Source organism: Idiotropiscis lumnitzeri, unplaced genomic scaffold (assembly GCF_059441095.1).
Source record: "Idiotropiscis lumnitzeri isolate Australia: NSW breed Sydney's pygmy pipehorse unplaced genomic scaffold, RoL_Ilum_1.0 HiC_scaffold_30, whole genome shotgun sequence".
In the NCBI taxonomy this organism is placed as follows: domain Eukaryota; kingdom Metazoa; phylum Chordata; class Actinopteri; order Syngnathiformes; family Syngnathidae; genus Idiotropiscis; species Idiotropiscis lumnitzeri.
Genome location: NW_028283568.1, coordinates 1362444 through 1434532, shown reverse-complemented (window position 1 = coordinate 1434532; position 72089 = coordinate 1362444).

The window sequence follows — 72089 nt, the reverse complement described above, 5'->3', positions numbered from 1 at the left end:
TCCTTCATGAGATATTGCAACACTTAGAAAAAGTGTACAGCGCCAGCAGACAATGAATTTTCAGCACTAAAAAAACGAAACTTCATTAACAGCTAAACCAAACGTTTCCAATGTAAATTTCCACATTTATAGAGTGTAAAAAGGCATCCTGAAGCCTGGGAAGTCATTAATTTGATTGTCCAGTATTTCCCTTATGAGATAATGCCTCACATAGCAAATGTGTACAGTGCGAGCTGAAAATGCATTTTCAGCACTAAAAAACCAAACTTTTATAACAGCTAAACCAAACGTTTCCAATGTAAATTTCCACCTTTATATAGTGTAAAAAGACATCCCGAAGCCTAGGCAGTCATTAATTTGATTGTCCAATATTTCCCTTATGAGACAATGCCTCTCATAGCAAATGTGTACAGCGCGAGCTGAAAATGCATTTTCAGCACTAAAAAAACAAACTTTTATAACAGCTAAACCAAACGTTTCCAATGTACATTTCCACCTTTATATAGTGTAGAAAGGCATCCTGAAGCCTGGAAAGTCATTGATTTGATTGTCCAGTATTTCCTTCATGAGATATTGCAACACTTAGAAAAAGTGTACAGCGCCAGCAGACAATGAATTTTCAGCACTAAAAAAACGAAACTTCATTAACAGCTAAACTAAACGTTTCCAATGTAAATTTCCAACTTTATATAGAGTAAAAAGACATCCTGAAGCCTGGGCAGCCATTAATTTGATTGTCCAATATTTCCCTTATGAGATAATGCCTCTCGTAGCAAATGTGTACAGCGCGAGCTGAAAATGCATTTACAGCACTAAAAAACCAAACTTTTATAACAGCTAAACCAAACGTTTCCAATGTAAATTTCCACCTTTATATAGTGTAAAAAGACATCCTGAAGCCTGGGCAGTCATTAATTTGATTGTCCAATATTTCCCTTATGAGATAATGCCTCTCATAGCAAATGTGTACAGCGCGAGCTGAAAATGCATTTACAGCACTAAAAAACCAAACTTTTATAACAGCTAAACCAAACGTTTCCAATGTAAATTTCCACCTTTATATAGTGTAGAAAGGCATCCTGAAGCCTGGAAAGTCATTAATTTGATTGTCCAGTATTTCCTTCATGAGATATTGCAACACTTAGAAAAAGTGTACAGCGCCAGCAGACAATGAATTTTCAGCACTAAAAAAAACGAAACTTCATTAACAGCTAAACTAAACGTTTCCAATGTAAATTTCCACCTTTATATAGTGTAAAAAGACATCCTGAAGCCTGGGCAGTCATTAATTTGATTGTCCAATATTTCCCTTATGAGATAATGCCTCTCATAGCAAATGTGTACAGCGCGAGCTGAAAATGCATTTACAGCACTAAAAAACCAAACTTTTATAACAGCTAAACCAAACGTTTCCAATGTAAATTTCCACCTTTATATAGTGTAGAAAGGCATCCTGAAGCCTGGAAAGTCATTAATTTGATTGTCCAGTATTTCCTTCATGAGATATTGCAACACTTAGAAAAAGTGTACAGCGCCAGCAGACAATGAATTTTCAGCACTAAAAAAACGAAACTTCATTAACAGCTAAACCAAACGTTTCCAATGTAAATTTCCACATTTATAGAGTGTAAAAAGGCATCCTGAAGCCTGGGAAGTCATTAATTTGATTGTCCAGTATTTCCCTTATGAGATAATGCCTCACATAGCAAATGTGTACAGTGCGAGCTGAAAATGCATTTTCAGCACTAAAAAACCAAACTTTTATAACAGCTAAACCAAACGTTTCCAATGTAAATTTCCACCTTTTTATAGTGTAAAAAGACATCCTGAAGCCTGGGCAGTCATTAATTTGATTGTCCAATATTTCCCTTTTGAGATAATGCCTCTCATAGCAAATGTGTACAGCGCGAGCTGAAAATGCATTTACAGCACTAAAAAAACAAACTTTTATAACAGCTAAACCAAACGTTTCCAATGTACATTTCCACCTTTATATAGTGTAGAAAGGCATCCTGAAGCCTGGAAAGTCATTAATTTGATTGTCCAGTATTTCCTTCATGAGATATTGCAACACTTAGAAAAAGTGTACAGCGCCAGCAGACAATGAATTTTCAGCACTAAAAAAACGAAACTTCATTAACAGCTAAACTAAACGTTTCCGATGTAAATTTCCACCCTTATATAGTGTAAAAAGACATCCTGAAGCCTGGGCAGTCATTAATTTGATTGTCTAATATTTCCCTTATGAGATAATGCCTCTCATAGCAAATGTGTACAGCGCGAGCTGAAAATGCATTTACAGCACTAAAAAACCAAACTTTTATAACAGCTAAACCAAACGTTTCCAATGTACATTTCCACCTTTATATAGTGTAGAAAGGCATCCTGAAGCCTGGAAAGTCATTAATTTGATTGTCCAGTATTTCCTTCATGAGATATTGCAACACTTAGAAAAAGTGTACAGCGCCAGCAGACAATGAATTTTCAGCACTAAAAAAACGAAACTTCATTAACAGCTAAACCAAACGTTTCCAATGTAAATTTCCACATTTATAGAGTGTAAAAAGGCATCCTGAAGCCTGGGAAGTCATTAATTTGATTGTCCAGTATTTCCCTTATGAGATAATGCCTCACATAGCAAATGTGTACAGTGCGAGCTGAAAATGCATTTTCAGCACTAAAAAACCAAACTTTTATAACAGCTAAACCAAACGTTTCCAATGTAAATTTCCACCTTTATATAGTGTAAAAAGACATCCTGAAGCCTGGGCAGTCATTAATTTGATTGTCCAGTATTTCCCTTATGAGATAATGCCTCACACAGCAAATGTGTACAGTGCGAGCTGAAAATGCATTTTCAGCACTAAAAAAACCAAACTTTTATAACAGCTAAACCAAACGTTTCCAATGTAAATTTCCACCTTTATAGAGTGTAAAAAGACATCCTGAAGCCTGGGCAGTCATTAATTTGATTGTCCAATATTTCCCTTCTGAGATAATGCCTCTCATAGCAAATGTGTACAGCGCGAGCTGAAAATGCATTTACAGCACTAAAAAACCAAACTTTTATAACAGCTAAACCAAACGTTTCCAATGTACATTTCCACCTTTATATAGTGTAGAAAGGCATCCTGAAGCCTGGAAAGTCATTAATTTGATTGTCCAGTATTTCCTTCATGAGATATTGCAACACTTAGAAAAAGTGTACAGCGCCAGCAGACAATGAATTTTCAGCACTAAAAAAACGAAACTTCATTAACAGCTAAACTAAACGTTTCCAATGTAAATTTCCACCCTTATATAGTGTAAAAAGACATCCTGAAGCCTGGGCAGTCATTAATTTGATTGTCCAATATTTCCCTTATGAGATAATGCCTCTCATAGCAAATGTGTACAGCGCGAGCTGAAAATGCATTTACAGCACTAAAAAACCAAACTTTTATAACAGCTAAACCAAACGTTTCCAATGTAAATTTCCACCTTTATATAGTGTAGAAAGGCATCCTGAAGCCTGGAAATTCATTAATTTGATTGTCCAGTATTTCCTTCATGAGATATTGCAACACTTAGAAAAAGTGTACAGCGCCAGCAGACAATGAATTTTCAGCACTAAAAAAATTAAACTTCATTAACAGCTAAACCAAGCGTTTCCAATGTAAATTTCCACATTCATAGAGTGTAAAAAGGCATCCTGAAGCCTGGGAAGTCATTAATTTGATTGTCCAGTATTTCCCTTATGAGATAATGCCTCACATAGCAAATGTGTACAGTGCGAGCTGAAAATGCATTTTCAGCACTAAAAAACCAAACTTTTATAACAGCTAAACCAAACGTTTCCAATGTAAATTTCCACCTTTATATAGTGTAAAAAGACATCCTGAAGCCTGGGCAGTCATTAATTTGATTGTCCAGTATTTCCCTTATGAGATAATGCCTCACACAGCAAATGTGTACAGTGCGAGCTGAAAATGCATTTTCAGCACTAAAAAAAACAAACTTTTATAACAGCTAAACCAAACGTTTCCAATGTAAATTTCCACCTTTATATAGTGTAAAAAGACATCCTGAAGCCTGGGCAGTCATTAATTTGATTGTCCAATATTTCCCTTCTGAGATAATGCCTCTCATAGCAAATGTGTACAGCGCGAGCTGAAAATGCATTTACAGCACTAAAAAACCAAACTTTTATAACAGCTAAACCAAACGTTTCCAATGTACATTTCCACCTTTATATAGTGTAGAAAGGCATCCTGAAGCCTGGAAAGTCATTAATTTGATTGTCCAGTATTTCCTTCATGAGATATTGCAACACTTAGAAAAAGTGTACAGCGCCAGCAGACAATGAATTTTCAGCACTAAAAAAACGAAACTTCATTAACAGCTAAACTAAACGTTTCCAATGTAAATTTCCACCCTTATATAGTGTAAAAAGACATCCTGAAGCCTGGGCAGTCATTAATTTGATTGTCCAATATTTCCCTTATGAGATAATGCCTCTCATAGCAAATGTGTACAGCGCGAGCTGAAAATGCATTTACAGCACTAAAAAACCAAACTTTTATAACAGCTAAACCAAACGTTTCCAATGTAAATTTCCACCTTTATATAGTGTAGAAAGGCATCCTGAAGCCTGGAAAGTCATTAATTTGATTGTCCAGTATTTCCTTCATGAGATATTGCAACACTTAGAAAAAGTGTACAGCGCCAGCAGACAATGAATTTTCAGCACTAAAAAAACGAAACTTCATTAACAGCTAAACCAAACGTTTCCAATGTAAATTTCCACATTTATAGAGTGTAAAAAGGCATCCTGAAGCCTGGGAAGTCATTAATTTGATTGTCCAGTATTTCCCTTATGAGATAATGCCTCACATAGCAAATGTGTACAGTGCGAGCTGAAAATGCATTTTCAGCACTAAAAAAACAAACTTTTATAACAGCTAAACCAAACGTTTCCAATGTAAATTTCCACCTTTATATAGTGTAAAAAGACATCCTGAAGCCTGGGCAGTCATTAATTTGATTGTCCAGTATTTCCCTTATGAGATAATGCCTCACACAGCAAATGTGTACAGTGCGAGCTGAAAATGCATTTTCAGCACTAAAAAAACCAAACTTTTATAACAGCTAAACCAAACGTTTCCAATGTAAATTTCCACCTTTATATAGTGTAAAAAGACATCCTGAAGCCTGGGCAGTCATTAATTTGATTGTCCAATATTTCCCTTCTGAGATAATGCCTCTCATAGCAAATGTGTACAGCGCGAGCTGAAAATGCATTTACAGCACTAAAAAACCAAACTTTTATAACAGCTAAACCAAACGTTTCCAATGTACATTTCCACCTTTATATAGTGTAGAAGGCATCCTGAAGCCTGGAAAGTCATTAATTTGATTGTCCAGTATTTCCTTCATGAGATATTGCAACACTTAGAAAAAGTGTACAGCGCCAGCAGACAATGAATTTTCAGCACTAAAAAAACGAAACTTCATTAACAGCTAAACTAAACGTTTCCAATGTAAATTTCCACCCTTATATAGTGTAAAAAGACATCCTGAAGCCTGGGCAGTCATTAATTTGATTGTCCAATATTTCCCTTATGAGATAATGCCTCTCATAGCAAATGTGTACAGCGCGAGCTGAAAATGCATTTTCAGCACTAAACAACCAAACTTTTATAACAGCTAAACCAAACGTTTCCAATGTAAATTTCCACCTTTATATAGTGTAGAAAGGCATCCTGAAGCCTGGAAAGTCATTAATTTGATTGTCCAGTATTTCCTTCATGAGATATTGCAACACTTAGAAAAAGTGTACAGCGCCAGCAGACAATGAATTTTCAGCACTAAAAAAACGAAACTTCATTAACAGCTAAACCAAACGTTTCCAATGTAAATTTCCACATTTATAGAGTGTAAAAAGGCATCCTGAAGCCTGGGAAGTCATTAATTTGATTGTCCAGTATTTCCCTTATGAGATAATGCCTCACATAGCAAATGTGTACAGTGCGAGCTGAAAATGCATTTTCAGCACTAAAAAACCAAACTTTTATAACAGCTAAACCAAACGTTTCCAATGTAAATTTACACCTTTATATAGTGTAAAAAGACATCCTGAAGCCTGGGCAGTCATTAATTTGATTGTCCAGTATTTCCCTTATGAGATAATGCCTCACACAGCAAATGTGTACAGTGCGAGCTGAAAATGCATTTTCAGCACTAAAAAAACCAAACTTTTATAACAGCTAAACCAAACGTTTCCAATGTAAATTTCCACCTTTATATAGTGTAAAAAGACATCCTGAAGCCTGGGCAGTCATTAATTTGATTGTCCAATATTTCCCTTCTGAGATAATGCCTCTCATAGCAAATGTGTACAGCGCGAGCTGAAAATGCATTTACAGCACTAAAAAACCAAACTTTTATAACAGCTAAACCAAACGTTTCCAATGTACATTTCCACCTTCATATAGTGTAGAAAGGCATCCTGAAGCCTGGAAAGTCATTAATTTGATTGTCCAGTATTTCCTTCATGAGATATTGCAACACTTAGAAAAAGTGTACAGCGCCAGCAGACAATGAATTTTCAGCACTAAAAAAACGAAACTTCATTAACAGCTAAACTAAACGTTTCCAATGTAAATTTCCACCCTTATATAGTGTAAAAAGACATCCTGAAGCCTGGGCAGTCATTAATTTGATTGTCCAATATTTCCCTTATGAGATAATGCTTCTCATAGCAAATGTGTACAGCGCGAGCTGAAAATGCATTTACAGCACTAAAAAACCAAACTTTTATAACAGCTAAACCAAACGTTTCCAATGTAAATTTCCACCTTTATATAGTGTAGAAAGGCATCCTGAAGCCTGGAAAGTCATTAATTTGATTGTCCAGTATTTCCTTCATGAGATATTGCAACACTTAGAAAAAGTGTACAGCGCCAGCAGACAATGAATTTTCAGCACTAAAAAAACGAAACTTCATTAACAGCTAAACCAAACGTTTCCAATGTAAATTTCCACATTTATAGAGTGTAAAAAGGCATCCTGAAGCCTGGGAAGTCATTAATTTGATTGTCCAGTATTTCCCTTATGAGATAATGCCTCACATAGCAAATGTGTACAGTGCGAGCTGAAAATGCATTTTCAGCACTAAAAAACTAAACTTTTATAACAGCTAAACCAAACGTTTCCAATGTAAATTTCCACCTTTATATAGTGTAAAAAGACATCCTGAAGCCTGGGCAGTCATTAATTTGATTGTCCAGTATTTCCCTTATGAGATAATGCCTCACACAGCAAATGTGTACAGTGCGAGCTGAAAATGCATTTTCAGCACTAAAAAAACCAAACTTTTATAACAGCTAAACCAAACGTTTCCAATGTAAATTTCCACCTTTATATAGTGTAAAAAGACATCCTGAAGCCTGGGCAGTCATTAATTTGATTGTCCAATATTTCCCTTCTGAGATAATGCCTCTCATAGCAAATGTGTACAGCGCGAGCTGAAAATGCATTTACAGCACTAAAAAACCAAACTTTTATAACAGCTAAACCAAACGTTTCCAATGTACATTTCCACCTTTATATAGTGTAGAAAGACATCCTGAAGCCTGGAAAGTCATTAATTTGATTGTCCAGTATTTCCTTCATGAGATATTGCAACACTTAGAAAAAGTGTACAGCGCCAGCAGACAATGAATTTTCAGCACTAAAAAAACGAAACTTCATTAACAGCTAAACTAAACGTTTCCAATGTAAATTTCCACCCTTATATAGTGTAAAAAGACATCCTGAAGCCTGGGCAGTCATTAATTTGATTGTCCAATATTTCCCTTATGAGATAATGCCTCTCATAGCAAATGTGTACAGCGCGAGCTGAAAATGCATTTACAGCACTAAAAAACCAAACTTTTATAACAGCTAAACCAAACGTTTCCAATGTAAATTTCCACCTTTATATAGTGTAGAAAGGCATCCTGAAGCCTGGAAAGTCATTAATTTGATTGTCCAGTATTTCCTTCATGAGATATTGCAACACTTAGAAAAAGTGTACAGCGCCAGCAGACAATGAATTTTCAGCACTAAAAAAACGAAACTTCATTAACAGCTAAACCAAACGTTTCCAATGTAAATTTCCACATTTATAGAGTGTAAAAAGGCATCCTGAAGCCTGGGAAGTCATTAATTTGATTGTCCAGTATTTCCCTTATGAGATAATGCCTCACATAGCAAATGTGTACAGTGCGAGCTGAAAATGCATTTTCAGCACTAAAAAACCAAACTTTTATAACAGCTAAACCAAACGTTTCCAATGTAAATTTCCACCTTTATATAGTGTAAAAAGACATCCTGAAGCCTGGGCAGTCATTAATTTGATTGTCCAGTATTTCCCTTATGAGATAATGCCTCACACAGCAAATGTGTACAGTGCGAGCTGAAAATGCATTTTCAGCACTAAAAAAACCAAACTTTTATAACAGCTAAACCAAACGTTTCCAATGTAAATTTCCACCTTTATATAGTGTAAAAAGACATCCTGAAGCCTCGGCAGTCATTAATTTGATTGTCCAATATTTCCCTTCTGAGATAATGCCTCTCATAGCAAATGTGTACAGCGCGAGCTGAAAATGCATTTACAGCACTAAAAAACCAAACTTTTATAACAGCTAAACCAAACGTTTCCAATGTACATTTCCACCTTTATATAGTGTAGAAGGCATCCTGAAGCCTGGAAAGTCATTAATTTGATTGTCCAGTATTTCCTTCATGAGATATTGCAACACTTAGAAAAAGTGTACAGCGCCAGCAGACAATGAATTTTCAGCACTAAAAAAACGAAACTTAATTAACAGCTAAACTAAACGTTTCCAATGTAAAGTTCCACCCTTATATAGTGTAAAAAGACATCCTGAAGCCTGGGCAGTCATTAATTTGATTGTCCAATATTTCCCTTATGAGATAATGCCTCTCATAGCAAATGTGTACAGCGCGAGCTGAAAATGCATTTTCAGCACTAAAAAACCAAACTTTTATAACAGCTAAACCAAACGTTTCCAATGTAAATTTCCACCTTTATATAGTGTAGAAAGGCATCTTGAAGCCTGGAAAGCCATTAATTTGATTGTCCAGTATTTCCTTCATGAGATATTGCAACACTTAGAAAAAGTGTACAGCGCCAGCAGACAATGAATTTTCAGCACTAAAAAAACGAAACTTCATTAACAGCTAAACCAAACGTTTCCAATGTAAATTTCCACTTTTATAGAGTGTAAAAAGGCATCCTGAAGCCTGGGAAGTCATTAATTTGATTGTCCAGTATTTCCCTTATGAGATAATGCCTCACATAGCAAATGTGTACAGTGCGAGCTGAAAATGCATTTTCAGCACTAAAAAACCAAACTTTTATAACAGCTAAACCAAACGTTTCCAATGTAAATTTCCACCTTTATATAGTGTAAAAAGACATCCTGAAGCCTGGGCAGTCATTAATTTGATTGTCCAGTATTTCCCTTATGAGATAATGCCTCACATAGCAAATGTGTACAGTGCGAGCTGAAAATGCATTTTCAGCACTAAAAAAACCAAACTTTTATAACAGCTAAACCAAACGTTTCCAATGTAAATTTCCACCTTTATATAGTGTAAAAAGACATCCTGAAGCCTGGGCAGTCATTAATTTGATTGTCCAATATTTCCCTTCTGAGATAATGCCTCTCATAGCAAATGTGTACAGCGCGAGCTGAAAATGCATTTACAGCACTAAAAAACCAAACTTTTATAACAGCTAAACCAAACGTTTCCAATGTACATTTCCACCTTTATATAGTGTAGAAAGGCATCCTGAAGCCTGGAAAGTCATTAATTTGATTGTCCAGTATTTCCTTCATGAGATATTGCAACACTTAGAAAAAGTGTACAGCGCCAGCAGACAATGAATTTTCAGCACTAAAAAAACGAAACTTCATTAACAGCTAAACCAAACGTTTCCAATGTAAATTTCCACCTTTATATAGTGTAAAAAGACATCCTTGAAGCCTGGGCAGTCATTAATTTGATTGTCCAGTATTTCCCTTATGAGATAATGCCTCACATAGCAAATGTGTACAGTGCGAGCTGAAAATGCATTTTCAGCACTAAAAAAACCAAACTTTTATAACAGCTAAACCAAACGTTTCCAATGTAAATTTCCACCTTTATATAGTGTAAAAAGACATCCTGAAGCCTGGGCAGTCATTAATTTGATTGTCCAATATTTCCCTTCTGAGATAATGCCTCTCATAGCAAATGTGTACAGCGCGAGCTGAAAATGCATTTACAGCACTAAAAAACCAAACTTTTATAACAGCTAAACCAAACGTTTCCAATGTACATTTCCACCTTTATATAGTGTAGAAAGGCATCCTGAAGCCTGGAAAGTCATTAATTTGATTGTCCAGTATTTCCTTCATGAGATATTGCAACACTTAGAAAAAGTGTACAGCGCCAGCAGACAATGAATTTTCAGCACTAAAAAAACGAAACTTCATTAACAGCTAAACTAAACGTTTCCAATGTAAATTTCCACCCTTATATAGTGTAAAAAGACATCCTGAAGCCTGGGCAGTCATTAATTTGATTGTCCAATATTTCCCTTATGAGATAATGCTTCTCATAGCAAATGTGTACAGCGCGAGCTGAAAATGCATTTACAGCACTAAAAAACCAAACTTTTATAACAGCTAAACCAAACGTTTCCAATGTAAATTTCCACCTTTATATAGTGTAGAAAGGCATCCTGAAGCCTGGAAAGTCATTAATTTGATTGTCCAGTATTTCCTTCATGAGATATTGCAACACTTAGAAAAAGTGTACAGCGCCAGCAGACAATGAATTTTCAGCACTAAAAAAACGAAACTTCATTAACAGCTAAACCAAACGTTTCCAATGAAAATTTCCACATTTATAGAGTGTAAAAAGGCATCCTGAAGCCTGGGAAGTCATTAATTTGATTGTCCAGTATTTCCCTTATGAGATAATGCCTCACATAGCAAATGTGTACAGTGCGAGCTGAAAATGCATTTTCAGCACTAAAAAACCAAACTTTTATAACAGCTAAACCAAACGTTTCCAATGTAAATTTCCACCTTTATATAGTGTAAAAAGACATCCTGAAGCCTGGGCAGTCATTAATTTGATTGTCCAGTATTTCCATTATGAGATAATGCCTCACACAGCAAAAGTGTACAGTGCGAGCTGAAAATGCATTTTCAGCACTAAAAAAACCAAACTTTTATAACAGCTAAACCAAACGTTTCCAATGTAAATTTCCACCTTTATATAGTGTAAAAAGACATCCTGAAGCCTGGGCAGTCATTAATTTGATTGTCCAATATTTCCCTTCTGAGATAATGCCTCTCATAGCAAATGTGTACAGCGCGAGCTGAAAATGCATTTACACACTAAAAAACCAAACTTTTATAACAGCTAAACCAAACGTTTCCAATGTACATTTCCACCTTTATATAGTGTAGAAAGGCATCCTGAAGCCTGGAAAGTCATTAATTTGATTGTCCAGTATTTCCTTCATGAGATATTGCAACACTTAGAAAAAGTGTACAGCGCCAGCAGACAATGAATTTTCAGCACTAAAAAAACGAAACTTCATTAACAGCTAAACCAAACGTTTCCAATGTAAATTTCCACATTTATAGAGTGTAAAAAGGCATCCTGAAGCCTGGGAAGTCATTAATTTGATTGTCCAGTATTTCCCTTATGAGATAATGCCTCACATAGCAAATGTGTACAGTGCGAGCTGAAAATGCATTTTCAGCACTAAAAAACCAAACTTTTATAACAGCTAAACCAAACGTTTCCAATGTAAATTTCCACCTTTTTATAGTGTAAAAAGACATCCTGAAGCCTGGGCAGTCATTAATTTGATTGTCCAATATTTCCCTTTTGAGATAATGCCTCTCATAGCAAATGTGTACAGCGCGAGCTGAAAATGCATTTACAGCACTAAAAAAACAAACTTTTATAACAGCTAAACCAAACGTTTCCAATGTACATTTCCACCTTTATATAGTGTAGAAAGGCATCCTGAAGCCTGGAAAGTCATTAATTTGATTGTCCAGTATTTCCTTCATGAGATATTGCAACACTTAGAAAAAGTGTACAGCGCCAGCAGACAATGAATTTTCAGCACTAAAAAAACGAAACTTCATTAACAGCTAAACTAAACGTTTCCGATGTAAATTTCCACCCTTATATAGTGTAAAAAGACATCCTGAAGCCTGGGCAGTCATTAATTTGATTGTCTAATATTTCCCTTATGAGATAATGCCTCTCATAGCAAATGTGTACAGCGCGAGCTGAAAATGCATTTACAGCACTAAAAAACCAAACTTTTATAACAGCTAAACCAAACGTTTCCAATGTACATTTCCACCTTTATATAGTGTAGAAAGGCATCCTGAAGCCTGGAAAGTCATTAATTTGATTGTCCAGTATTTCCTTCATGAGATATTGCAACACTTAGAAAAAGTGTACAGCGCCAGCAGACAATGAATTTTCAGCACTAAAAAAACGAAACTTCATTAACAGCTAAACCAAACGTTTCCAATGTAAATTTCCACATTTATAGAGTGTAAAAAGGCATCCTGAAGCCTGGGAAGTCATTAATTTGATTGTCCAGTATTTCCCTTATGAGATAATGCCTCACATAGCAAATGTGTACAGTGCGAGCTGAAAATGCATTTTCAGCACTAAAAAACCAAACTTTTATAACAGCTAAACCAAACGTTTCCAATGTAAATTTCCACCTTTATATAGTGTAAAAAGACATCCTGAAGCCTGGGCAGTCATTAATTTGATTGTCCAGTATTTCCCTTATGAGATAATGCCTCACACAGCAAATGTGTACAGTGCGAGCTGAAAATGCATTTTCAGCACTAAAAAAACCAAACTTTTATAACAGCTAAACCAAACGTTTCCAATGTAAATTTCCACCTTTATAGAGTGTAAAAAGACATCCTGAAGCCTGGGCAGTCATTAATTTGATTGTCCAATATTTCCCTTCTGAGATAATGCCTCTCATAGCAAATGTGTACAGCGCGAGCTGAAAATGCATTTACAGCACTAAAAAACCAAACTTTTATAACAGCTAAACCAAACGTTTCCAATGTACATTTCCACCTTTATATAGTGTAGAAAGGCATCCTGAAGCCTGGAAAGTCATTAATTTGATTGTCCAGTATTTCCTTCATGAGATATTGCAACACTTAGAAAAAGTGTACAGCGCCAGCAGACAATGAATTTTCAGCACTAAAAAAACGAAACTTCATTAACAGCTAAACTAAACGTTTCCAATGTAAATTTCCACCCTTATATAGTGTAAAAAGACATCCTGAAGCCTGGGCAGTCATTAATTTGATTGTCCAATATTTCCCTTATGAGATAATGCCGCTCATAGCAAATGTGTACAGCGCGAGCTGAAAATGCATTTACAGCACTAAAAAACCAAACTTTTATAACAGCTAAACCAAACGTTTCCAATGTAAATTTCCACCTTTATATAGTGTAGAAAGGCATCCTGAAGCCTGGAAATTCATTAATTTGATTGTCCAGTATTTCCTTCATGAGATATTGCAACACTTAGAAAAAGTGTACAGCGCCAGCAGACAATGAATTTTCAGCACTAAAAAAATTAAACTTCATTAACAGCTAAACCAAACGTTTCCAATGTAAATTTCCACATTCATAGAGTGTAAAAAGGCATCCTGAAGCCTGGGAAGTCATTAATTTGATTGTCCAGTATTTCCCTTATGAGATAATGCCTCACATAGCAAATGTGTACAGTGCGAGCTGAAAATGCATTTTCAGCACTAAAAAACCAAACTTTTATAACAGCTAAACCAAACGTTTCCAATGTAAATTTCCACCTTTATATAGTGTAAAAAGACATCCTGAAGCCTGGGCAGTCATTAATTTGATTGTCCAGTATTTCCCTTATGAGATAATGCCTCACACAGCAAATGTGTACAGTGCGAGCTGAAAATGCATTTTCAGCACTAAAAAAAACAAACTTTTATAACAGCTAAACCAAACGTTTCCAATGTAAATTTCCACCTTTATATAGTGTAAAAAGACATCCTGAAGCCTGGGCAGTCATTAATTTGATTGTCCAATATTTCCCTTCTGAGATAATGCCTCTCATAGCAAATGTGTACAGCGCGAGCTGAAAATGCATTTACAGCACTAAAAAACCAAACTTTTATAACAGCTAAACCAAACGTTTCCAATGTACATTTCCACCTTTATATAGTGTAGAAAGGCATCCTGAAGCCTGGAAAGTCATTAATTTGATTGTCCAGTATTTCCTTCATGAGATATTGCAACACTTAGAAAAAGTGTACAGCGCCAGCAGACAATGAATTTTCAGCACTAAAAAAACGAAACTTCATTAACAGCTAAACTAAACGTTTCCAATGTAAATTTCCACCCTTATATAGTGTAAAAAGACATCCTGAAGCCTGGGCAGTCATTAATTTGATTGTCCAATATTTCCCTTATGAGATAATGCCTCTCATAGCAAATGTGTACAGCGCGAGCTGAAAATGCATTTACAGCACTAAAAAACCAAACTTTTATAACAGCTAAACCAAACGTTTCCAATGTAAATTTCCACCTTTATATAGTGTAGAAAGGCATCCTGAAGCCTGGAAAGTCATTAATTTGATTGTCCAGTATTTCCTTCATGAGATATTGCAACACTTAGAAAAAGTGTACAGCGCCAGCAGACAATGAATTTTCAGCACTAAAAAAACGAAACTTCATTAACAGCTAAACCAAACGTTTCCAATGTAAATTTCCACATTTATAGAGTGTAAAAAGGCATCCTGAAGCCTGGGAAGTCATTAATTTGATTGTCCAGTATTTCCCTTATGAGATAATGCCTCACATAGCAAATGTGTACAGTGCGAGCTGAAAATGCATTTTCAGCACTAAAAAAACAAACTTTTATAACAGCTAAACCAAACGTTTCCAATGTAAATTTCCACCTTTATATAGTGTAAAAAGACATCCTGAAGCCTGGGCAGTCATTAATTTGATTGTCCAGTATTTCCCTTATGAGATAATGCCTCACACAGCAAATGTGTACAGTGCGAGCTGAAAATGCATTTTCAGCACTAAAAAAACCAAACTTTTATAACAGCTAAACCAAACGTTTCCAATGTAAATTTCCACCTTTATATAGTGTAAAAAGACATCCTGAAGCCTGGGCAGTCATTAATTTGATTGTCCAATATTTCCCTTCTGAGATAATGCCTCTCATAGCAAATGTGTACAGCGCGAGCTGAAAATGCATTTACAGCACTAAAAAACCAAACTTTTATAACAGCTAAACCAAACGTTTCCAATGTACATTTCCACCTTTATATAGTGTAGAAGGCATCCTGAAGCCTGGAAAGTCATTAATTTGATTGTCCAGTATTTCCTTCATGAGATATTGCAACACTTAGAAAAAGTGTACAGCGCCAGCAGACAATGAATTTTCAGCACTAAAAAAACGAAACTTCATTAACAGCTAAACTAAACGTTTCCAATGTAAATTTCCACCCTTATATAGTGTAAAAAGACATCCTGAAGCCTGGGCAGTCATTAATTTGATTGTCCAATATTTCCCTTATGAGATAATGCCTCTCATAGCAAATGTGTACAGCGCGAGCTGAAAATGCATTTTCAGCACTAAACAACCAAACTTTTATAACAGCTAAACCAAACGTTTCCAATGTAAATTTCCACCTTTATATAGTGTAGAAAGGCATCCTGAAGCCTGGAAAGTCATTAATTTGATTGTCCAGTATTTCCTTCATGAGATATTGCAACACTTAGAAAAAGTGTACAGCGCCAGCAGACAATGAATTTTCAGCACTAAAAAAACGAAACTTCATTAACAGCTAAACCAAACGTTTCCAATGTAAATTTCCACATTTATAGAGTGTAAAAAGGCATCCTGAAGCCTGGGAAGTCATTAATTTGATTGTCCAGTATTTCCCTTATGAGATAATGCCTCACATAGCAAATGTGTACAGTGCGAGCTGAAAATGCATTTTCAGCACTAAAAAACCAAACTTTTATAACAGCTAAACCAAACGTTTCCAATGTAAATTTACACCTTTATATAGTGTAAAAAGACATCCTGAAGCCTGGGCAGTCATTAATTTGATTGTCCAGTATTTCCCTTATGAGATAATGCCTCACACAGCAAATGTGTACAGTGCGAGCTGAAAATGCATTTTCAGCACTAAAAAAACCAAACTTTTATAACAGCTAAACCAAACGTTTCCAATGTAAATTTCCACCTTTATATAGTGTAAAAAGACATCCTGAAGCCTGGGCAGTCATTAATTTGATTGTCCAATATTTCCCTTCTGAGATAATGCCTCTCATAGCAAATGTGTACAGCGCGAGCTGAAAATGCATTTACAGCACTAAAAAAACAAACTTTTATAACAGCTAAACCAAACGTTTCCAATGTACATTTCCACCTTTATATAGTGTAGAAAGACATCCTGAAGCCTGGAAAGTCATTAATTTGATTGTCCAGTATTTCCTTCATGAGATATTGCAACACTTAGAAAAAGTGTACAGCGCCAGCAGACAATGAATTTTCAGCACTAAAAAAACGAAACTTCATTAACAGCTAAACTAAACGTTTCCAATGTAAATTTCCACCCTTATATAGTGTAAAAAGACATCCTGAAGCCTGGGCAGTCATTAATTTGATTGTCCAATATTTCCCTTATGAGATAATGCCTCTCATAGCAAATGTGTACAGCGCGAGCTGAAAATGCATTTACAGCACTAAAAAACCAAACTTTTATAACAGCTAAACCAAACGTTTCCAATGTAAATTTCCACCTTTATATAGTGTAGAAAGGCATCCTGAAGCCTGGAAAGTCATTAATTTGATTGTCCAGTATTTCCTTCATGAGATATTGCAACACTTAGAAAAAGTGTACAGCGCCAGCAGACAATGAATTTTCAGCACTAAAAAAACGAAACTTCATTAACAGCTAAACCAAACGTTTCCAATGTAAATTTCCACATTTATAGAGTGTAAAAAGGCATCCTGAAGCCTGGGAAGTCATTAATTTGATTGTCCAGTATTTCCCTTATGAGATAATGCCTCACATAGCAAATGTGTACAGTGCGAGCTGAAAATGCATTTTCAGCACTAAAAAACCAAACTTTTATAACAGCTAAACCAAACGTTTCCAATGTAAATTTCCACCTTTATATAGTGTAAAAAGACATCCTGAAGCCTGGGCAGTCATTAATTTGATTGTCCAGTATTTCCCTTATGAGATAATGCCTCACACAGCAAATGTGTACAGTGCGAGCTGAAAATGCATTTTCAGCACTAAAAAAACCAAACTTTTATAACAGCTAAACCAAACGTTTCCAATGTAAATTTCCACCTTTATATAGTGTAAAAAGACATCCTGAAGCCTCGGCAGTCATTAATTTGATTGTCCAATATTTCCCTTCTGAGATAATGCCTCTCATAGCAAATGTGTACAGCGCGAGCTGAAAATGCATTTACAGCACTAAAAAACCAAACTTTTATAACAGCTAAACCAAACGTTTCCAATGTACATTTCCACCTTTATATAGTGTAGAAGGCATCCTGAAGCCTGGAAAGTCATTAATTTGATTGTCCAGTATTTCCTTCATGAGATATTGCAACACTTAGAAAAAGTGTACAGCGCCAGCAGACAATGAATTTTCAGCACTAAAAAAACGAAACTTAATTAACAGCTAAACTAAACGTTTCCAATGTAAAGTTCCACCCTTATATAGTGTAAAAAGACATCCTGAAGCCTGGGCAGTCATTAATTTGATTGTCCAATATTTCCCTTATGAGATAATGCCTCTCATAGCAAATGTGTACAGCGCGAGCTGAAAATGCATTTTCAGCACTAAAAAACCAAACTTTTATAACAGCTAAACCAAACGTTTCCAATGTAAATTTCCACCTTTATATAGTGTAGAAAGGCATCTTGAAGCCTGGAAAGCCATTAATTTGATTGTCCAGTATTTCCTTCATGAGATATTGCAACACTTAGAAAAAGTGTACAGCGCCAGCAGACAATGAATTTTCAGCACTAAAAAAACGAAACTTCATTAACAGCTAAACCAAACGTTTCCAATGTAAATTTCCACTTTTATAGAGTGTAAAAAGGCATCCTGAAGCCTGGGAAGTCATTAATTTGATTGTCCAGTATTTCCCTTATGAGATAATGCCTCACATAGCAAATGTGTACAGTGCGAGCTGAAAATGCATTTTCAGCACTAAAAAACCAAACTTTTATAACAGCTAAACCAAACGTTTCCAATGTAAATTTCCACCTTTATATAGTGTAAAAAGACATCCTGAAGCCTGGGCAGTCATTAATTTGATTGTCCAGTATTTCCCTTATGAGATAATGCCTCACATAGCAAATGTGTACAGTGCGAGCTGAAAATGCATTTTCAGCACTAAAAAAACCAAACTTTTATAACAGCTAAACCAAACGTTTCCAATGTAAATTTCCACCTTTATATAGTGTAAAAAGACATCCTGAAGCCTGGGCAGTCATTAATTTGATTGTCCAATATTTCCCTTCTGAGATAATGCCTCTCATAGCAAATGTGTACAGCGCGAGCTGAAAATGCATTTACAGCACTAAAAAACCAAACTTTTATAACAGCTAAACCAAACGTTTCCAATGTACATTTCCACCTTTATATAGTGTAGAAAGGCATCCTGAAGCCTGGAAAGTCATTAATTTGATTGTCCAGTATTTCCTTCATGAGATATTGCAACACTTAGAAAAAGTGTACAGCGCCAGCAGACAATGAATTTTCAGCACTAAAAAAACGAAACTTCATTAACAGCTAAACCAAACGTTTCCAATGTAAATTTCCACCTTTATATAGTGTAAAAAGACATCCTTGAAGCCTGGGCAGTCATTAATTTGATTGTCCAGTATTTCCCTTATGAGATAATGCCTCACATAGCAAATGTGTACAGTGCGAGCTGAAAATGCATTTTCAGCACTAAAAAAACCAAACTTTTATAACAGCTAAACCAAACGTTTCCAATGTAAATTTCCACCTTTATATAGTGTAAAAAGACATCCTGAAGCCTGGGCAGTCATTAATTTGATTGTCCAATATTTCCCTTCTGAGATAATGCCTCTCATAGCAAATGTGTACAGCGCGAGCTGAAAATGCATTTACAGCACTAAAAAACCAAACTTTTATAACAGCTAAACCAAACGTTTCCAATGTACATTTCCACCTTTATATAGTGTAGAAAGGCATCCTGAAGCCTGGAAAGTCATTAATTTGATTGTCCAGTATTTCCTTCATGAGATATTGCAACACTTAGAAAAAGTGTACAGCGCCAGCAGACAATGAATTTTCAGCACTAAAAAAACGAAACTTCATTAACAGCTAAACTAAACGTTTCCAATGTAAATTTCCACCCTTATATAGTGTAAAAAGACATCCTGAAGCCTGGGCAGTCATTAATTTGATTGTCCAATATTTCCCTTATGAGATAATGCTTCTCATAGCAAATGTGTACAGCGCGAGCTGAAAATGCATTTACAGCACTAAAAAACCAAACTTTTATAACAGCTAAACCAAACGTTTCCAATGTAAATTTCCACCTTTATATAGTGTAGAAAGGCATCCTGAAGCCTGGAAAGTCATTAATTTGATTGTCCAGTATTTCCTTCATGAGATATTGCAACACTTAGAAAAAGTGTACAGCGCCAGCAGACAATGAATTTTCAGCACTAAAAAAACGAAACTTCATTAACAGCTAAACCAAACGTTTCCAATGAAAATTTCCACATTTATAGAGTGTAAAAAGGCATCCTGAAGCCTGGGAAGTCATTAATTTGATTGTCCAGTATTTCCCTTATGAGATAATGCCTCACATAGCAAATGTGTACAGTGCGAGCTGAAAATGCATTTTCAGCACTAAAAAACCAAACTTTTATAACAGCTAAACCAAACGTTTCCAATGTAAATTTCCACCTTTATATAGTGTAAAAAGACATCCTGAAGCCTGGGCAGTCATTAATTTGATTGTCCAGTATTTCCATTATGAGATAATGCCTCACACAGCAAAAGTGTACAGTGCGAGCTGAAAATGCATTTTCAGCACTAAAAAAACCAAACTTTTATAACAGCTAAACCAAACGTTTCCAATGTAAATTTCCACCTTTATATAGTGTAAAAAGACATCCTGAAGCCTGGGCAGTCATTAATTTGATTGTCCAATATTTCCCTTCTGAGATAATGCCTCTCATAGCAAATGTGTACAGCGCGAGCTGAAAATGCATTTACACACTAAAAAACCAAACTTTTATAACAGCTAAACCAAACGTTTCCAATGTACATTTCCACCTTTATATAGTGTAGAAAGGCATCCTGAAGCCTGGAAAGTCATTAATTTGATTGTCCAGTATTTCCTTCATGAGATATTGCAACACTTAGAAAAAGTGTACAGCGCCAGCAGACAATGAATTTTCAGCACTAAAAAAACGAAACTTCATTAACAGCTAAACTAAACGTTTCCAATGTAAATTTCCACCCTTATATAGTGTAAAAAGACATCCTGAAGCCTGGGCAGTCATTAATTTGATTGTCCAATATTTCCCTTGAGATAATGCCTCTCATAGCAAATGTGTACAGCGCGAGCTGAAAATGCATTTACAGCACTAAAAAACCAAACTTTTATAACAGCTAAACCAAACGTTTCCAATGTAAATTTCCACCTTTATATAGTGTAGAAAGGCATCCTGAAGCCTGGAAAGTCATTAATTTGATTGTCCAGTATTTCCTTCATGAGATATTGCAACACTTAGAAAAAGTGTGCAGCGCCAGCAGACAATGAATTTTCAGCACTAAAAAAACGAAACTTCATTAACAGCTAAACCAAACGTTTCCAATGTAAATTTCCACATTTATAGAGTGTAAAAAGGCATCCTGAAGCCTGGGAAGTCATTAATTTGATTGTCCAGTATTTCCCTTATGAGATAATGCCTCACATAGCAAATGTGTACAGTGCGAGCTGAAAATGCATTTTCAGCACTAAAAAACCAAACTTTTATAACAGCTAAACCAAACGTTTCCAATGTAAATTTCCACCTTTATATAGTGTAAAAAGACATCCTGAAGCCTGGGCAGTCATTAATTTGATTGTCCAGTATTTCCCTTATGAGATAATGCCTCACACAGCAAATGTGTACAGTGCGAGCTGAAAATGCATTTTCAGCACTAAAAAAACCAAACTTTTATAACAGCTAAACCAAACGTTTCCAATGTAAATTTCCACCTTTATATAGTGTAAAAAGACATCCTGAAGCCTGGGCAGTCATTAATTTGATTGTCCAATATTTCCCTTCTGAGATAATGCCTCTCATAGCAAATGTGTACAGCGCGAGCTGAAAATGCATTTACAGCACTAAAAAACCAAACTTTTATAACAGCTAAACCAAACGTTTCCAATGTACATTTCCACATTTATATAGTGTAGAAAGGCATCCTGAAGCCTGGAAAGTCATTAATTTGATTGTCCAGTATTTCCTTCATGAGATATTGCAACACTTAGAAAAAGTGTACAGCGCCAGCAGACAATGAATTTTCAGCACTAAAAAAACGAAACTTCATTAACAGCTAAACTAAACGTTTCCAATGTAAATTTCCACCCTTATATAGTGTAAAAAGACATCCTTAAGCCTGGGCAGTCATTAATTTGATTGTCCAATATTTCCCTTATGAGATAATGCCTCTCATAGCAAATGTGTACAGCGCGAGCTGAAAATGCATTTACAGCACTAAAAAAACAAACTTTTATAACAGCTAAACTAAACGTTTCCAATGTAAATTTCCACCTTTATATAGTGTAGAAAGGCATCCTGAAGCCTGGAAAGTCATTAATTTGATTGTCCAGTATTTCCTTCATGAGATATTGCAACACTTAGAAAAAGTGTACAGCGCCAGCAGACAATGAATTTTCAGCACTAAAAAAACGAAACTTCATTAACAGCTAAACTAAACGTTTCCAATGTAAATTTACACCTTTATATAGTGTAAAAATGAAGCCTGGGCAGCCATTAATTTGATTGTCCAATATTTCCCTTCTGAGATAATGCCTCTCATAGCAAATGTGTACAGCGCGAGCTGAAAATGCATTTACAGCACTAAAAAACCAAACTTTTATAACAGCTAAACCAAACGTTTCCAATGTAAATTTCCACCTTTATATAGTGTAAAAAGACATCCTGAAGCCTGGGCAGTCATTAATTTGATTGTCCAATATTTCCCTTATGAGATAATGCCTCTCATAGCAAATGTGTACAGCGCGAGCTGAAAATGCATTTACAGCACTAAAAAACCAAACTTTTATAACAGCTAAACCAAACGTTTCCAATGTAAATTTCCACCTTTATATAGTGTAGAAAGGCATCCTGAAGCCAGGAAAGTCATTAATTTGATTGTCCAGTATTTCCTTCATGAGATATTGCAACACTTAGAAAAAGTGTACAGCGCCAGCAGACAATGAATTTTCAGCACTAAAAAAACGAAACTTCATTAACAGCTAAACCAAACGTTTCCAATGTAAATTTCCACATTTATAGAGTGTAAAAAGGCATCCTGAAGCCTGGGAAGTCATTAATTTGATTGTCCAATATTTCCCTTCTGAGATAATGCCTCTCATAGCAAATGTGTACAGCGCGAGCTGAAAATGCATTTACAGCACTAAAAAACCAAACTTTTATAACAGCTAAACCAAACGTTTCCAATGTACATTTCCACCTTTATATAGTGTAGAAAGGCATCCTGAAGCCTGGAAAGTCATTAATTTGATTGTCCAGTATTTCCTTCATGAGATATTGCAACACTTAGAAAAAGTGTACAGCGCCAGCAGACAATGAATTTTCAGCACTAAAAAAACGAAACTTCATTAACAGCTAAACCAAACGTTTCCAATGTAAATTTCCACCTTTATATAGTGTAAAAAGACATCCTGAAGCCTGGGCAGTCATTAATTTGATTGTCCAGTATTTCCCTTATGAGATAATGCCTCACATAGCAAATGTGTACAGTGCGAGCTGAAAATGCATTTTCAGCACTAAAAAAACCAAACTTTTATAACAGCTAAACCAAACGTTTCCAATGTAAATTTCCACCTTTATATAGTGTAAAAAGACATCCTGAAGCCTGGGCAGTCATTAATTTGATTGTCCAATATTTCCCTTCTGAGATAATGCCTCTCATAGCAAATGTGTACAGCGCGAGCTGAAAATGCATTTACAGCACTAAAAAACCAAACTTTATAACAGCTAAACCAAACGTTTCCAATGTAAATTTCCACCTTTATATAGTGTAGAAAGGCATCCTGAAGCCTGGAAAGTCATTAATTTGATTGTCCAGTATTTCCTTCATGAGATATTGCAACATTTAGAAAAAGTGTACAGCGCCAGCAGACAATGAATTTTCAGCACTAAAAAAACGAAACTTCATTAACAGCTAAACTAAACGTTTCCAATGTAAATTTCCACCTTTATATAGTGTAAAAAGACATCCTGAAGCCCGGGCAGCCATTAATTTGATTGTCCAATATTTCCCTTATGAGATAATGCCTCTCATAGCAAATGTGTACAGCGCGAGCTGAAAATGCATTTACAGCACTAAAAAACCAAACTTTTATAACAGCTAAACCAAACGTTTCCAATGTACATTTCCACCTTTATATAGTGTAAAAAGACATCCTGAAGCCTGCGCAGTCATTAATTTGATTGTCCAATATTTCCCTTATGAGATAATGCCTCTCATAGCAAATGTGTACAGCGCGAGCTGATATTGCATTTACAGCACTAAAAAACCAAACTTTTATAACAGCTAAACCAAACGTTTCCAATGTAAATTTCTACCTTTATATAGTGTAGAAAGGCATCCTGAAGCCTGGAAAGTCATTAATTTGATTGTCCAGTATTTCCTTCATGAGATATTGCAACACTTAGAAAAAGTGTACAGCGCCAGCAGACAATGAATTTTCAGCACTAAAAAAACGAAACTTCATTAACAGCTAAACTAAACGTTTCCAATGTAAATTTCCACCTTTATATAGTGTAAAAATGAAGCCTGGGCAGCCATTAATTTGATTGTCCAATATTTCCCTTATGAGATAATGCCTCTCATAGCAAATGTGTACAGCGCGAGCTGAAAATGCATTTACAGCACTAAAAAACCAAACTTTTATAACAGCTAAACCAAACGTTTCCAATGTAAATTTCCACCTTTATATAGTGTAAAAAGACATCCTGAAGCCTGGGCAGTCATTAATTTGATTGTCCAATATTTCCCTTATGAGATAATGCCTCTCATAGCAAATGTGTACAGCGCGAGCTGAAAATGCATTTACAGCACTAAAAAACCAAACTTTTATAACAGCTAAACCAAACGTTTCCAATGTAAATTTCCACCTTTATATAGTGTAAAAAGACATCCTGAAGCCTGCGCAGTCATTAATTTGATTGTCCAATATTTCCCTTATGAGATAATGCCTCTCATAGCAAATGTGTACAGCGCGAGCTGATATTGCATTTACAGCACTAAAAAAACAAACTTTTATAACAGCTAAACTAAACGTTTCCAATGTAAATTTCCACCTTTATATAGTGTAGAAAGGCATCCTGAAGCCTGGAAAGTCATTAATTTGATTGTCCAGTATTTCCTTCATGAGATATTGCAACACTTAGAAAAAGTGTACAGCGCCAGCAGACAATGAATTTTCAGCACTAAAAAAACGAAACTTCATTAACAGCTAAACTAAACGTTTCCAATGTAAATTTCCACCTTTATATAGTGTAAAAATGAAGCCTGGGCAGCCATTAATTTGATTGTCCAATATTTCCCTTATGAGATAATGCCTCTCATAGCAAATGTGTACAGCGCGAGCTGAAAATGCATTTACAGCACTAAAAAACCAAACTTTTATAACAGCTAAACCAAACGTTTCCAATGTAAATTTCCACCTTTATATAGTGTAAAAAGACATCCTGAAGCCTGGGCAGTCATTAATTTGATTGTCCAATATTTCCCTTATGAGATAATGCCTCTCATAGCAAATGTGTACAGCGCGAGCTGAAAATGCATTTACAGCACTAAAAAACCAAACTTTTATAACAGCTAAACCAAACGTTTCCAATGTAAATTTCCACCTTTATATAGTGTAGAAAGGCATCCTGAAGCCAGGAAAGTCATTAATTTGATTGTCCAGTATTTCCTTCATGAGATATTGCAACACTTAGAAAAAGTGTACAGCGCCAGCAGACAATGAATTTTCAGCACTAAAAAAACGAAACTTCATTAACAGCTAAACCAAACGTTTCCAATGTAAATTTCCACATTTATAGAGTGTAAAAAGGCATCCTGAAGCCTGAGAAGTCATTAATTTGATTGTCCAATATTTCCCTTCTGAGATAATGCCTCTCATAGCAAATGTGTACAGCGCGAGCTGAAAATGCATTTACAGCACTAAAAAACCAAACTTTTATAACAGCTAAACCAAACGTTTCCAATGTACATTTCCACCTTTATATAGTGTAGAAAGGCATCCTGAAGCCTGGAAAGTCATTAATTTGATTGTCCAGTATTTCCTTCATGAGATATTGCAACACTTAGAAAAAGTGTACAGCGCCAGCAGACAATGAATTTTCAGCACTAAAAAAACGAAACTTCATTAACAGCTAAACCAAACGTTTCCAATGTAAATTTCCACCTTTATATAGTGTAAAAAGACATCCTGAAGCCTGGGCAGTCATTAATTTGATTGTCCAGTATTTCCCTTATGAGATAATGCCTCACATAGCAAATGTGTACAGTGCGAGCTGAAAATGCATTTTCAGCACTAAAAAAACCAAACTTTTATAACAGCTAAACCAAACGTTTCCAATGTAAATTTCCACCTTTATATAGTGTAAAAAGACATCCTGAAGCCTGGGCAGTCATTAATTTGATTGTCCAATATTTCGCTTCTGAGATAATGCCTCTCATAGCAAATGTGTACAGCGCGAGCTGAAAATGCATTTACAGCACTAAAAAACCAAACTTTATAACAGCTAAACCAAACGTTTCCAATGTAAATTTCCACCTTTATATAGTGTAGAAAGGCATCCTGAAGCCTGGAAAGTCATTAATTTGATTGTCCAGTATTTCCTTCATGAGATATTGCAACATTTAGAAAAAGTGTACAGCGCCAGCAGACAATGAATTTTCAGCACTAAAAAAACGAAACTTCATTAACAGCTAAACTAAACGTTTCCAATGTAAATTTCCACCTTTATATAGTGTAAAAAGACATCCTGAAGCCCGGGCAGCCATTAATTTGATTGTCCAATATTTCCCTTATGAGATAATGCCTCTCATAGCAAATGTGTACAGCGCGAGCTGAAAATGCATTTACAGCACTAAAAAACCAAACTTTTATAACAGCTAAACCAAACGTTTCCAATGTAAATTTCCACCTTTATATAGTGTAAAAAGACATCCTGAAGCCTGCGCAGTCATTAATTTGATTGTCCAATATTTCCCTTATGAGATAATGCCTCTCATAGCAAATGTGTACAGCGCGAGCTGATATTGCATTTACAGCACTAAAAAACCAAACTTTTATAACAGCTAAACCAAACGTTTCCAATGTAAATTTCTACCTTTATATAGTGTAGAAAGGCATCCTGAAGCCTGGAAAGTCATTAATTTGATTGTCCAGTATTTCCTTCATGAGATATTGCAACACTTAGAAAAAGTGTACAGCGCCAGCAGACAATGAATTTTCAGCACTAAAAAAACGAAACTTCATTAACAGCTAAACCAAACGTTTCCAATGTAAATTTCCACATTTATAGATTGTAAAAAGGCATCCTGAAGCCTGGGCAGTCATTAATTTGATTGTCCAATATTTCCCTTATGAGATAATGCCTCTCATAGCAAATGTGTACAGCGCGAGCTGAAAATGCATTTACAGCACTAATACCAAACTTTTATAACAGCTAAACCAAACGTTTCCAATGTAAATTTCCACCTTTATATAGTGTAGAAAGGCATCCTGAAGCCTGGAAAGTCATTAATTTGATTGTCCAGTATTTCCTTCATGAGATATTGCAACACTTAGAAAAAGTGTACAGCGCCAGCAGACAATGAATTTTCAGCACTAAAAAAACGAAACTTCATTAACAGCTAAACCAAACGTTTCCAATGTAAATTTCCACATTTATAGAGTGTAAAAAGGCATCCTGAAGCCTGGGAAGTCATTAATATGATTGTCCAGTATTTCCCTTATGAGATAATGCCTCACATAGCAAATGTGTACAGTGCGAGCTGAAAATGCATTTTCAGCACTAAAAAAACAAACTTTTATAACAGCTAAACTAAACGTTTCCAATGTAAATTTCCACCTTTATATAGTGTAAAAAGACATCCTGAAGCCTGGGCAGTCATTAATTTGATTGTCCAATATTTCCCTTATGAGATAATGCCTCTCATAGCAAATGTGTACAGCGCGAGCTGAAAATGCATTTACAGCACTAAAAAAACAAACTTTTATAACAGCTAAACTAAACGTTTCCAATGTAAATTTCCACCTTTATATAGTGTAAAAAGACATCCTGAAGCCTGGGCAGTCATTAATTTGATTGTCCAATATTTCCCTTATGAGATAATGCCTCTCATAGCAAATGTGTACAGCGCGAGCTGAAAATGCATTTACAGCACTAAAAACCCAAACTTTTATAACAGCTAAACCAAACGTTTCCAATGTAAATTTCCACCTTTATATAGTGTAGAAAGGCATCCTGAAGCCTGGAAAGTCATTAATTTGATTGTCCAGTATTTCCTTCATGAGATATTGCAACACTTAGAAAAAGTGTACAGCGCCAGCAGACAATGAATTTTCAGCACTAAAAAAACGAAACTTCATTAACAGCTGAACTAAACGTTTCCAATGTAAATGTCCACCTTTATATAGTGTAAAAAGACATCCTGAAGCCTGGGCAGTCATTAATTTGATTGTCCAATATTTCCCTTATGAGATAATGCCTCTCATAGCAAATGTGTACAGCGCGAGCTGAAAATGCATTTACAGCACTAAAAAACCAAACTTTTATAACAGCTAAACCAAACGTCTCCAATGTAAATTTCCACCTTTATATAGTGTAGAAAGGCATCCTGAAGCCTGGAAAGTCATTAATTTGATTGTCCAGTATTTCCTTCATGAGATATTGCAACACTTAGAAAAAGTGTACAGCGCCAGCAGACAATGAATTTTCAGCACTAAAAAAAACGAAACTTCATTAACAGCTAAACCAAACGTTTCCAATGTAAATTTCCACCTTTATATAGTGTAGAAAGGCATCCTGAAGCCTGGAAAGTCATTAATTTGATTGTCCAGTATTTCCTTCATGAGATATTGCAACACTTAGAAAAAGTGTACAGCGCCAGCAGACAATGAATTTTCAGCACTAAAAAAACGAAACTTCATTAACAGCTAAACCAAACGTTTCCAATGTAAATTTCCACATTTATAGAGTGTAAAAAGACATCCTGAAGCCTGGGAAGTCATTAATTTGATTGTCCAGTATTTCCCTTATGAGATAATGCCTCACATAGCAAATGTGTACAGTGCGAGCTGAAAATGCATTTTCAGCACTAACAAACCAAACTTTTATAACAGCTAAACCAAACGTTTCCAATGTAAATTTCCACCTTTATATAGTGTAAAAAGACATCCTGAAGCCTGGGCAGTCATTAATTTGATTGTCCAATATTTCCCTTATGAGATAATGCCTCTCATAGCAAATGTGTACAGCGCGAGCTGAAAATGCATTTACAGCACTAAAAAACCAAACTTTTATAACAGCTAAACCAAACGTTTCCAATGTAAATTTCCACCTTTATATAGTGTAGAAAGGCATCCTGAAGCCTGGAAAGTCATTAATTTGATTGTCCAGTATTTCCTTCATGAGATATTGCAACACTTAGAAAAAGTGTACAGCGCCAGCAGACAATGAATTTTCAGCACTAAAAAAACGAAACTTCATTAACAGCTAAACCAAACGTTTCCAATGTAAATTTCCACATTTATAGAGTGTAAAAAGGCATCCTGAAGCCTGGGAAGTCATTAATTTGATTGTCCAGTATTTCCCTTATGAGATAATGCCTCACATAGCAAATGTGTACAGTGCGAGCTGAAAATGCATTTACAGCACTAAAAAAACAAACTTTTATAACAGCTAAACCAAACGTTTCCAATGTAAATTTCCACCTTTATATAGTGTAGAAAGGCATCCTGAAGCCTGGAAAGTCATTAATTTGATTGTCCAGTATTTCCTTCATGAGATATTGCAACACTTAGAAAAAGTGTACAGCGCCAGCAGACAATGAATTTTCAGCACTAAATAAACGAAACTTCATTAACAGCTAAAGTAAACGTTTCCAATGTAAATTTCCACCTTTATATAGTGTAAAAAGACATCCTGAAGCCTGGGCAGTCATTAATTTGATTGTCCAATATTTCCCTTATGAGATAATGCCTCTCATAGCAAATGTGTACAGTGCGAGCTGAAAATGCATTTACAGCACTAAAAAAACAAACTTTTATAACAGCTAAACCAAACGTTTCCAATGTAAATTTCCACCTTTATATAGTGTAAAAAGACATCCTGAAGCCTGGGCAGTCATTAATTTGATTGTCCAATATTTCCCTTATGAGATAATGCCTCTCATAGCAAATGTGTACAGCGCGAGCTGAAAATGCATTTACAGCACTAAAAAACCAAACTTTTATAACAGCTAAACCAAACGTTTCCAATGTAAATTTCCACCTTTATATAGTGTAGAAAGGCATCCTGAAGCCTGGAAAGTCATTAATTTGATTGTCCAGTATTTCCTTCATGAGATATTGCAACACTTAGAAAAAGTGTACAGCGCCAGCAGACAATGAATTTTCAGCACTAAAAAAACGAAACTTCATTAACAGCTAAACCAAACGTTTCCAATGTAAATTTCCACATTTATAGAGTGTAAAAAGGCATCCTGAAGCCTGGGAAGTCATTAATTTGATTGTCCAGTATTTCCCTTATGAGATAATGCCTCACATAGCAAATGTGTACAGTGCGAGCTGAAAATGCATTTACAGCACTAAAAAAACAAACTTTTATAACAGCTAAACCAAACGTTTCCAATGTAAATTTCCACCTTTATATAGTGTAGAAAGGCATCCTGAAGCCTGGAAAGTCATTAATTTGATTGTCCAGTATTTCCTTCATGAGATATTGCAACACTTAGAAAAAGTGTACAGCGCCAGCAGACAATGAATTTTCAGCACTAAATAAACGAAACTTCATTAACAGCTAAAGTAAACGTTTCCAATGTAAATTTCCACCTTTATATAGTGTAAAAAGACATCCTGAAGCCTGGGCAGTCATTAATTTGATTGTCCAATATTTCCCTTATGAGATAATGCCTCTCATAGCAAATGTGTACAGTGCGAGCTGAAAATGCATTTACAGCACTAAAAAAACAAACTTTTATAACAGCTAAACCAAACGTTTCCAATGTAAATTTCCACCTTTATATAGTGTAAAAAGACATCCTGAAGCCTGGGCAGTCATTAATTTGATTGTCCAATATTTCCCTTATGAGATAATGCCTCTCATAGCAAATGTGTACAGCGCGAGCTGAAAATGCATTTACAGCACTAAAAAACCAAACTTTTATAACAGCTAAACCAAACGTTTCCAATGTAAATTTCCACCTTTATATAGTGTAGAAAGGCATCCTGAAGCCTGGAAAGTCATTAATTTGATTGTCCAGTATTTCCTTCATGAGATATTGCAACACTTAGAAAAAGTGTACAGCGCCAGCAGACAATGAATTTTCAGCACTAAAAAAACGAAACTTCATTAACAGCTAAACCAAACGTTTCCAATGTAAATTTCCACATTTATAGAGTGTAAAAAGGCATCCTGAAGCCTGGGAAGTCATTAATTTGATTGTCCAGTATTTCCCTTATGAGATAATGCCTCACATAGCAAATGTGTACAGTGCGAGCTGAAAATGCATTTACAGCACTAAAAAAACAAACTTTTATAACAGCTAAACCAAACGTTTCCAATGTAAATTTCCACCTTTATATAGTGTAGAAAGGCATCCTGAAGCCTGGAAAGTCATTAATTTGATTGTCCAGTATTTCCTTCATGAGATATTGCAACACTTAGAAAAAGTGTGCAGCGCCAGCAGACAATGAATTTTCAGCACTAAAAAAACGAAACTTCATTAACAGCTAAACCAAACGTTTCCAATGTAAATTTCCACATTTATAGAGTGTAAAAAGGCATCCTGAAGCCTGGGAAGTCATTAATTTGATTGTCCAGTATTTCCCTTATGAGATAATGCCTCACATAGCAAATGTGTACAGTGCGAGCTGAAAATGCATTTTCAGCACTAAAAAACCAAACTTTTATAACAGCTAAACCAAACGTTTCCAATGTAAATTTCCACCTTTATATAGTGTAAAAAGACATCCTGAAGCCTGGGCAGTCATTAATTTGATTGTCCAGTATTTCCCTTATGAGATAATGCCTCTCATAGCAAATGTGTTACAGCGCGAGCTGAAAATGCATTTACAGCACTAAAAAACCAAACTTTTATAACAGCTAAACCAAACGTTTCCAATGTACATTTCCACATTTATATAGTGTAGAAAGGCATCCTGAAGCCTGGAAAGTCATTAATTTGATTGTCCAGTATTTCCTTCATGAGATATTGCAACACTTAGAAAAAGTGTACAGCGCCAGCAGACAATGAATTTTCAGCACTAAAAAAACGAAACTTCATTAACAGCTAAACCAAACGTTTCCAATGTAAATTTCCACATTTATAGAGTGTAAAAAGGCATCCTGAAGCCTGGGAAGTCATTAATTTGATTGTCCAATATTTCCCTTCTGAGATAATGCCTCTCATAGCAAATGTGTTACAGCGCGAGCTGAAAATGCATTTACAGCACTAAAAAACCAAACTTTTATAACAGCTAAACCAAACGTTTCCAATGTACATTTCCACATTTATATAGTGTAGAAAGGCATCCTGAAGCCTGGAAAGTCATTAATTTGATTGTCCAGTATTTCCTTCATGAGATATTGCAACACTTAGAAAAAGTGTACAGCGCCAGCAGACAATGAATTTTCAGCACTAAAAAAACGAAACTTCATTAACAGCTAAACTAAACGTTTCCAATGTAAATTTCCACCCTTATATAGTGTAAAAAGACATCCTTAAGCCTGGGCAGTCATTAATTTGATTGTCCAATATTTCCCTTATGAGATAATGCCTCTCATAGCAAATGTGTACAGCGCGAGCTGAAAATGCATTTACAGCACTAAAAAAACAAACTTTTATAACAGCTAAACTAAACGTTTCCAATGTAAATTTCCACCTTTATATAGTGTAGAAAGGCATCCTGAAGCCTGGAAAGTCATTAATTTGATTGTCCAGTATTTCCTTCATGAGATATTGCAACACTTAGAAAAAGTGTACAGCGCCAGCAGACAATGAATTTTCAGCACTAAAAAAACGAAACTTCATTAACAGCTAAACTAAACGTTTCCAATGTAAATTTCCACCTTTATATAGTGTAAAAATGAAGCCTGGGCAGCCATTAATTTGATTGTCCAATATTTCCCTTATGAGATAATGCCTCTCATAGCAAATGTGTACAGCGCGAGCTGAAAATGCATTTACAGCACTAAAAAACCAAACTTTTATAACAGCTAAACCAAACGTTTCCAATGTAAATTTCCACCTTTATATAGTGTAAAAAGACATCCTGAAGCCTGGGCAGTCATTAATTTGATTGTCCAATATTTCCCTTATGAGATAATGCCTCTCATAGCAAATGTGTACAGCGCGAGCTGAAAATGCATTTACAGCACTAAAAAACCAAACTTTTATAACAGCTAAACCAATCGTTTCCAATGTAAATTTCCACCTTTATATAGTGTAGAAAGGCATCCTGAAGCCAGGAAAGTCATTAATTTGATTGTCCAGTATTTCCTTCATGAGATATTGCAACACTTAGAAAAAGTGTACAGCGCCAGCAGACAATGAATTTTCAGCACTAAAAAAACGAAACTTCATTAACAGCTAAACCAAACGTTTCCAATGTAAATTTCCACATTTATAGAGTGTAAAAAGGCATCCTGAAGCCTGGGAAGTCATTAATTTGATTGTCCAATATTTCCCTTCTGAGATAATGCCTCTCATAGCAAATGTGTACAGCGCGAGCTGAAAATGCATTTACAGCACTAAAAAACCAAACTTTTATAACAGCTAAACCAAACGTTTCCAATGTACATTTCCACCTTTATATAGTGTAGAAAGGCATCCTGAAGCCTGGAAAGTCATTAATTTGATTGTCCAGTATTTCCTTCATGAGATATTGCAAAACTTAGAAAAAGTGTACAGCGCCAGCAGACAATGAATTTTCAGCACTAAAAAAACGAAACTTCATTAACAGCTAAACCAAACGTTTCCAATGTAAATTTCCACCTTTATATAGTGTAAAAAGACATCCTGAAGCCTGGGCAGTCATTAATTTGATTGTCCAGTATTTCCCTTATGAGATAATGCCTCACATAGCAAATGTGTACAGTGCGAGCCTGAAAATGCATTTTCAGCACTAAAAAAACCAAACTTTTATAACAGCTAAACCAAACGTTTCCAATGTAAATTTCCACCTTTATATAGTGTAAAAAGACATCCTGAAGCCTGGGCAGTCATTAATTTGATTGTCCAATATTTCCCTTCTGAGATAATGCCTCTCATAGCAAATGTGTACAGCGCGAGCTGAAAATGCATTTACAGCACTAAAAAACCAAACTTTATAACAGCTAAACCAAACGTTTCCAATGTAAATTTCCACCTTTATATAGTGTAGAAAGGCATCCTGAAGCCTGGAAAGTCATTAATTTGATTGTCCAGTATTTCCTTCATGAGATATTGCAACATTTAGAAAAAGTGTACAGCGCCAGCAGACAATGAATTTTCAGCACTAAAAAAACGAAACTTCATTAACAGCTAAACTAAACGTTTCCAATGTAAATTTCCACCTTTATATAGTGTAAAAAGACATCCTGAAGCCCGGGCAGCCATTAATTTGATTGTCCAATATTTCCCTTATGAGATAATGCCTCTCATAGCAAATGTGTACAGCGCGAGCTGAAAATGCATTTACAGCACTAAAAAACCAAACTTTTATAACAGCTAAACCAAACGTTTCCAATGTAAATTTCCACCTTTATATAGTGTAAAAAGACATCCTGAAGCCTGCGCAGTCATTAATTTGATTGTCCAATATTTCCCTTATGAGATAATGCCTCTCATAGCAAATGTGTACAGCGCGAGCTGATATTGCATTTACAGCACTAAAAAACCAAACTTTTATAACAGCTAAACCAAACGTTTCCAATGTAAATTTCTACCTTTATATAGTGTAGAAAGGCATCCTGAAGCCTGGAAAGTCATTAATTTGATTGTCCAGTATTTCCTTCATGAGATATTGCAACACTTAGAAAAAGTGTACAGCGCCAGCAGACAATGAATTTTCAGCACTAAAAAAACGAAACTTCATTAACAGCTAAACCAAACGTTTCCAATGTAAATTTCCACATTTATAGAGTGTAAAAAGGCATCCTGAAGCCTGGGAAGTCATTAATATGATTGTCCAGTATTTCCCTTATGAGATAATGCCTCACATAGCAAATGTGTACAGTGCGAGCTGAAAATGCATTTTCAGCACTAAAAAAACAAACTTTTATAACAGCTAAACTAAACGTTTCCAATGTAAATTTCCACCTTTATATAGTGTAAAAAGACATCCTGAAGCCTGGGCAGTCATTAATTTGATTGTCCAATATTTCCCTTATGAGATAATGCCTCTCATAGCAAATGTGTACAGCGCGAGCTGAAAATGCATTTACAGCACTAAAAAAACAAACTTTTATAACAGCTAAACTAAACGTTTCCAATGTAAATTTCCACCTTTATATAGTGTAAAAAGACATCCTGAAGCCTGGGCAGTCATTAATTTGATTGTCCAATATTTCCCTTATGAGATAATGCCTCTCATAGCAAATGTGTACAGCGCGAGCTGAAAATGCATTTACAGCACTAAAAACCCAAACTTTTATAACAGCTAAACCAAACGTTTCCAATGTAAATTTCCACCTTTATATAGTGTAGAAAGGCATCCTGAAGCCTGGAAAGTCATTAATTTGATTGTCCAGTATTTCCTTCATGAGATATTGCAACACTTAGAAAAAGTGTACAGCGCCAGCAGACAATGAATTTTCAGCACTAAAAAAACGAAACTTCATTAACAGCTGAACTAAACGTTTCCAATGTAAATGTCCACCTTTATATAGTGTAAAAAGACATCCTGAAGCCTGGGCAGTCATTAATTTGATTGTCCAATATTTCCCTTATGAGATAATGCCTCTCATAGCAAATGTGTACAGCGCGAGCTGAAAATGCATTTACAGCACTAAAAAACCAAACTTTTATAACAGCTAAACCAAACGTCTCCAATGTAAATTTCCACCTTTATATAGTGTAGAAAGGCATCCTGAAGCCTGGAAAGTCATTAATTTGATTGTCCAGTATTTCCTTCATGAGATATTGCAACACTTAGAAAAAGTGTACAGCGCCAGCAGACAATGAATTTTCAGCACTAAAAAAAACGAAACTTCATTAACAGCTAAACCAAACGTTTCCAATGTAAATTTCCACCTTTATATAGTGTAGAAAGGCATCCTGAAGCCTGGAAAGTCATTAATTTGATTGTCCAGTATTTCCTTCATGAGATATTGCAACACTTAGAAAAAGTGTACAGCGCCAGCAGACAATGAATTTTCAGCACTAAAAAAACGAAACTTCATTAACAGCTAAACCAAACGTTTCCAATGTAAATTTCCACATTTATAGAGTGTAAAAAGACATCCTGAAGCCTGGGAAGTCATTAATTTGATTGTCCAGTATTTCCCTTATGAGATAATGCCTCACATAGCAAATGTGTACAGTGCGAGCTGAAAATGCATTTTCAGCACTAACAAACCAAACTTTTATAACAGCTAAACCAAACGTTTCCAATGTAAATTTCCACCTTTATATAGTGTAAAAAGACATCCTGAAGCCTGGGCAGTCATTAATTTGATTGTCCAATATTTCCCTTATGAGATAATGCCTCTCATAGCAAATGTGTACAGCGCGAGCTGAAAATGCATTTACAGCACTAAAAAACCAAACTTTTATAACAGCTAAACCAAACGTTTCCAATGTAAATTTCCACCTTTATATAGTGTAGAAAGGCATCCTGAAGCCTGGAAAGTCATTAATTTGATTGTCCAGTATTTCCTTCATGAGATATTGCAACACTTAGAAAAAGTGTACAGCGCCAGCAGACAATGAATTTTCAGCACTAAAAAAACGAAACTTCATTAACAGCTAAACTAAATGTTTCCAATGTAAATTTCCACCTTTATATAGTGTAAAAAGACATCCTGAAGCCTGGGCAGTCATTAATTTGATTGTCCAATATTTCCCTTATGAGATAATGCCTCTCATAGCAAATGTGTACAGCGCGAGCTGAAAATGCATTTACAGCACTAAAAACCCAAACTTTTATAACAGCTAAACCAAACGTTTCCAATGTAAATTTCCACCTTTATATAGTGTAGAAAGGCATCCTGAAGCCTGGAAAGTCATTAATTTGATTGTCCAGTATTTCCTTCATGAGATATTGCAACACTTAGAAAAAGTGTACAGCGCCAGCAGACAATGAATTTTCAGCACTAAAAAAACGAAACTTCATTAACAGCTGAACTAAACGTTTCCAATGTAAATGTCCACCTTTATATAGTGTAAAAAGACATCCTGAAGCCTGGGCAGTCATTAATTTGATTGTCCAATATTTCCCTTATGAGATAATGCCTCTCATAGCAAATGTGTACAGCGCGAGCTGAAAATGCATTTACAGCACTAAAAAACCAAACTTTTATAACAGCTAAACCAAACGTCTCCAATGTAAATTTCCACCTTTATATAGTGTAGAAAGGCATCCTGAAGCCTGGAAAGTCATTAATTTGATTGTCCAGTATTTCCTTCATGAGATATTGCAACACTTAGAAAAAGTGTACAGCGCCAGCAGACAATGAATTTTCAGCACTAAAAAAAACGAAACTTCATTAACAGCTAAACCAAACGTTTCCAATGTAAATTTCCACCTTTATATAGTGTAGAAAGGCATCCTGAAGCCTGGAAAGTCATTAATTTGATTGTCCAGTATTTCCTTCATGAGATATTGCAACACTTAGAAAAAGTGTACAGCGCCAGCAGACAATGAATTTTCAGCACTAAAAAAACGAAACTTCATTAACAGCTAAACCAAACGTTTCCAATGTAAATTTCCACATTTATAGAGTGTAAAAAGACATCCTGAAGCCTGGGAAGTCATTAATTTGATTGTCCAGTATTTCCCTTATGAGATAATGCCTCACATAGCAAATGTGTACAGTGCGAGCTGAAAATGCATTTTCAGCACTAACAAACCAAACTTTTATAACAGCTAAACCAAACGTTTCCAATGTAAATTTCCACCTTTATATAGTGTAAAAAGACATCCTGAAGCCTGGGCAGTCATTAATTTGATTGTCCAATATTTCCCTTATGAGATAATGCCTCTCATAGCAAATGTGTACAGCGCGAGCTGATATTGCATTTACAGCACTAAAAAACCAAACTTTTATAACAGCTAAACCAAACGTTTCCAATGTAAATTTCTACCTTTATATAGTGTAGAAAGGCATCCTGAAGCCTGGAAAGTCATTAATTTGATTGTCCAGTATTTCCTTCATGAGATATTGCAACACTTAGAAAAAGTGTACAGCGCCAGCAGACAATGAATTTTCAGCACTAAAAAAACGAAACTTCATTAACAGCTAAACCAAACGTTTCCAATGTAAATTTCCACATTTATAGAGTGTAAAAAGGCATCCTGAAGCCTGGGAAGTCATTAATATGATTGTCCAGTATTTCCCTTATGAGATAATGCCTCACATAGCAAATGTGTACAGTGCGAGCTGAAAATGCATTTTCAGCACTAAAAAAACAAACTTTTATAACAGCTAAACTAAACGTTTCCAATGTAAATTTCCACCTTTATATAGTGTAAAAAGACATCCTGAAGCCTGGGCAGTCATTAATTTGATTGTCCAATATTTCCCTTATGAGATAATGCCTCTCATAGCAAATGTGTACAGCGCGAGCTGAAAATGCATTTACAGCACTAAAAAAACAAACTTTTATAACAGCTAAACTAAACGTTTCCAATGTAAATTTCCACCTTTATATAGTGTAAAAAGACATCCTGAAGCCTGGGCAGTCATTAATTTGATTGTCCAATATTTCCCTTATGAGATAATGCCTCTCATAGCAAATGTGTACAGCGCGAGCTGAAAATGCATTTACAGCACTAAAAACCCAAACTTTTATAACAGCTAAACCAAACGTTTCCAATGTAAATTTCCACCTTTATATAGTGTAGAAAGGCATCCTGAAGCCTGGAAAGTCATTAATTTGATTGTCCAGTATTTCCTTCATGAGATATTGCAACACTTAGAAAAAGTGTACAGCGCCAGCAGACAATGAATTTTCAGCACTAAAAAAACGAAACTTCATTAACAGCTGAACTAAACGTTTCCAATGTAAATGTCCACCTTTATATAGTGTAAAAAGACATCCTGAAGCCTGGGCAGTCATTAATTTGATTGTCCAATATTTCCCTTATGAGATAATGCCTCTCATAGCAAATGTGTACAGCGCGAGCTGAAAATGCATTTACAGCACTAAAAAACCAAACTTTTATAACAGCTAAACCAAACGTCTCCAATGTAAATTTCCACCTTTATATAGTGTAGAAAGGCATCCTGAAGCCTGGAAAGTCATTAATTTGATTGTCCAGTATTTCCTTCATGAGATATTGCAACACTTAGAAAAAGTGTACAGCGCCAGCAGACAATGAATTTTCAGCACTAAAAAAAACGAAACTTCATTAACAGCTAAACCAAACGTTTCCAATGTAAATTTCCACCTTTATATAGTGTAGAAAGGCATCCTGAAGCCTGGAAAGTCATTAATTTGATTGTCCAGTATTTCCTTCATGAGATATTGCAACACTTAGAAAAAGTGTACAGCGCCAGCAGACAATGAATTTTCAGCACTAAAAAAACGAAACTTCATTAACAGCTAAACCAAACGTTTCCAATGTAAATTTCCACATTTATAGAGTGTAAAAAGACATCCTGAAGCCTGGGAAGTCATTAATTTGATTGTCCAGTATTTCCCTTATGAGATAATGCCTCACATAGCAAATGTGTACAGTGCGAGCTGAAAATGCATTTTCAGCACTAACAAACCAAACTTTTATAACAGCTAAACCAAACGTTTCCAATGTAAATTTCCACCTTTATATAGTGTAAAAAGACATCCTGAAGCCTGGGCAGTCATTAATTTGATTGTCCAATATTTCCCTTATGAGATAATGCCTCTCATAGCAAATGTGTACAGCGCGAGCTGAAAATGCATTTACAGCACTAAAAAACCAAACTTTTATAACAGCTAAACCAAACGTTTCCAATGTAAATTTCCACCTTTATATAGTGTAGAAAGGCATCCTGAAGCCTGGAAAGTCATTAATTTGATTGTCCAGTATTTCCTTCATGAGATATTGCAACACTTAGAAAAAGTGTACAGCGCCAGCAGACAATGAATTTTCAGCACTAAAAAAACGAAACTTCATTAACAGCTAAACTAAATGTTTCCAATGTAAATTTCCACCTTTATATAGTGTAAAAAGACATCCTGAAGCCTGGGCAGTCATTAATTTGATTGTCCAATATTTCCCTTATGAGATAATGCCTCTCATAGCAAATGTGTACAGCGCGAGCTGAAAATGCATTTACAGCACTAAAAACCCAAACTTTTATAACAGCTAAACCAAACGTTTCCAATGTAAATTTCCACCTTTATATAGTGTAGAAAGGCATCCTGAAGCCTGGAAAGTCATTAATTTGATTGTCCAGTATTTCCTTCATGAGATATTGCAACACTTAGAAAAAGTGTACAGCGCCAGCAGACAATGAATTTTCAGCACTAAAAAAACGAAACTTCATTAACAGCTAAACCAAACGTTTCCAATGTAAATTTCCACATTTATAGAGTGTAAAAAGACATCCTGAAGCCTGGGAAGTCATTAATTTGATTGTCCAGTATTTCCCTTATGAGATAATGCCTCACATAGCAAATGTGTACAGTGCGAGCTGAAAATGCATTTTCAGCACTAACAAACCAAACTTTTATAACAGCTAAACCAAACGTTTCCAATGTAAATTTCCACCTTTATATAGTGTAAAAAGACATCCTGAAGCCTGGGCAGTCATTAATTTGATTGTCCAATATTTCCCTTATGAGATAATGCCTCTCATAGCAAATGTGTACAGCGCGAGCTGAAAATGCATTTACAGCACTAAAAAACCAAACTTTTATAACAGCTAAACCAAACGTTTCCAATGTAAATTTCCACCTTTATATAGTGTAGAAAGGCATCCTGAAGCCTGGAAAGTCATTAATTTGATTGTCCAGTATTTCCTTCATGAGATATTGCAACACTTAGAAAAAGTGTACAGCGCCAGCAGACAATGAATTTTCAGCACTAAAAAAACGAAACTTCATTAACAGCTAAACTAAATGTTTCCAATGTAAATTTCCACCTTTATATAGTGTAAAAAGACATCCTGAAGCCTGGGCAGTCATTAATTTGATTGTCCAATATTTCCCTTATGAGATAATGCCTCTCATAGCAAATGTGTACAGCGCGAGCTGAAAATGCATTTACAGCACTAAAAACCCAAACTTTTATAACAGCTAAACCAAACGTTTCCAATGTAAATTTCCACCTTTATATAGTGTAGAAAGGCATCCTGAAGCCTGGAAAGTCATTAATTTGATTGTCCAGTATTTCCTTCATGAGATATTGCAACACTTAGAAAAAGTGTACAGCGCCAGCAGACAATGAATTTTCAGCACTAAAAAAACGAAACTTCATTAACAGCTAAACCAAACGTTTCCAATGTAAATTTCCACATTTATAGAGTGTAAAAAGACATCCTGAAGCCTGGGAAGTCATTAATTTGATTGTCCAGTATTTCCCTTATGAGATAATGCCTCACATAGCAAATGTGTACAGTGCGAGCTGAAAATGCATTTTCAGCACTAACAAACCAAACTTTTATAACAGCTAAACCAAACGTTTCCAATGTAAATTTCCACCTTTATATAGTGTAAAAAGACATCCTGAAGCCTGGGCAGTCATTAATTTGATTGTCCAATATTTCCCTTATGAGATAATGCCTCTCATAGCAAATGTGTACAGCGCGAGCTGAAAATGCATTTACAGCACTAAAAAACCAAACTTTTATAACAGCTAAACCAAACGTTTCCAATGTAAATTTCCACCTTTATATAGTGTAGAAAGGCATCCTGAAGCCTGGAAAGTCATTAATTTGATTGTCCAGTATTTCCTTCATGAGATATTGCAACACTTAGAAAAAGTGTACAGCGCCAGCAGACAATGAATTTTCAGCACTAAAAAAACGAAACTTCATTAACAGCTAAACTAAATGTTTCCAATGTAAATTTCCACCTTTATATAGTGTAAAAAGACATCCTGAAGCCTGGGCAGTCATTAATTTGATTGTCCAATATTTCCCTTATGAGATAATGCCTCTCATAGCAAATGTGTACAGCGCGAGCTGAAAATGCATTTACAGCACTAAAAACCCAAACTTTTATAACAGCTAAACCAAACGTTTCCAATGTAAATTTCCACCTTTATATAGTGTAGAAAGGCATCCTGAAGCCTGGAAAGTCATTAATTTGATTGTCCAGTATTTCCTTCATGAGATATTGCAACACTTAGAAAAAGTGTACAGCGCCAGCAGACAATGAATTTTCAGCACTAAAAAAACGAAACTTCATTAACAGCTGAACTAAACGTTTCCAATGTAAATGTCCACCTTTATATAGTGTAAAAAGACATCCTGAAGCCTGGGCAGTCATTAATTTGATTGTCCAATATTTCCCTTATGAGATAATGCCTCTCATAGCAAATGTGTACAGCGCGAGCTGAAAATGCATTTACAGCACTAAAAAACCAAACTTTTATAACAGCTAAACCAAACGTCTCCAATGTAAATTTCCACCTTTATATAGTGTAGAAAGGCATCCTGAAGCCTGGAAAGTCATTAATTTGATTGTCCAGTATTTCCTTCATGAGATATTGCAACACTTAGAAAAAGTGTACAGCGCCAGCAGACAATGAATTTTCAGCACTAAAAAAAACGAAACTTCATTAACAGCTAAACCAAACGTTTCCAATGTAAATTTCCACCTTTATATAGTGTAGAAAGGCATCCTGAAGCCTGGAAAGTCATTAATTTGATTGTCCAGTATTTCCTTCATGAGATATTGCAACACTTAGAAAAAGTGTACAGCGCCAGCAGACAATGAATTTTCAGCACTAAAAAAACGAAACTTCATTAACAGCTAAACCAAACGTTTCCAATGTAAATTTCCACATTTATAGAGTGTAAAAAGACATCCTGAAGCCTGGGAAGTCATTAATTTGATTGTCCAGTATTTCCCTTATGAGATAATGCCTCACATAGCAAATGTGTACAGTGCGAGCTGAAAATGCATTTTCAGCACTAACAAACCAAACTTTTATAACAGCTAAACCAAACGTTTCCAATGTAAATTTCCACCTTTATATAGTGTAAAAAGACATCCTGAAGCCTGGGCAGTCATTAATTTGATTGTCCAATATTTCCCTTATGAGATAATGCCTCTCATAGCAAATGTGTACAGCGCGAGCTGAAAATGCATTTACAGCACTAAAAAACCAAACTTTTATAACAGCTAAACCAAACGTTTCCAATGTAAATTTCCACCTTTATATAGTGTAGAAAGGCATCCTGAAGCCTGGAAAGTCATTAATTTGATTGTCCAGTATTTCCTTCATGAGATATTGCAACACTTAGAAAAAGTGTACAGCGCCAGCAGACAATGAATTTTCAGCACTAAAAAAACGAAACTTCATTAACAGCTAAACTAAATGTTTCCAATGTAAATTTCCACCTTTATATAGTGTAAAAAGACATCCTGAAGCCTGGGCAGTCATTAATTTGATTGTCCAATATTTCCCTTATGAGATAATGCCTCTCATAGCAAATGTGTACAGCGCGAGCTGAAAATGCATTTACAGCACTAAAAACCCAAACTTTTATAACAGCTAAACCAAACGTTTCCAATGTAAATTTCCACCTTTATATAGTGTAGAAAGGCATCCTGAAGCCTGGAAAGTCATTAATTTGATTGTCCAGTATTTCCTTCATGAGATATTGCAACACTTAGAAAAAGTGTACAGCGCCAGCAGACAATGAATTTTCAGCACTAAAAAAACGAAACTTCATTAACAGCTAAACCAAACGTTTCCAATGTAAATTTCCACATTTATAGAGTGTAAAAAGACATCCTGAAGCCTGGGAAGTCATTAATTTGATTGTCCAGTATTTCCCTTATGAGATAATGCCTCACATAGCAAATGTGTACAGTGCGAGCTGAAAATGCATTTTCAGCACTAACAAACCAAACTTTTATAACAGCTAAACCAAACGTTTCCAATGTAAATTTCCACCTTTATATAGTGTAAAAAGACATCCTGAAGCCTGGGCAGTCATTAATTTGATTGTCCAATATTTCCCTTATGAGATAATGCCTCTCATAGCAAATGTGTACAGCGCGAGCTGAAAATGCATTTACAGCACTAAAAAACCAAACTTTTATAACAGCTAAACCAAACGTTTCCAATGTAAATTTCCACCTTTATATAGTGTAGAAAGGCATCCTGAAGCCTGGAAAGTCATTAATTTGATTGTCCAGTATTTCCTTCATGAGATATTGCAACACTTAGAAAAAGTGTACAGCGCCAGCAGACAATGAATTTTCAGCACTAAAAAAACGAAACTTCATTAACAGCTAAACTAAATGTTTCCAATGTAAATTTCCACCTTTATATAGTGTAAAAAGACATCCTGAAGCCTGGGCAGTCATTAATTTGATTGTCCAATATTTCCCTTATGAGATAATGCCTCTCATAGCAAATGTGTACAGCGCGAGCTGAAAATGCATTTACAGCACTAAAAACCCAAACTTTTATAACAGCTAAACCAAACGTTTCCAATGTAAATTTCCACCTTTATATAGTGTAGAAAGGCATCCTGAAGCCTGGAAAGTCATTAATTTGATTGTCCAGTATTTCCTTCATGAGATATTGCAACACTTAGAAAAAGTGTACAGCGCCAGCAGACAATGAATTTTCAGCACTAAAAAAACGAAACTTCATTAACAGCTAAACCAAACGTTTCCAATGTAAATTTCCACATTTATAGAGTGTAAAAAGACATCCTGAAGCCTGGGAAGTCATTAATTTGATTGTCCAGTATTTCCCTTATGAGATAATGCCTCACATAGCAAATGTGTACAGTGCGAGCTGAAAATGCATTTTCAGCACTAACAAACCAAACTTTTATAACAGCTAAACCAAACGTTTCCAATGTAAATTTCCACCTTTATATAGTGTAAAAAGACATCCTGAAGCCTGGGCAGTCATTAATTTGATTGTCCAATATTTCCCTTATGAGATAATGCCTCTCATAGCAAATGTGTACAGCGCGAGCTGAAAATGCATTTACAGCACTAAAAAACCAAACTTTTATAACAGCTAAACCAAACGTTTCCAATGTAAATTTCCACCTTTATATAGTGTAGAAAGGCATCCTGAAGCCTGGAAAGTCATTAATTTGATTGTCCAGTATTTCCTTCATGAGATATTGCAACACTTAGAAAAAGTGTACAGCGCCAGCAGACAATGAATTTTCAGCACTAAAAAAACGAAACTTCATTAACAGCTAAACTAAATGTTTCCAATGTAAATTTCCACCTTTATATAGTGTAAAAAGACATCCTGAAGCCTGGGCAGTCATTAATTTGATTGTCCAATATTTCCCTTATGAGATAATGCCTCTCATAGCAAATGTGTACAGCGCGAGCTGAAAATGCATTTACAGCACTAAAAACCCAAACTTTTATAACAGCTAAACCAAACGTTTCCAATGTAAATTTCCACCTTTGTATAGTGTAGAAAGGCATCCTGAAGCCTGGAAAGTCATTAATTTGATTGTCCAGTATTTCCTTCATGAGATATTGCAACACTTAGAAAAAGTGTACAGCGCCAGCAGACAATGAATTTTCAGCACTAAAAAAACGAAACTTCATTAACAGCTGAACTAAACGTTTCCAATGTAAATGTCCACCTTTATATAGTGTAAAAAGACATCCTGAAGCCTGGGCAGTCATTAATTTGATTGTCCAATATTTCCCTTATGAGATAATGCCTCTCATAGCAAATGTGTACAGCGCGAGCTGAAAATGCATTTACAGCACTAAAAAACCAAACTTTTATAACAGCTAAACCAAACGTCTCCAATGTAAATTTCCACCTTTATATAGTGTAGAAAGGCATCCTGAAGCCTGGAAAGTCATTAATTTGATTGTCCAGTATTTCCTTCATGAGATATTGCAACACTTAGAAAAAGTGTACAGCGCCAGCAGACAATGAATTTTCAGCACTAAAAAAAACGAAACTTCATTAACAGCTAAACCAAACGTTTCCAATGTAAATTTCCACCTTTATATAGTGTAGAAAGGCATCCTGAAGCCTGGAAAGTCATTAATTTGATTGTCCAGTATTTCCTTCATGAGATATTGCAACACTTAGAAAAAGTGTACAGCGCCAGCAGACAATGAATTTTCAGCACTAAAAAAACGAAACTTCATTAACAGCTAAACTAAATGTTTCCAATGTAAATTTCCACCTTTATATAGTGTAAAAAGACATCCTGAAGCCTGGGCAGTCATTAATTTGATTGTCCAATATTTCCCTTATGAGATAATGCCTCTCATAGCAAATGTGTACAGCGCGAGCTGAAAATGCATTTACAGCACTAAAAAACCAAACTTTTATAACAGCTAAACCAAACGTTTCCAATGTAAATTTCCACCTTTATATAGTGTAGAAAGGCATCCTGAAGCCTGGAAAGTCATTAATTTGATTGTCCAGTATTTCCTTCATGAGATATTGCAACACTTAGAAAAAGTGTACAGCGCCAGCAGACAATGAATTTTCAGCACTAAAAAAACGAAACTTCATTAACAGCTAAACTAAATGTTTCCAATGTAAATTTCCACCTTTATATAGTGTAAAAAGACATCCTGAAGCCTGGGCAGTCATTAATTTGATTGTCCAATATTTCCCTTATGAGATAATGCCTCTCATAGCAAATGTGTACAGCGCGAGCTGAAAATGCATTTACAGCACTAAAAACCCAAACTTTTATAACAGCTAAACCAAACGTTTCCAATGTAAATTTCCACCTTTATATAGTGTAGAAAGGCATCCTGAAGCCTGGAAAGTCATTAATTTGATTGTCCAGTATTTCCTTCATGAGATATTGCAACACTTAGAAAAAGTGTACAGCGCCAGCAGACAATGAATTTTCAGCACTAAAAAAACGAAACTTCATTAACAGCTAAACCAAACGTTTCCAATGTAAATTTCCACATTTATAGAGTGTAAAAAGACATCCTGAAGCCTGGGAAGTCATTAATTTGATTGTCCAGTATTTCCCTTATGAGATAATGCCTCACATAGCAAATGTGTACAGTGCGAGCTGAAAATGCATTTTCAGCACTAACAAACCAAACTTTTATAACAGCTAAACCAAACGTTTCCAATGTAAATTTCCACCTTTATATAGTGTAAAAAGACATCCTGAAGCCTGGGCAGTCATTAATTTGATTGTCCAATATTTCCCTTATGAGATAATGCCTCTCATAGCAAATGTGTACAGCGCGAGCTGAAAATGCATTTACAGCACTAAAAAACCAAACTTTTATAACAGCTAAACCAAACGTTTCCAATGTAAATTTCCACCTTTATATAGTGTAGAAAGGCATCCTGAAGCCTGGAAAGTCATTAATTTGATTGTCCAGTATTTCCTTCATGAGATATTGCAACACTTAGAAAAAGTGTACAGCGCCAGCAGACAATGAATTTTCAGCACTAAAAAAACGAAACTTCATTAACAGCTAAACTAAATGTTTCCAATGTAAATTTCCACCTTTATATAGTGTAAAAAGACATCCTGAAGCCTGGGCAGTCATTAATTTGATTGTCCAATATTTCCCTTATGAGATAATGCCTCTCATAGCAAATGTGTACAGCGCGAGCTGAAAATGCATTTACAGCACTAAAAACCCAAACTTTTATAACAGCTAAACCAAACGTTTCCAATGTAAATTTCCACCTTTATATAGTGTAGAAAGGCATCCTGAAGCCTGGAAAGTCATTAATTTGATTGTCCAGTATTTCCTTCATGAGATATTGCAACACTTAGAAAAAGTGTACAGCGCCAGCAGACAATGAATTTTCAGCACTAAAAAAACGAAACTTCATTAACAGCTAAACCAAACGTTTCCAATGTAAATTTCCACATTTATAGAGTGTAAAAAGACATCCTGAAGCCTGGGAAGTCATTAATTTGATTGTCCAGTATTTCCCTTATGAGATAATGCCTCACATAGCAAATGTGTACAGTGCGAGCTGAAAATGCATTTTCAGCACTAACAAACCAAACTTTTATAACAGCTAAACCAAACGTTTCCAATGTAAATTTCCACCTTTATATAGTGTAAAAAGACATCCTGAAGCCTGGGCAGTCATTAATTTGATTGTCCAATATTTCCCTTATGAGATAATGCCTCTCATAGCAAATGTGTACAGCGCGAGCTGAAAATGCATTTACAGCACTAAAAAACCAAACTTTTATAACAGCTAAACCAAACGTTTCCAATGTAAATTTCCACCTTTATATAGTGTAGAAAGGCATCCTGAAGCCTGGAAAGTCATTAATTTGATTGTCCAGTATTTCCTTCATGAGATATTGCAACACTTAGAAAAAGTGTACAGCGCCAGCAGACAATGAATTTTCAGCACTAAAAAAACGAAACTTCATTAACAGCTAAACTAAATGTTTCCAATGTAAATTTCCACCTTTATATAGTGTAAAAAGACATCCTGAAGCCTGGGCAGTCATTAATTTGATTGTCCAATATTTCCCTTATGAGATAATGCCTCTCATAGCAAATGTGTACAGCGCGAGCTGAAAATGCATTTACAGCACTAAAAACCCAAACTTTTATAACAGCTAAACCAAACGTTTCCAATGTAAATTTCCACCTTTATATAGTGTAGAAAGGCATCCTGAAGCCTGGAAAGTCATTAATTTGATTGTCCAGTATTTCCTTCATGAGATATTGCAACACTTAGAAAAAGTGTACAGCGCCAGCAGACAATGAATTTTCAGCACTAAAAAAACGAAACTTCATTAACAGCTGAACTAAACGTTTCCAATGTAAATGTCCACCTTTATATAGTGTAAAAAGACATCCTGAAGCCTGGGCAGTCATTAATTTGATTGTCCAATATTTCCCTTATGAGATAATGCCTCTCATAGCAAATGTGTACAGCGCGAGCTGAAAATGCATTTACAGCACTAAAAAACCAAACTTTTATAACAGCTAAACCAAACGTCTCCAATGTAAATTTCCACCTTTATATAGTGTAGAAAGGCATCCTGAAGCCTGGAAAGTCATTAATTTGATTGTCCAGTATTTCCTTCATGAGATATTGCAACACTTAGAAAAAGTGTACAGCGCCAGCAGACAATGAATTTTCAGCACTAAAAAAAACGAAACTTCATTAACAGCTAAACCAAACGTTTCCAATGTAAATTTCCACCTTTATATAGTGTAGAAAGGCATCCTGAAGCCTGGAAAGTCATTAATTTGATTGTCCAGTATTTCCTTCATGAGATATTGCAACACTTAGAAAAAGTGTACAGCGCCAGCAGACAATGAATTTTCAGCACTAAAAAAACGAAACTTCATTAACAGCTAAACCAAACGTTTCCAATGTAAATTTCCACATTTATAGAGTGTAAAAAGACATCCTGAAGCCTGGGAAGTCATTAATTTGATTGTCCAGTATTTCCCTTATGAGATAATGCCTCACATAGCAAATGTGTACAGTGCGAGCTGAAAATGCATTTTCAGCACTAACAAACCAAACTTTTATAACAGCTAAACCAAACGTTTCCAATGTAAATTTCCACCTTTATATAGTGTAAAAAGACATCCTGAAGCCTGGGCAGTCATTAATTTGATTGTCCAATATTTCCCTTATGAGATAATGCCTCTCATAGCAAATGTGTACAGCGCGAGCTGAAAATGCATTTACAGCACTAAAAAACCAAACTTTTATAACAGCTAAACCAAACGTTTCCAATGTAAATTTCCACCTTTATATAGTGTAGAAAGGCATCCTGAAGCCTGGAAAGTCATTAATTTGATTGTCCAGTATTTCCTTCATGAGATATTGCAACACTTAGAAAAAGTGTACAGCGCCAGCAGACAATGAATTTTCAGCACTAAAAAAACGAAACTTCATTAACAGCTAAACTAAATGTTTCCAATGTAAATTTCCACCTTTATATAGTGTAAAAAGACATCCTGAAGCCTGGGCAGTCATTAATTTGATTGTCCAATATTTCCCTTATGAGATAATGCCTCTCATAGCAAATGTGTACAGCGCGAGCTGAAAATGCATTTACAGCACTAAAAACCCAAACTTTTATAACAGCTAAACCAAACGTTTCCAATGTAAATTTCCACCTTTATATAGTGTAGAAAGGCATCCTGAAGCCTGGAAAGTCATTAATTTGATTGTCCAGTATTTCCTTCATGAGATATTGCAACACTTAGAAAAAGTGTACAGCGCCAGCAGACAATGAATTTTCAGCACTAAAAAAACGAAACTTCATTAACAGCTAAACCAAACGTTTCCAATGTAAATTTCCACATTTATAGAGTGTAAAAAGACATCCTGAAGCCTGGGAAGTCATTAATTTGATTGTCCAGTATTTCCCTTATGAGATAATGCCTCACATAGCAAATGTGTACAGTGCGAGCTGAAAATGCATTTTCAGCACTAACAAACCAAACTTTTATAACAGCTAAACCAAACGTTTCCAATGTAAATTTCCACCTTTATATAGTGTAAAAAGACATCCTGAAGCCTGGGCAGTCATTAATTTGATTGTCCAATATTTCCCTTATGAGATAATGCCTCTCATAGCAAATGTGTACAGCGCGAGCTGAAAATGCATTTACAGCACTAAAAACCCAAACTTTTATAACAGCTAAACCAAACGTTTCCAATGTAAATTTCCACCTTTATATAGTGTAGAAAGGCATCCTGAAGCCTGGAAAGTCATTAATTTGATTGTCCAGTATTTCCTTCATGAGATATTGCAACACTTAGAAAAAGTGTACAGCGCCAGCAGACAATGAATTTTCAGCACTAAAAAAACGAAACTTCATTAACAGCTAAACCAAACGTTTCCAATGTAAATTTCCACATTTATAGAGTGTAAAAAGACATCCTGAAGCCTGGGAAGTCATTAATTTGATTGTCCAGTATTTCCCTTATGAGATAATGCCTCACATAGCAAATGTGTACAGTGCGAGCTGAAAATGCATTTTCAGCACTAACAAACCAAACTTTTATAACAGCTAAACCAAACGTTTCCAATGTAAATTTCCACCTTTATATAGTGTAAAAAGACATCCTGAAGCCTGGGCAGTCATTAATTTGATTGTCCAATATTTCCCTTATGAGATAATGCCTCTCATAGCAAATGTGTACAGCGCGAGCTGAAAATGCATTTACAGCACTAAAAAACCAAACTTTTATAACAGCTAAACCAAACGTTTCCAATGTAAATTTCCACCTTTATATAGTGTAGAAAGGCATCCTGAAGCCTGGAAAGTCATTAATTTGATTGTCCAGTATTTCCTTCATGAGATATTGCAACACTTAGAAAAAGTGTACAGCGCCAGCAGACAATGAATTTTCAGCACTAAAAAAACGAAACTTCATTAACAGCTAAACTAAATGTTTCCAATGTAAATTTCCACCTTTATATAGTGTAAAAAGACATCCTGAAGCCTGGGCAGTCATTAATTTGATTGTCCAATATTTCCCTTATGAGATAATGCCTCTCATAGCAAATGTGTACAGCGCGAGCTGAAAATGCATTTACAGCACTAAAAACCCAAACTTTTATAACAGCTAAACCAAACGTTTCCAATGTAAATTTCCACCTTTATATAGTGTAGAAAGGCATCCTGAAGCCTGGAAAGTCATTAATTTGATTGTCCAGTATTTCCTTCATGAGATATTGCAACACTTAGAAAAAGTGTACAGCGCCAGCAGACAATGAATTTTCAGCACTAAAAAAACGAAACTTCATTAACAGCTGAACTAAACGTTTCCAATGTAAATGTCCACCTTTATATAGTGTAAAAAGACATCCTGAAGCCTGGGCAGTCATTAATTTGATTGTCCAATATTTCCCTTATGAGATAATGCCTCTCATAGCAAATGTGTACAGCGCGAGCTGAAAATGCATTTACAGCACTAAAAAACCAAACTTTTATAACAGCTAAACCAAACGTCTCCAATGTAAATTTCCACCTTTATATAGTGTAGAAAGGCATCCTGAAGCCTGGAAAGTCATTAATTTGATTGTCCAGTATTTCCTTCATGAGATATTGCAACACTTAGAAAAAGTGTACAGCGCCAGCAGACAATGAATTTTCAGCACTAAAAAAAACGAAACTTCATTAACAGCTAAACCAAACGTTTCCAATGTAAATTTCCACCTTTATATAGTGTAGAAAGGCATCCTGAAGCCTGGAAAGTCATTAATTTGATTGTCCAGTATTTCCTTCATGAGATATTGCAACACTTAGAAAAAGTGTACAGCGCCAGCAGACAATGAATTTTCAGCACTAAAAAAACGAAACTTCATTAACAGCTAAACCAAACGTTTCCAATGTAAATTTCCACATTTATAGAGTGTAAAAAGACATCCTGAAGCCTGGGAAGTCATTAATTTGATTGTCCAGTATTTCCCTTATGAGATAATGCCTCACATAGCAAATGTGTACAGTGCGAGCTGAAAATGCATTTTCAGCACTAACAAACCAAACTTTTATAACAGCTAAACCAAACGTTTCCAATGTAAATTTCCACCTTTATATAGTGTAAAAAGACATCCTGAAGCCTGGGCAGTCATTAATTTGATTGTCCAATATTTCCCTTATGAGATAATGCCTCTCATAGCAAATGTGTACAGCGCGAGCTGAAAATGCATTTACAGCACAAAAAAAACAAACTTTTATAACAGCTAAACCAAACGTTTCCAATGTAAATTTCCACCTTTATATAGTGTAGAAAGGCATCCTGAAGCCTGGAAAGTCATTAATTTGATTGTCCAGTATTTCCTTCATGAGATATTGCAACACTTAGAAAAGGTGTACAGCGCCAGCAGACAATGAATTTTCAGCACTAAAAAAACGAAACTTCATTAACAGCTAAACCAAACGTTTCCAATGTAAATTTCCACATTTATAGAGTGTAAAAAGGCATCCTGAAGCCTGGGCAGTCATTAATTTGATTGTCCAGTATTTCCCTTATGAGATAATGCCTCACATAGCAAATGTGTACAGTGCGAGCTGAAAATGCATTTTCAGCACTAAAAAACCAAACTTTTATAACAGCTAAACCAAACGTTTCCAATGTAAATTTCCACCTTTATATAGTGTAAAAAGACATCCTGAAGCCTGGGCAGTCATTAATTTGATTGTCCAGTATTTCCCTTATGAGATAATGCCTCACATAGCAAATGTGTACAGCGCCAGCAGACAATGAATTTTCAGCACTAAAAAAACGAAACTTCATTAACAGCTAAACTAAACGTTTCCAATGTAAATTTCCACCCTTATATAGTGTAAAAAGACATCCTGAAGCCTGGGCAGTCATTAATTTGATTGTCCAATATTTCCCTTATGAGATAATGCCTCTCATAGCAAATGTGTACAGTGCGAGCTGAAAATGCATTTACAGCACTAAAAAAACAAACTTTTATAACAGCTAAACCAAACGTTTCCAATGTAAATTTCCACCTTTATATAGTGTAAAAAGACATCCTGAAGCCTGCGCAGTCATTAATTTGATTGTCCAATATTTCCCTTATGAGATAATGCCTCTCATAGCAAATGTGTACAGCGCGAGCTGAAAATGCATTTACAGCACTAAAAAACCAAACTTTTATAACAGCTAAACCAAACGTTTCCAATGTAAATTTCCACCTTTATATAGTGTAGAAAGGCATCCTGAAGCCTGGAAAGTCATTAATTTGATTGTCCAGTATTTCCTTCATGAGATATTGCAACACTTAGAAAAAGTGTACAGCGCCAGCAGACAATGAATTTTCAGCACTAAAAAAACGAAACTTCATTAACAGCTAAACCAAACGTTTCCAATGTAAATTTCCACATTTATAGAGTGTAAAAAGGCATCCTGAAGCCTGGGAAGTCATTAATTTGATTGTCCAGTATTTCCCTTATGAGATAATGCCTCACATAGCAAATGTGTACAGTGCGAGCTGAAAATGCATTTACAGCACTAAAAAAACAAACTTTTATAACAGCTAAACCAAACGTTTCCAATGTAAATTTCCACCTTTATATAGTGTAGAAAGGCATCCTGAAGCCTGGAAAGTCATTAATTTGATTGTCCAGTATTTCCTTCATGAGATATTGCAACACTTAGAAAAAGTGTACAGCGCCAGCAGACAATGAATTTTCAGCACTAAATAAACGAAACTTCATTAACAGCTAAAGTAAACGTTTCCAATGTAAATTTCCACCTTTATATAGTGTAAAAAGACATCCTGAAGCCTGGGCAGTCATTAATTTGATTGTCCAATATTTCCCTTATGAGATAATGCCTCACATAGCAAATGTGTACAGTGCGAGCTGAAAATGCATTTACAGCACTAAAAAAACAAACTTTTATAACAGCTAAACCAAACGTTTCCAATGTAAATTTCCACCTTTATATAGTGTAGAAAGGCATCCTGAAGCCTGGAAAGTCATTAATTTGATTGTCCAGTATTTCCTTCATGAGATATTGCAACACTTAGAAAAAGTGTACAGCGCCAGCAGACAATGAATTTTCAGCACTAAAAAAACGAAACTTCATTAACAGCTAAACCAAACGTTTCCAATGTAAATTTCCACATTTATAGAGTGTAAAAAGGCATCCTGAAGCCTGGGAAGTCATTAATTTGATTGTCCAGTATTTCCCTTATGAGATAATGCCTCACATAGCAAATGTGTACAGTGCGAGCTGAAAATGCATTTACAGCACTAAAAAAACAAACTTTTATAACAGCTAAACCAAACGTTTCCAATGTAAATTTCCACCTTTATATAGTGTAGAAAGGCATCCTGAAGCCTGGAAAGTCATTAATTTGATTGTCCAGTATTTCCTTCATGAGATATTGCAACACTTAGAAAAAGTGTACAGCGCCAGCAGACAATGAATTTTCAGCACTAAATAAACGAAACTTCATTAACAGCTAAAGTAAACGTTTCCAATGTAAATTTCCACCTTTATATAGTGTAAAAAGACATCCTGAAGCCTGGGCAGTCATTAATTTGATTGTCCAATATTTCCCTTATGAGATAATGCCTCTCATAGCAAATGTGTACAGTGCGAGCTGAAAATGCATTTACAGCACTAAAAAAACAAACTTTTATAACAGCTAAACCAAACGTTTCCAATGTAAATTTCCACCTTTATATAGTGTAAAAAGACATCCTGAAGCCTGGGCAGTCATTAATTTGATTGTCCAATATTTCCCTTATGAGATAATGCCTCTCATAGCAAATGTGTACAGCACTAAAAAACCAAACTTTTATAACAGCTAAACCAAACGTTTCCAATATAAATTTCCACCTTTATATAGTGTAGAAAGGCATCCTGAAGCCTGGAAAGTCATTAATTTGATTGTCCAGTATTTCCTTCATGAGATATTGCAACACTTAGAAAAAGTGTACAGCGCCAGCAGACAATGAATTTTCAGCACTAAAAAAACGAAACTTCATTAACAGCTAAACCAAACGTTTCCAATGTAAATTTCCACATTTATAGAGTGTAAAAAGGCATCCTGAAGCCTGGGAAGTCATTAATTTGATTGTCCAGTATTTCCCTTATGAGATAATGCCTCACATAGCAAATGTGTACAGTGCGAGCTGAAAATGCATTTACAGCACTAAAAAAACAAACTTTTATAACAGCTAAACCAAACGTTTCCAATGTAAATTTCCACCTTTATATAGTGTAGAAAGGCATCCTGAAGCCTGGAAAGTCATTAATTTGATTGTCCAGTATTTCCTTCATGAGATATTGCAACACTTAGAAAAAGTGTACAGCGCCAGCAGACAATGAATTTTCAGCACTAAATAAACGAAACTTCATTAACAGCTAAAGTAAACGTTTCCAATGTAAATTTCCACCTTTATATAGTGTAAAAAGACATCCTGAAGCCTGGGCAGTCATTAATTTGATTGTCCAATATTTCCCTTATGAGATAATGCCTCTCATAGCAAATGTGTACAGTGCGAGCTGAAAATGCATTTACAGCACTAAAAAAACAAACTTTTATAACAGCTAAACCAAACGTTTCCAATGTAAATTTCCACCTTTATATAGTGTAAAAAGACATCCTGAAGCCTGGGCAGTCATTAATTTGATTTTCTAATATTTCCCTTCTGAGATAATGCCTCTCATAGCAAATGTGTACAGCGCGAGCTGAAAATGCATTTACAGCACTAAAAAACCAAACTTTATAACAGCTAAACCAAACGTTTCCTATGTAAATTTCCACCTTTATATAGTGTAGAAAGGCATCCTGAAGCCTGGAAAGTCATTAATTTGATTGTCCAGTATTTCCTTCATGAGATATTGCAACATTTAGAAAAAGTGTACAGCGCCAGCAGACAATGAATTTTCAGCACTAAAAAAACGAAACTTCATTAACAGCTAAAGTAAACGTTTCCAATGTAAATTTCCACCTTTATATAGTGTAAAAAGACATCCTGAAGCCTGGGCAGTCATTAATTTGATTGTCCAATATTTCCCTTATGAGATAATGCCTCTCATAGCAAATGTGTACAGTGCGAGCTGAAAATGCATTTACAGCACTAAAAAAACAAACTTTTATAACAGCTAAACCAAACGTTTCCAATGTAAATTTCCACCTTTATATAGTGTAAAAAGACATCCTGAAGCCTGGGCAGTCATTAATTTGATTGTCTAATATTTCCCTTCTGAGATAATGCCTCTCATAGCAAATGTGTACAGCGCGAGCTGAAAATGCATTTACAGCACTAAAAAACCAAACTTTATAACAGCTAAACCAAACGTTTCCTATGTAAATTTCCACCTTTATATAGTGTAGAAAGGCATCCTGAAGCCTGGAAAGTCATTAATTTGATTGTCCAGTATTTCCTTCATGAGATATTGCAACATTTAGAAAAAGTGTACAGCGCCAGCAGACAATGAATTTTCAGCACTAAAAAAACGAAACTTCATTAACAGCTAAACTAAACGTTTCCAATGTAAATTTCCACCTTTATATAGTGTAAAAAGACATCCTGAAGCCCGGGCAGCCATTAATTTGATTGTCCAATATTTCCCTTATGAGATAATGCCTCTCATAGCAAATGTGTACAGCGCGAGCTGAAAATGCATTTACAGCACTAAAAAACCAAACTTTTATAACAGCAAAACCAAACGTTTCCAATGTAAATTTCCACCTTTATATAGTGTAAAAAGACATCCTGAAGCCTGCGCAGTCATTAATTTGATTGTCCAATATTTCCCTTATGAGATAATGCCTCTCATAGCAAATGTGTACAGCGCGAGCTGATATTGCATTTACAGCACTAAAAAACCAAACTTTTATAACAGCTAAACCAAACGTTTCCAATGTAAATTTCTACCTTTATATAGTGTAGAAAGGCATCCTGAAGCCTGGAAAGTCATTAATTTGATTGTCCAGTATTTCCTTCATGAGATATTGCAACACTTAGAAAAAGTGTACAGCGCCAGCAGACAATGAATTTTCAGCACTAAAAAAACGAAACTTCATTAACAGCTAAACCAAACGTTTCCAATGTAAATTTCCACATTTATAGAGTGTAAAAAGGCATCCTGAAGCCTGGGCAGTCATTAATTTGATTGTCCAATATTTCCCTTATGAGATAATGCCTCTCATAGCAAATGTGTACAGCGCGAGCTGAAAATGCATTTACAGCACTAATACCAAACTTTTATAACAGCTAAACCAAACGTTTCCAATGTAAATTTCCACCTTTATATAGTGTAGAAAGGCATCCTGAAGCCTGGAAAGTCATTAATTTGATTGTCCAGTATTTCCTTCATGAGATATTGCAACACTTAGAAAAAGTGTACAGCGCCAGCAGACAATGAATTTTCAGCACTAAAAAAACGAAACTTCATTAACAGCTAAACCAAACGTTTCCAATGTAAATTTCCACATTTATAGAGTGTAAAAAGGCATCCTGAAGCCTGGGAAGTCATTAATATGATTGTCCAGTATTTCCCTTATGAGATAATGCCTCACATAGCAAATGTGTACAGTGCGAGCTGAAAATGCATTTTCAGCACTAAAAAAACAAACTTTTATAACAGCTAAACTAAACGTTTCCAATGTAAATTTCCACCTTTATATAGTGTAAAAAGACATCCTGAAGCCTGGGCAGTCATTAATTTGATTGTCCAATATTTCCCTTATGAGATAATGCCTCTCATAGCAAATGTGTACAGCGCGAGCTGAAAATGCATTTACAGCACTAAAAAAACAAACTTTTATAACAGCTAAACTAAACGTTTCCAATGTAAATTTCCACCTTTATATAGTGTAAAAAGACATCCTGAAGCCTGGGCAGTCATTAATTTGATTGTCCAATATTTCCCTTATGAGATAATGCCTCTCATAGCAAATGTGTACAGCGCGAGCTGAAAATGCATTTACAGCACTAAAAACCCAAACTTTTATAACAGCTAAACCAAACGTTTCCAATGTAAATTTCCACCTTTATATAGTGTAGAAAGGCATCCTGAAGCCTGGAAAGTCATTAATTTGATTGTCCAGTATTTCCTTCATGAGATATTGCAACACTTAGAAAAAGTGTACAGCGCCAGCAGACAATGAATTTTCAGCACTAAAAAAACGAAACTTCATTAACAGCTGAACTAAACGTTTCCAATGTAAATGTCCACCTTTATATAGTGTAAAAAGACATCCTGAAGCCTGGGCAGTCATTAATTTGATTGTCCAATATTTCCCTTATGAGATAATGCCTCTCATAGCAAATGTGTACAGCGCGAGCTGAAAATGCATTTACAGCACTAAAAAACCAAACTTTTATAACAGCTAAACCAAACGTTTCCAATGTAAATTTCCACCTTTATATAGTGTAGAAAGGCATCCTGAAGCCTGGAAAGTCATTAATTTGATTGTCCAGTATTTCCTTCATGAGATATTGCAACACTTAGAAAAAGTGTACAGCGCCAGCAGACAATGAATTTTCAGCACTAAAAAAACGAAACTTCATTAACAGCTGAACTAAACGTTTCCAATGTAAATGTCCACCTTTATATAGTGTAAAAAGACATCCTGAAGCCTGGGCAGTCATTAATTTGATTGTCCAATATTTCCCTTATGAGATAATGCCTCTCATAGCAAATGTGTAGAGCGCGAGCTGAAAATGCATTTACAGCACTAAAAAAACAAACTTTTATAACAGCTAAACCAAACGTCTCCAATGTAAATTTCCACCTTTATATAGTGTAGAAAGGCATCCTGAAGCCAGGAAAGTCATTAATTTGATTGTCCAGTATTTCCTTCATGAGATATTGCAACACTTAGAAAAAGTGTACAGCGCCAGCAGACAATGAATTTTCAGCACTAAAAAAAACGAAACTTCATTAACAGCTAAACCAAACGTTTCCAATGTAAATTTCCACCTTTATATAGTGTAGAAAGGCATCCTGAAGCCTGGAAAGTCATTAATTTGATTGTCCAGTATTTCCTTCATGAGATATTGCAACACTTAGAAAAAGTGTACAGCGCCAGCAGACAATGAATTTTCAGCACTAAAAAAACGAAACTTCATTAACAGCTAAACCAAACGTTTCCAATGTAAATTTCCACATTTATAGAGTGTAAAAAGACATCCTGAAGCCTGGGAAGTCATTAATTTGATTGTCCAGTATTTCCCTTATGAGATAATGCCTCACATAGCAAATGTGTACAGTGCGAGCTGAAAATGCATTTTCAGCACTAAAAAAACAAACTTTTATAACAGCTAAACCAAACGTTTCCAATGTAAATTTCCACCTTTATATAGTGTAAAAAGACATCCTGAAGCCTGGGCAGTCATTAATTTGATTGTCCAATATTTCCCTTATGAGATCATGCCTCTCATAGCAAATGTGTACAGCGCGAGCTGAAAATGCATTTACAGCACTAAAAAACCAAACTTTTATAACAGCTAAACCAAACGTTTCAATTGTAAATTTCCACCTTTATATAGTGTAGAAAGGCATCCTGAAGCCTGGAAAGTCATTAATTTGATTGTCCAGTATTTCCTTCATGAGATATTGCAACACTTAGAAAAAGTGTACAGCGCCAGCAGACAATGAATTTTCAGCACTAAAAAAACGAAACTTCATTAACAGCTAAACCAAACGTTTCCAATGTAAATTTCCACATTTATAGAGTGTAAAAAGGCATCCTGAAGCCTGGGCAGTCATTAATTTGATTGTCCAGTATTTCCCTTATGAGATAATGCCTCACATAGCAAATGTGTACAGTGCGAGCTGAAAATGCATTTTCAGCACTAAAAAACCAAACTTTTATAACAGCTAAACCAAACGTTTCCAATGTAAATTTCCACCTTTATATAGTGTAAAAAGACATCCTGAAGCCTGGGCAGTCATTAATTTGATTGTCCAGTATTTCCCTTATGAGATAATGCCTCACATAGCAAATGTGTACAGCGCCAGCAGACAATGAATTTTCAGCACTAAAAAAACGAAACTTCATTAACAGCTAAACTAAACGTTTCCAATGTAAATTTCCACCCTTATATAGTGTAAAAAGACATCCTGAAGCCTGGGCAGTCATTAATTTGATTGTCCAATATTTCCCTTATGAGATAATGCCTCTCATAGCAAATGTGTACAGTGCGAGCTGAAAATGCATTTACAGCACTAAAAAAACAAACTTTTATAACAGCTAAACCAAACGTTTCCAATGTAAATTTCCACCTTTATATAGTGTAAAAAGACATCCTGAAGCCTGGGCAGTCATTAATTTGATTGTCCAATATTTCCCTTATGAGATAATGCCTCTCATAGCAAATGTGTACAGCGCGAGCTGAAAATGCATTTACAGCACTAAAAAACCAAACTTTTATAACAGCTAAACCAAACGTTTCCAATGTAAATTTCCACCTTTATCTAGTGTAGAAAGGCATCCTGAAGCCTGGAAAGTCATTAATTTGATTGTCCAGTATTTCCTTCATGAGATATTGCAACACTTAGAAAAAGTGTACAGCGCCAGCAGACAATGAATTTTCAGCACTAAAAAAACGAAACTTCATTAACAGCTAAACCAAACGTTTCCAATGTAAATTTCCACATTTATAGAGTGTAAAAAGGCATCCTGAAGCCTGGGAAGTCATTAATTTGATTGTCCAGTATTTCCCTTATGAGATAATGCCTCACATAGCAAATGTGTACAGTGCGAGCTGAAAATGCATTTACAGCACTAAAAAAACAAACTTTTATAACAGCTAAACCAAACGTTTCCAATGTAAATTTCCACCTTTATATAGTGTAGAAAGGCATCCTGAAGCCTGGAAAGTCATTAATTTGATTGTCCAGTATTTCCTTCATGAGATATTGCAACACTTAGAAAAAGTGTACAGCGCCAGCAGACAATGAATTTTCAGCACTAAATAAACGAAACTTCATTAACAGCTAAAGTAAACGTTTCCAATGTAAATTTCCACCTTTATATAGTGTAAAAAGACATCCTGAAGCCTGGGCAGTCATTAATTTGATTGTCCAATATTTCCCTTATGAGATAATGCCTCTCATAGCAAATGTGTACAGCGCGAGCTGAAAATGCATTTACAGCACTAAAAAACCAAACTTTTATAACAGCTAAACCAAACGTTTCCAATGTAAATTTCCACCTTTATATAGTGTAAAAAGACATCCTGAAGCCTGCGCAGTCATTAATTTGATTGTCCAATATTTCCCTTATGAGATAATGCCTCTCATAGCAAATGTGTACAGCGCGAGCTGATATTGCATTTACAGCACTAAAAAACCAAACTTTTATAACAGCTAAACCAAACGTTTCCAATGTAAATTTCTACCTTTATATAGTGTAGAAAGGCATCCTGAAGCCTGGAAAGTCATTAATTTGATTGTCCAGTATTTCCTTCATGAGATATTGCAACACTTAGAAAAAGTGTACAGCGCCAGCAGACAATGAATTTTCAGCACTAAAAAAACGAAACTTCATTAACAGCTAAACCAAACGTTTCCAATGTAAATTTCCACATTTATAGAGTGTAAAAAGGCATCCTGAAGCCTGGGCAGTCATTAATTTGATTGTCCAATATTTCCCTTATGAGATAATGCCTCTCATAGCAAATGTGTACAGCGCGAGCTGAAAATGCATTTACAGCACTAATACCAAACTTTTATAACAGCTAAACCAAACGTTTCCAATGTAAATTTCCACCTTTATATAGTGTAGAAAGGCATCCTGAAGCCTGGAAAGTCATTAATTTGATTGTCCAGTATTTCCTTCATGAGATATTGCAACACTTAGAAAAAGTGTACAGCGCCAGCAGACAATGAATTTTCAGCACTAAAAAAACGAAACTTCATTAACAGCTAAACCAAACGTTTCCAATGTAAATTTCCACATTTATAGAGTGTAAAAAGGCATCCTGAAGCCTGGGAAGTCATTAATATGATTGTCCAGTATTTCCCTTATGAGATAATGCCTCACATAGCAAATGTGTACAGTGCGAGCTGAAAATGCATTTTCAGCACTAAAAAAACAAACTTTTATAACAGCTAAACTAAACGTTTCCAATGTAAATTTCCACCTTTATATAGTGTAAAAAGACATCCTGAAGCCTGGGCAGTCATTAATTTGATTGTCCAATATTTCCCTTATGAGATAATGCCTCTCATAGCAAATGTGTACAGCGCGAGCTGAAAATGCATTTACAGCACTAAAAAAACAAACTTTTATAACAGCTAAACTAAACGTTTCCAATGTAAATTTCCACCTTTATATAGTGTAAAAAGACATCCTGAAGCCTGGGCAGTCATTAATTTGATTGTCCAATATTTCCCTTATGAGATAATGCCTCTCATAGAAAATGTGTACAGCGCGAGCTGAAAATGCATTTACAGCACTAAAAACCCAAACTTTTATAACAGCTAAACCAAACGTTTCCAATGTAAATTTCCACCTTTATATAGTGTAGAAAGGCATCCTGAAGCCTGGAAAGTCATTAATTTGATTGTCCAGTATTTCCTTCATGAGATATTGCAACACTTAGAAAAAGTGTACAGCGCCAGCAGACAATGAATTTTCAGCACTAAAAAAACGAAACTTCATTAACAGCTGAACTAAACGTTTCCAATGTAAATGTCCACCTTTATATAGTGTAAAAAGACATCCTGAAGCCTGGGCAGTCATTAATTTGATTGTCCAATATTTCCCTTATGAGATAATGCCTCTCATAGCAAATGTGTACAGCGCGAGCTGAAAATGCATTTACAGCACTAAAAAACCAAACTTTTATAACAGCTAAACCAAACGTTTCCAATGTAAATTTCCACCTTTATATAGTGTAGAAAGGCATCCTGAAGCCTGGAAAGTCATTAATTTGATTGTCCAGTATTTCCTTCATGAGATATTGCAACACTTAGAAAAAGTGTACAGCGCCAGCAGACAATGAATTTTCAGCACTAAAAAAAACGAAACTTCATTAACAGCTAAACCAAACGTTTCCAATGTAAATTTCCACCTTTATATAGTGTAGAAAGGCATCCTGAAGCCTGGAAAGTCATTAATTTGATTGTCCAGTATTTCCTTCATGAGATATTGCAACACTTAGAAAAAGTGTACAGCGCCAGCAGACAATGAATTTTCAGCACTAAAAAAACGAAACTTCATTAACAGCTAAACCAAACGTTTCCAATGTAAATTTCCACATTTATAGAGTGTAAAAAGGCATCCTGAAGCCTGGGAAGTCATTAATTTGATTGTCCAGTATTTCCCTTATGAGATAATGCCTCACATAGCAAATGTGTACAGTGCGAGCTGAAAATGCATTTTCAGCACTAAAAAACCAAACTTTTATAACAGCTAAACCAAACGTTTCCAATGTAAATTTCCACCTTTATATAGTGTAAAAAGACATCCTGAAGCCTGGGCAGTCATTAATTTGATTGTGCAATATTTCCCTTATGAGATAATGCCTCTCATAGCAAATGTGTACAGCGCGAGCTGAAAATGCATTTACAGCACTAAAAAACCAAACATTTATAACAGCTAAACCAAACGTTTCAATTGTAAATTTCCACCTTTATATAGTGTAGAAAGGCATCCTGAAGCCTGCGCAGTCATTAATTTGATTGTCCAATATTTCCCTTATGAGATAATGCCTCTCATAGCAAATGTGTACAGCGCGAGCTGAAAATGCATTTACAGCACTAAAAAACCAAACTTTTATAACAGCTAAACCAAACGTTTCCAATGTAAATTTCCACCTTTATATAGTGTAAAAAGACATCCTGAAGCCTGGGCAGTCATTAATTTGATTGTCCAATATTTCCCTTATGAGATAATGCCTCTCATAGCAAATGTGTACAGCGCGAGCTGAAAATGCATTTACAGCACTAAAAAACCAAACTTTTATAACAGCTAAACCAAACGTTTCCAATGTAAATTTCCACCTTTATATAGTGTAAAAAGACATCCTGAAGCCTGCGCAGTCATTAATTTGATTGTCCAATATTTCCCTTATGAGATAATGCCTCTCATAGCAAATGTGTACAGCGCGAGCTGATATTGCATTTACAGCACTAAAAAACCAAACTTTTATAACAGCTAAACCAAACGTTTCCAATGTAAATTTCTACCTTTATATAGTGTAGAAAGGCATCCTGAAGCCTGGAAAGTCATTAATTTGATTGTCCAGTATTTCCTTCATGAGATATTGCAACACTTAGAAAAAGTGTACAGCGCCAGCAGACAATGAATTTTCAGCACTAAAAAAACGAAACTTCATTAACAGCTAAACCAAACGTTTCCAATGTAAATTTCCACATTTATAGAGTGTAAAAAGGCATCCTGAAGCCTGGGCAGTCATTAATTTGATTGTCCAATATTTCCCTTATGAGATAATGCCTCTCATAGCAAATGTGTACAGCGCGAGCTGAAAATGCATTTACAGCACTAATACCAAACTTTTATAACAGCTAAACCAAACGTTTCCAATGTAAATTTCCACCTTTATATAGTGTAGAAAGGCATCCTGAAGCCTGGAAAGTCATTAATTTGATTGTCCAGTATTTCCTTCATGAGATATTGCAACACTTAGAAAAAGTGTACAGCGCCAGCAGACAATGAATTTTCAGCACTAAAAAAACGAAACTTCATTAACAGCTAAACCAAACGTTTCCAATGTAAATTTCCACATTTATAGAGTGTAAAAAGGCATCCTGAAGCCTGGGAAGTCATTAATATGATTGTCCAGTATTTCCCTTATGAGATAATGCCTCACATAGCAAATGTGTACAGTGCGAGCTGAAAATGCATTTTCAGCACTAAAAAAACAAACTTTTATAACAGCTAAACTAAACGTTTCCAATGTAAATTTCCACCTTTATATAGTGTAAAAAGACATCCTGAAGCCTGGGCAGTCATTAATTTGATTGTCCAATATTTCCCTTATGAGATAATGCCTCTCATAGCAAATGTGTACAGCGCGAGCTGAAAATGCATTTACAGCACTAAAAAAACAAACTTTTATAACAGCTAAACTAAACGTTTCCAATGTAAATTTCCACCTTTATATAGTGTAAAAAGACATCCTGAAGCCTGGGCAGTCATTAATTTGATTGTCCAATATTTCCCTTATGAGATAATGCCTCTCATAGCAAATGTGTACAGCGCGAGCTGAAAATGCATTTACAGCACTAAAAACCCAAACTTTTATAACAGCTAAACCAAACGTTTCCAATGTAAATTTCCACCTTTATATAGTGTAGAAAGGCATCCTGAAGCCTGGAAAGTCATTAATTTGATTGTCCAGTATTTCCTTCATGAGATATTGCAACACTTAGAAAAAGTGTACAGCGCCAGCAGACAATGAATTTTCAGCACTAAAAAAACGAAACTTCATTAACAGCTGAACTAAACGTTTCCAATGTAAATGTCCACCTTTATATAGTGTAAAAAGACATCCTGAAGCCTGGGCAGTCATTAATTTGATTGTCCAATATTTCCCTTATGAGATAATGCCTCTCATAGCAAATGTGTACAGCGCGAGCTGAAAATGCATTTACAGCACTAAAAAACCAAACTTTTATAACAGCTAAACCAAACGTTTCCAATGTAAATTTCCACCTTTATATAGTGTAGAAAGGCATCCTGAAGCCTGGAAAGTCATTAATTTGATTGTCCAGTATTTCCTTCATGAGATATTGCAACACTTAGAAAAAGTGTACAGCGCCAGCAGACAATGAATTTTCAGCACTAAAAAAAACGAAACTTCATTAACAGCTAAACCAAACGTTTCCAATGTAAATTTCCACCTTTATATAGTGTAGAAAGGCATCCTGAAGCCTGGAAAGTCATTAATTTGATTGTCCAGTATTTCCTTCATGAGATATTGCAACACTTAGAAAAAGTGTACAGCGCCAGCAGACAATGAATTTTCAGCACTAAAAAAACGAAACTTCATTAACAGCTAAACCAAACGTTTCCAATGTAAATTTCCACATTTATAGAGTGTAAAAAGGCATCCTGAAGCCTGGGAAGTCATTAATTTGATTGTCCAGTATTTCCCTTATGAGATAATGCCTCACATAGCAAATGTGTACAGTGCGAGCTGAAAATGCATTTTCAGCACTAAAAAACCAAACTTTTATAACAGCTAAACCAAACGTTTCCAATGTAAATTTCCACCTTTATATAGTGTAAAAAGACATCCTGAAGCCTGGGCAGTCATTAATTTGATTGTGCAATATTTCCCTTATGAGATAATGCCTCTCATAGCAAATGTGTACAGCGCGAGCTGAAAATGCATTTACAGCACTAAAAAACCAAACTTTTATAACAGCTAAACCAAACGTTTCAATTGTAAATTTCCACCTTTATATAGTGTAGAAAGGCATCCTGAAGCCTGCGCAGTCATTAATTTGATTGTCCAATATTTCCCTTATGAGATAATGCCTCTCATAGCAAATGTGTACAGCGCGAGCTGAAAATGCATTTACAGCACTAAAAAACCAAACTTTTATAACAGCTAAACCAAACGTTTCCAATGTAAATTTCCACCTTTATATAGTGTAAAAAGACATCCTGAAGCCTGGGCAGTCATTAATTTGATTGTCCAATATTTCCCTTATGAGATAATGCCTCTCATAGCAAATGTGTACAGCGCGAGCTGAAAATGCATTTACAGCACTAAAAAACCAAACTTTTATAACAGCTAAACCAAACGTTTCCAATGTAAATTTCCACCTTTATATAGTGTAAAAAGACATCCTGAAGCCTGCGCAGTCATTAATTTGATTGTCCAATATTTCCCTTATGAGATAATGCCTCTCATAGCAAATGTGTACAGCGCGAGCTGATATTGCATTTACAGCACTAAAAAACCAAACTTTTATAACAGCTAAACCAAACGTTTCCAATGTAAATTTCTACCTTTATATAGTGTAGAAAGGCATCCTGAAGCCTGGAAAGTCATTAATTTGATTGTCCAGTATTTCCTTCATGAGATATTGCAACACTTAGAAAAAGTGTACAGCGCCAGCAGACAATGAATTTTCAGCACTAAAAAAACGAAACTTCATTAACAGCTAAACCAAACGTTTCCAATGTAAATTTCCACATTTATAGAGTGTAAAAAGGCATCCTGAAGCCTGGGCAGTCATTAATTTGATTGTCCAATATTTCCCTTATGAGATAATGCCTCTCATAGCAAATGTGTACAGCGCGAGCTGAAAATGCATTTACAGCACTAATACCAAACTTTTATAACAGCTAAACCAAACGTTTCCAATGTAAATTTCCACCTTTATATAGTGTAGAAAGGCATCCTGAAGCCTGGAAAGTCATTAATTTGATTGTCCAGTATTTCCTTCATGAGATATTGCAACACTTAGAAAAAGTGTACAGCGCCAGCAGACAATGAATTTTCAGCACTAAAAAAACGAAACTTCATTAACAGCTAAACCAAACGTTTCCAATGTAAATTTCCACATTTATAGAGTGTAAAAAGGCATCCTGAAGCCTGGGAAGTCATTAATATGATTGTCCAGTATTTCCCTTATGAGATAATGCCTCACATAGCAAATGTGTACAGTGCGAGCTGAAAATGCATTTTCAGCACTAAAAAAACAAACTTTTATAACAGCTAAACTAAACGTTTCCAATGTAAATTTCCACCTTTATATAGTGTAAAAAGACATCCTGAAGCCTGGGCAGTCATTAATTTGATTGTCCAATATTTCCCTTATGAGATAATGCCTCTCATAGCAAATGTGTACAGCGCGAGCTGAAAATGCATTTACAGCACTAAAAAAACAAACTTTTATAACAGCTAAACTAAACGTTTCCAATGTAAATTTCCACCTTTATATAGTGTAAAAAGACATCCTGAAGCCTGGGCAGTCATTAATTTGATTGTCCAATATTTCCCTTATGAGATAATGCCTCTCATAGCAAATGTGTACAGCGCGAGCTGAAAATGCATTTACAGCACTAAAAACCCAAACTTTTATAACAGCTAAACCAAACGTTTCCAATGTAAATTTCCACCTTTATATAGTGTAGAAAGGCATCCTGAAGCCTGGAAAGTCATTAATTTGATTGTCCAGTATTTCCTTCATGAGATATTGCAACACTTAGAAAAAGTGTACAGCGCCAGCAGACAATGAATTTTCAGCACTAAAAAAACGAAACTTCATTAACAGCTGAACTAAACGTTTCCAATGTAAATGTCCACCTTTATATAGTGTAAAAAGACATCCTGAAGCCTGGGCAGTCATTAATTTGATTGTCCAATATTTCCCTTATGAGATAATGCCTCTCATAGCAAATGTGTACAGCGCGAGCTGAAAATGCATTTACAGCACTAAAAAACCAAACTTTTATAACAGCTAAACCAAACGTTTCCAATGTAAATTTCCACCTTTATATAGTGTAGAAAGGCATCCTGAAGCCTGGAAAGTCATTAATTTGATTGTCCAGTATTTCCTTCATGAGATATTGCAACACTTAGAAAAAGTGTACAGCGCCAGCAGACAATGAATTTTCAGCACTAAAAAAAACGAAACTTCATTAACAGCTAAACCAAACGTTTCCAATGTAAATTTCCACCTTTATATAGTGTAGAAAGGCATCCTGAAGCCTGGAAAGTCATTAATTTGATTGTCCAGTATTTCCTTCATGAGATATTGCAACACTTAGAAAAAGTGTACAGCGCCAGCAGACAATGAATTTTCAGCACTAAAAAAACGAAACTTCATTAACAGCTAAACCAAACGTTTCCAATGTAAATTTCCACATTTATAGAGTGTAAAAAGGCATCCTGAAGCCTGGGAAGTCATTAATTTGATTGTCCAATATTTCCCTTATGAGATAATGCCTCTCATAGCAAATGTGTACAGCGCGAGCTGAAAATGCATTTACAGCACTAAAAACCCAAACTTTTATAACAGCTAAACCAAACGTTTCCAATGTAAATTTCCACCTTTATATAGTGTAGAAAGGCATCCTGAAGCCTGGAAAGTCATTAATTTGATTGTCCAGTATTTCCTTCATGAGATATTGCAACACTTAGAAAAAGTGTACAGCGCCAGCAGACAATGAATTTTCAGCACTAAAAAAACGAAACTTCATTAACAGCTGAACTAAACGTTTCCAATGTAAATGTCCACCTTTATATAGTGTAAAAAGACATCCTGAAGCCTGGGCAGTCATTAATTTGATTGTCCAATATTTCCCTTATGAGATAATGCCTCTCATAGCAAATGTGTACAGCGCGAGCTGAAAATGCATTTACAGCACTAAAAAACCAAACTTTTATAACAGCTAAACCAAACGTTTCCAATGTAAATTTCCACCTTTATATAGTGTAGAAAGGCATCCTGAAGCCTGGAAAGTCATTAATTTGATTGTCCAGTATTTCCTTCATGAGATATTGCAACACTTAGAAAAAGTGTACAGCGCCAGCAGACAATGAATTTTCAGCACTAAAAAAAACGAAACTTCATTAACAGCTAAACCAAACGTTTCCAATGTAAATTTCCACCTTTATATAGTGTAGAAAGGCATCCTGAAGCCTGGAAAGTCATTAATTTGATTGTCCAGTATTTCCTTCATGAGATATTGCAACACTTAGAAAAAGTGTACAGCGCCAGCAGACAATGAATTTTCAGCACTAAAAAAACGAAACTTCATTAACAGCTAAACCAAACGTTTCCAATGTAAATTTCCACATTTATAGAGTGTAAAAAGGCATCCTGAAGCCTGGGAAGTCATTAATTTGATTGTCCAGTATTTCCCTTATGAGATAATGCCTCACATAGCAAATGTGTACAGTGCGAGCTGAAAATGCATTTTCAGCACTAAAAAACCAAACTTTTATAACAGCTAAACCAAACGTTTCCAATGTAAATTTCCACCTTTATATAGTGTAAAAAGACATCCTGAAGCCTGGGCAGTCATTAATTTGATTGTGCAATATTTCCCTTATGAGATAATGCCTCTCATAGCAAATGTGTACAGCGCGAGCTGAAAATGCATTTACAGCACTAAAAAACCAAACTTTTATAACAGCTAAACCAAACGTTTCAATTGTAAATTTCCACCTTTATATAGTGTAGAAAGGCATCCTGAAGCCTGCGCAGTCATTAATTTGATTGTCCAATATTTCCCTTATGAGATAATGCCTCTCATAGCAAATGTGTACAGCGCGAGCTGAAAATGCATTTACAGCACTAAAAAACCAAACTTTTATAACAGCTAAACCAAACGTTTCCAATGTAAATTTCCACCTTTATATAGTGTAAAAAGACATCCTGAAGCCTGGGCAGTCATTAATTTGATTGTCCAATATTTCCCTTATGAGATAATGCCTCTCATAGCAAATGTGTACAGCGCGAGCTGAAAATGCATTTACAGCACTAAAAAACCAAACTTTTATAACAGCTAAACCAAACGTTTCCAATGTAAATTTCCACCTTTATATAGTGTAAAAAGACATCCTGAAGCCTGCGCAGTCATTAATTTGATTGTCCAATATTTCCCTTATGAGATAATGCCTCTCATAGCAAATGTGTACAGCGCGAGCTGATATTGCATTTACAGCACTAAAAAACCAAACTTTTATAACAGCTAAACCAAACGTTTCCAATGTAAATTTCTACCTTTATATAGTGTAGAAAGGCATCCTGAAGCCTGGAAAGTCATTAATTTGATTGTCCAGTATTTCCTTCATGAGATATTGCAACACTTAGAAAAAGTGTACAGCGCCAGCAGACAATGAATTTTCAGCACTAAAAAAACGAAACTTCATTAACAGCTAAACCAAACGTTTCCAATGTAAATTTCCACATTTATAGAGTGTAAAAAGGCATCCTGAAGCCTGGGCAGTCATTAATTTGATTGTCCAATATTTCCCTTATGAGATAATGCCTCTCATAGCAAATGTGTACAGCGCGAGCTGAAAATGCATTTACAGCACTAATACCAAACTTTTATAACAGCTAAACCAAACGTTTCCAATGTAAATTTCCACCTTTATATAGTGTAGAAAGGCATCCTGAAGCCTGGAAAGTCATTAATTTGATTGTCCAGTATTTCCTTCATGAGATATTGCAACACTTAGAAAAAGTGTACAGCGCCAGCAGACAATGAATTTTCAGCACTAAAAAAACGAAACTTCATTAACAGCTAAACCAAACGTTTCCAATGTAAATTTCCACATTTATAGAGTGTAAAAAGGCATCCTGAAGCCTGGGAAGTCATTAATATGATTGTCCAGTATTTCCCTTATGAGATAATGCCTCACATAGCAAATGTGTACAGTGCGAGCTGAAAATGCATTTTCAGCACTAAAAAAACAAACTTTTATAACAGCTAAACTAAACGTTTCCAATGTAAATTTCCACCTTTATATAGTGTAAAAAGACATCCTGAAGCCTGGGCAGTCATTAATTTGATTGTCCAATATTTCCCTTATGAGATAATGCCTCTCATAGCAAATGTGTACAGCGCGAGCTGAAAATGCATTTACAGCACTAAAAAAACAAACTTTTATAACAGCTAAACTAAACGTTTCCAATGTAAATTTCCACCTTTATATAGTGTAAAAAGACATCCTGAAGCCTGGGCAGTCATTAATTTGATTGTCCA